This window comes from Setaria italica, chromosome IV (assembly GCF_000263155.2).
Source record: "Setaria italica strain Yugu1 chromosome IV, Setaria_italica_v2.0, whole genome shotgun sequence".
Taxonomy (NCBI): domain Eukaryota; kingdom Viridiplantae; phylum Streptophyta; class Magnoliopsida; order Poales; family Poaceae; genus Setaria; species Setaria italica.
The window spans coordinates 17,800,265-17,872,353 of record NC_028453.1 but is presented as its reverse complement, the minus strand read 5'-3'; the positions used below and the strand labels follow the sequence as shown (position 1 = coordinate 17,872,353).

The 72,089-nt window shown below is 43.6% G+C and overlaps 2 protein-coding genes and 2 long non-coding RNA genes across 4 annotated transcripts; 1 reads left to right on the top strand and 3 right to left on the bottom strand.

The window, feature by feature from the left end:
* The first annotated feature begins 38,462 nt into the window (after positions 1-38,462).
* On the top strand, positions 38,463-43,636 carry LOC101764327 (phosphate transporter PHO1-3). The gene is made up of 14 exons (XM_004965319.2): positions 38,463-39,030; positions 39,207-39,543; positions 40,089-40,500; positions 40,584-40,632; positions 40,729-40,800; positions 40,895-41,024; positions 41,103-41,223; positions 41,331-41,580; positions 41,679-41,783; positions 41,869-41,913; positions 42,043-42,195; positions 42,549-42,827; positions 42,914-43,050; positions 43,145-43,636. Exons 1-14 carry the CDS (start codon positions 38,632-38,634, stop codon positions 43,230-43,232), a joined length of 2,577 nt encoding a protein of 858 aa, XP_004965376.1. The 5' UTR covers positions 38,463-38,631; the 3' UTR covers positions 43,233-43,636.
* Positions 39,455-40,281, bottom strand: LOC111257044. The gene is made up of 3 exons (XR_002677470.1): positions 40,147-40,281; positions 39,676-39,706; positions 39,455-39,591 (listed from the first exon to the last, which is right to left on the bottom strand). It is a non-coding gene; the product is annotated as an uncharacterized LOC111257044 (long non-coding RNA).
* LOC111257043 lies at positions 40,505-43,028 on the bottom strand. Its single transcript, XR_002677469.1, has 4 exons — positions 42,893-43,028; positions 42,526-42,624; positions 40,759-40,805; positions 40,505-40,669 (listed from the first exon to the last, which is right to left on the bottom strand). It is a non-coding gene; the product is annotated as an uncharacterized LOC111257043 (long non-coding RNA).
* Positions 43,637-43,698: 62 nt separating the features above from the next.
* Positions 43,699-45,266, bottom strand: LOC111257042 (pentatricopeptide repeat-containing protein At3g62890-like). Its single transcript, XM_022826052.1, has 3 exons — positions 44,106-45,266; positions 43,913-44,012; positions 43,699-43,831 (listed from the first exon to the last, which is right to left on the bottom strand). The coding sequence occupies exon 1, from the start codon at positions 45,226-45,228 to the stop codon at positions 44,569-44,571; it is 660 nt and encodes a 219-aa protein (XP_022681787.1). The 5' UTR covers positions 45,229-45,266; the 3' UTR covers positions 43,699-43,831; positions 43,913-44,012; positions 44,106-44,568.
* Between the last annotated feature and the right edge of the window lie 26,823 nt (positions 45,267-72,089).

Sequence of the window (72,089 nt, the reverse complement as noted above, 5' to 3'; positions counted from 1 at the left end):
CTAGAAAATTTCTACTAATTCCTAACAGTTTTAAGAATTCCTACCAAAATTCTTCTAATTTCTAAATATTTCTACTAAATTTCTACAAATTAGTAGTAAATTTGTAAGAATTTCTACCAAAACTAATTTCTACAAATTTATTGGAATTTCTAGAAAATTTCTACTAATTCCTACTAATTTGTAAGAATTTCTACCAAATTTATCTACTCATTTTCTACAAACTTTCTAACTAATCTGCTAATATCTATTGATTTTCTAACTAATCTACTAATATCTATTCATTTTCTAACTAAAAAATAAAAAATGCGCTTGCTGACGCAAGTCGGTGGGCTTGCGTCAGCAAGGGCCGTTCGTTCCCGGCGCCATTGCCAGCGGACCTTGCGCGGTGCCAAGCTGGGTGACGAGGTCGTACGGCACCCAGGGCGGCGGGACGGCGGCGGCCACGGTGGCGGAGAAGCAATGCGCACGCCGGCGGAGGCGGGGACGGAGCGAGGTGGCCACAGCGACGAGGGGCGGAGGCGACCGGTGACGAGGGACGGAGGCGGCGCGACGGAGGCGGCGACGAGGCGCCATGATGGACGAGGGCGCGGCGGCGACGGAGAAGGTGGTGTTGAGGGAGGTGGCGCCTTGGACGAAGGCGGCGACGACCCGCGATGGAGGCGGCCGGCGGCAACGAGGTCGAGGGGGCGCGACGGAGGAGGATCAGAGGCGGGCCGAGGCGATGGAGGAGGAGGCGGTCCGGCCACGAGTGAGACGGCCGGGGCGGCGGGACGACGGTGGCCGGGGCGATGGGCGACGAGGATGACGGCGGCCGGCGAGGGAGGCAGATGGGTGGCGACGGAGTAGTCGGGAGGGCGCGGGATCTTGGCGGCGGTGAAAATTTGGCTAAGTGTAACTGGTGTGGGGGGGGGTAGAAGAGGCTACAGTGGCTTTTATCCCCCTCCCCTTTTATCCCAGTGCGTAATTGAACCCGTGACTAAAGGTCATTTTATCCCGGGTGCCAACACCAACTAGGATAAAAGGGCCCCGTTTTATCTTGGTTGCAAACTTTAACCGGGATAAAAGGGTACGTTCTCGATGGGAATCGAAAACTACCCTTTTATCCCGGTTACATTTGTAAACCGGGATAAAAGGTGTCCTTTTGTCCCGGTTGCTATTGGCACCCAGACAAAAGGGCCTTTTCCCACACTTTCATCTACCGCCTGTTTTTTGCAAATGAATTTTATTTATGTCTTCACTGCATTTCAGGATGCAAAAACAAAAAACTTTACATATTTTGAACATGCAAAAATATATTAAATTAGTGAGTATATTGACAATAAGTGTGAATTAGTCATTAATTCTATACCAGTTTGTTTAGCTTCTAAAATAATTATTTTACTGCATCGCTATGATCAAAAAATTATTCAATTAAATAATTTGAATGCGCGAAAAATTCCATTTATGTATGTGGTTAACATTGTTCATGTTTATCTAATAAATCTTCACCTCAACTAATTTAAGCACACATGAAATCATACATATGTTAAATTAAAAATTGTATCAAGTAGTATATAAAGGTCAAGTAAATTTGGCGCATTACAATATAACGTTATAAAATTTTTTCTTCACGAAAGTTCCTTGATCATGATCGCGGTGTAAGTACGGAGCCTCTTCTTTGGATAGCAGGATGTTTGGGTCAACTGTAATAGCAAATAGAGGCATGCCATCAAACTGATCATAATCATCTGATTGGTCTGTTTTATCCTCAACTCCCACGATTTTTCATTTACCTAGAAGAACTATGTGGCACTTTGACTCCCATGGCTCTTCTGGATTTCTCTTGGGTTTGCTAGGCATGTCCTTCACATAGAAAACCTGATGCACATCATTGGCAAGTACGAATGGTTCATCACTGTATCCAGTCTTGCTTAGATCCACTATTGTCATTCTGTACTGATCTTTTGTTACGGCAGTTAGCTTCACCCAATTGCAAAGAAATAGAGGGATGTAGAGCGGTCCGTATTCGAGTTCCCATATCTCCTGTATGAAACCATAATACGACTCCTTGCTATTATTTCTATTTATGACATCTATGCGGACACCACTATCCTAGTTCATGCTTTTCTAGTCCTGGGCTCTCGTGTAAAATGTGTAACCATTTATCTCATAGCCTTGGAATTTCACTATTGTGCTAGCAGGTCCCCTGGCTAACCAAGCAAGCTGTGGGTAATCTTAGAGTTACCCATAAGTTGTTGGCGCAACCAGGAGGGAAAAGTTTCCATGTGATGACGTGTAAGCCAAGCATCGGATTTTGTCGGGTTTTTGGAAACTACCATCTGTCGTGCTGCTCGATATACAGAGCCACAAAGGATGACTGTTGCAGAACAGTCTAGTGTGCTTTGTCGAACAAATCAGTATCATTGCTCAAACTTGATTTCCTTCCAAGGGTGCCCATTTCTCGTAGCCTCCCCTCGTGGCGTAAAGTTGGAACCCCAATCGAGTCAATTGAGTCAATAAAATCAACACAAAACTCGATCACCTCCTCTGCTCCATATCCCTTGGCAATGCTTCCTTCTGGACGGGCATGATTAAGAATATAGTTTTTTAGGACTGCCATGAACCTCTCGAAAGGCCACATATTGTGCAGGTATAGAAGTCCGAGAATACCAATCTCTTTTACTAGGTGAACCAGTAAGTGCGTCATAATATTGAATAAGGATGGTGGAAATACCAACTCAAAACTGACAAGACATTGTACCACATCGTTCTGTAGCTTTGATAGCTTGGATGGATCGATTGCCTTCTGCGAAACACATTGAGAAATGCGCATAGCTTTATGAGTGGGAACCGAACATTTTCTAGTAGAACACCCCTTAGTGCAATTGGAAGCAACTTGGTCATCAACATGTGGCAGTCATGAACCTTGAGATTTGTAAACTTCTTTTATTTCATATTTATTATTCCCTTTATATTCGAGGAGTACCCAAACAGGACCTTCATACTATTCAAGCATTCAAACATGCTATCCTTCTCTTCCTTGCTGAGAGTGTAACTGGCAGGACGTAAGTAGTGTTGTCCATTATCTCTCTTTTCCGGACGTAGGTCATCTCTCATTGCCCTATGGCTTTCAGGTCCTGTCGTGCTTCCAATGTATCTTTCGAGGTCCCATAAACACCCATGAAGCCTAGCACGTTCACGCAAAGATTCTTCGTCAGGTGCATCACGTCTATTGCATTGCGAACCTCTAGGATTTCCCAATAACGTAGCTCCCAAAATATTGACTTTTTCTTCCACATGGGTGCACGTCCGTTATCGTCATTCAGAACAGGTTGGCTACCATGACCCTTTCCAAAGACTACATTTACATCCTTTATCATCTCGAAGACACGCTTTCCATTACGGTGTGAAGGTTTTTTACGATGGTCTGGCGCCCCTTTGAAATGCATCCTGCTCTTTCTCAGCTGGTGGTGAGCAGGGAGAAATCAACGATGACCCATATAGATGACCTTCTTACAGTGCTTCAAATACATACTGTCTGTGTCATCTAAATAGTGGATGCAGGTCCGATATCCCTTGTTTGTCTATCCCAAAAGATTATTCAGTGCAGGCCAATCATTGATGTTTATGAACAACAATGCTCGTAGATTAAAGATCTCTTGTTTATCCTCATCCCACACACGTACTCCTTCTTCCTTCCAGAGCTGTAAAAGTTCATACCAACAGTCTTAGGTACACGTCAATGTCGTTGCCGGGATATTTTGGGCCTTGGATAAGCGCCGGCATCATAATGAACTTCCGCTTCATACACAATCAAGGAGGAAGGTTGAACATACATAAGGTCACAGGCCAAGTACTATGGCCACTACTCAACTCACCGAATGGATTGAATTCATTAGTACTTAAACTAAACCTTATGTTCCTTGCTTCACTTTCAAATTCCAGGAACGCTCTATCAATTGATCTCCATTGGGCCCCATCTGCGGGGTGTCTCATCATCTCATATTCCATACGTTCTTCTTTGTGCCATCGCATCAACTTAGCGATCGTCTTGTTTGTGAACAAGCGCTTCAAGCGTGGTATTATAAGGAAATACCACATCACCTTCGCGGGAACTCTCTTCTTGGGAGACTGCCCCTTGACCTCACCAGGATCATCTCGCCTGATCTTATACCGCAGCGCTTCGCAAATGGGACAAGCATCCATTTTCTCGTATTCATCACCACGATAGAGGATACAGTCATTAGGGCATGTGTGTATCTTCTGAACCTCCAATCCGAGAGGGCAAATAACTGTTTAGCTTTATACGTTGTGGACGGTAATTCATTATTCTCAGAAAGAATTTTCTTGACAATGTTCAACATCCCCTGAAATGCCTTATCGGACACACCATTTTTTGCCTTCCATTGCACAAATTCTAGTGTCGTACCTAGTTTTTTATGGCCCTGCTGACAATCTGGGTACAACAATTTTTGGTGATCATCTATCATGCGCTGCAACTTTGCTGCTTCCTTCTCAGTTTCGCAATCTCTGTGTGCATCTTGTAGCACCTGACCAAGGTCATCAGTAGGGCCATTTTCTGCAAACTCATTTTCATCAGCCTCGCCCATTGTAGTATATGCAAAAGTTTGGCCTGCAACCCAGTCCGGAATGTTGTCACCATCCTCCTCCTCTTCGCCGTCTTCCATTACAACCCCTCTTTCACCATGCTTGGTCCAAACCAAATAGTTAGGCATGAAACTGTATCTAAACAAGTGGCTGTGAATAGTCCCCTAGGAATCCTTTGAATAGATCCTTCTTGTTATTGCATTGGAATCATGGAAAACATACGAACCCATTCTCTGGCTTGTTCGCTTTGGCCACTTCGAGAAAATAATGCAAGCCATCAATAAACACCTTGCTCTGTCTGTCTGCATTATACATCCATTGTCGGTCCATCTGCATCGTATTATGCATGAAAATGGATTACACTTGAAAATCGATTACGCGTGAAAATGGATTACACTGAAAATTGATTACGCATGAAAATGGATTACACTTGAAAATGGATTATGCGTGAAAATGGATTACACTTGAAAATTGATTACGCATGAAAATGGATTCACGATTGAAAGTATGTCAAATGTTGTAGTGCAAATAATATTGAAAGTTTAGATATAGTTACAAATACACATATTTAAATTAAGGATCCAAACAATATGATACACTATGACAAGCCATCCACTGGTTATTATTTAGAGGACTTTAAGCATCCTTGGACGGTGAAGACGAAGGTTCCGCTGACCCAGCCTCATCCTGTGGTTTATTTGTGCCACCTGAAATGGTAGTACTAAGTGGACGTGAAACACCCAGGACTGATGGTGGAGCATAACGACCACCAAAAAGAGGTTCCTGACCCGCCGCAACAGCTTGTTCATGACATTTCTACAAATACCGAAGCATTGCTTTCTCCAACGTGCTCATTTTCTTCAGCTTATCCTGAGGGTCAACTATGATTTTCCCCTTGCTGGAAGAGGAACGACGATCACCCCCACCATCGCCACTTCCTCCTGTAGCAGAAGCCATCTATGTATAAAAATTCTTACCTTATCACTGCAGAACTTGTTGAACTTGAAGACCGTGATCATCTCGGTGAGCATGTTCTCAACTGAGCGGCACCGTATTTCGTCATGGAAGAGCTTCGATTTTACGAGAAAGGGGACACGGTCTTCCATGATGTGTGTTGCCGCTCTTTCTCGTAAAATCGGAGCTCCTCCTTGATGTCCGTTGCTGCTCCATGGAGAACATGCTTACCGAGATGAACACGGTATGCCTGCAGAACTTGTTGAACTTGAAGACCGTGATCATCTGGTAAGCATGTTCTCAACTGGGCGGCACCGCACTTCATCATGGAAAAGGTTCGATTCTACGAAAAAGGGGACACGGTCTTCGACGATGTTCGTATCCACTCTTTCGCGTAGAATCGGACCTCCTCCTTGACGTACATTGCTGCTCGACGGAGAACATTCTCGCCAAGATGAACACGGTATGCAAGTTCAACAAGTATGGATTTGAAAAACTATATTGAATTTGACAAGATAAACCGTCCAGACAAGGGTAGCATCATTCTTAAACCACTGCAAGGATACATACTATATATGACACATCAATCTCCCTCACATTCTAGCTCAAAATATCTCTCCATTTTCTACTTCACATTCTAGCAAATAAATTATCCATCTCCAAAGCATAAATCAAAGCGTAACATGAGGATGAAGTAGCAAACCTTCACAACACTTTGGATGAGTGAAATTCCCACAAAAATGAGGGAAAAAAATTCGGGCAGCACCTCCCTTGCTTCGGCACCACCGGAGAGTAGGTGAAGCTCAGCTCTCTGTCTTTGTCGTAGACTGGCTCGGGCTGGAGGAGGAAGAAAGGCCTCTGTCTTGGTATATAATGGGGTTGAGTTTTTATTGTGGCAGAACCGCCCAAATTAACTTAGCTAAAGCACAATTAAGTCGCCTAACATGCGATCATGTGCTTTAATCAAGTTAACTTGGCAGTCCGTCGGATTTCATCCGATAAACCACTCCACAGGTCCGAGAAAGCATAGCTCACACGAAGGTGAGTGGTTCCAGAAAATACAATAGATCATCCAAATTAAACCAGTGCATTAATTTATTACAACCTCAGGTTCGAAATTCAACCATAGTTTGCAGAGTTCTTAGGCAGCGGAAATAAACAAACGGAAGCTAGCGCTGATGCCGGATGTCACGACGAGGCCGATCATGACATCAATGGTCCCGGTCCTCGCCGTCCGAAGAGGGGTCCCACTCGATCGTCCACCTAGGAGGAAGCTGGGGAGGCCAAGTGCCACTAGCAGCAAACTTGGGGGCATCAACATCACCTGAAAAGATGTGCCACAACAAGGCTGAGCGACTACGCTCAACAAGACTTAACCGACTAGTGGTTCTAATCCACCAACACCTAGACATGCAAGCTCTTAGGCACCAGGGGAAAACTCAGTTTTCAGAGATAGTGGAACGAACCGCTCACGTCCTGGTTCAATCAGGTACTAGGCTTCCCTATCCCATACTAGGTATGAGATTAGTACTTTCAAACACTTGATCATGAACACTATCACATATCGACCTTAGTCCAATTTCAAGTAGACAGACGGGGCAAACCACCGAGTACCGAACATAAGCCCGGCCCCATCCATCTTCCTTATAGTTGCAACATTAGTAAAGCAATCAACTCCTATAACTCGCGAGTGATAGGCAATCACTCGACTTTTACCAAGTCCTATTAAGCATTGCAACTACTCGGCTTCAAATACTAGTGTTCACATCAAAAGGGTGCCTATCTCATGCATCTATGGTTTCAAACAATTCCTGCAACGTAAATGCACAAACAAGGCAAGCAATTGTATTGCAAGTAATTAAAACATAGGAATTTATGCTCCGAGGCTTGCCTTCAAGTGGGGCGGTAGCGAACTGGTCTTCGGTGTGCTCGGGCTCGGCTCCTGCTGGCGGCGGCTCAGCTACGACTCCATCTTCCGGCACCGGGTGAAGCTTGTAGGTTCCGTCTGTGAGGTTCAGCTCTACACGAAACGCAATGCATCAAGTTAAAATCTCCACTTTTCATAGATTGCAAACACAAATTAGTGCTGAAGAAGAAGAAGTTATATAGGCCACATTCACCTAGACAAGATTTTGAACTTTCTTTATTTACATGAAGAAGGTGGGGTGTGGTATAGGCCCGGGTTGGTTTGATGGAGATTCTGTACATATAGGTAACATCACTTTGTTAAGCTTTAGATCGGAAAGTTATCCTATTTCTGAATGTTCTTTTGTACCTCTTCCAATAGAGCCTTTATTACCTTAAGGTAGCTGGTATTTAACTATTTTTGCGAAAAGGTGACGTTTTCTATGCATTAACCCCATTTATTCTTCCCTAAACAGGAAAGTGGTTCACCTAGTTACTTCTGGTGGTTTCCATATTTTTCCCATAATTTGAGTTATACTACTGATTTGAGTCAGAATGTTTCATATTTTTCTCAGCTCCAGATTAATTGTTATGCAAAAAGGTGAAAACAACCTTTTAAACACTTGGTAAGACAAAAACAGGGAGTTGTACACCTAAGCCAGCTCCAAAACATTTTTCCTAGCTTCTACTGCTTGAAACAATCATATGGGAGTTGGTTTCGTCTTTTTATCATATTTCTATGATTTGTTATGATTTAAATGGCTTAAACAAGAATTAAAACATATCACATTAATTCCAACAGTGACATGTGCCAAAAGTATTTTTATTAAAAACAACTCTTTATTCTGAGCCTAGCAAAATTGGTTTGGTATTTTTCTGAATTTTCTATGAATTTTGGTGAATTTCCAAAATTAAACACAATTTCTGCCGATTAAAACATTTAAACCGAGGTAAACTTGCGGACTAGCCCCTAGGTCTTGGATTTAATCATGTAAAGGTCCTGGATTTTAACACTAAGGCCCCTGGCTCACGTTTCCCAAAAGCAATTGGGTCCCTGGCGGCGCACGGCGGCGCACGGGCAAAATCCCGGCGATGCGCCGGCAACCTTAGGACGGTGAGTGGCCGGGAGGGCTTACGGGCTCACCTTGGGCCGGTTTGAAGCGGTCGAGGAAGATGGGGAAGCTTGGCCAGGGCGGAACGGTGGAAGGCGGAAAGCTTCGGGTGGCGGCGGGGTCCGGCGGTGTTCCGGCGGCGGTGGTGCTTCTCGCGAGCAACAAGCAAGCTCTAGAGCTGCGCGAGAGGATGGCGAAGCGGCTGGTGGTGTCGGCAAGGTGCGGGGTTAGGCGGAAGGGGGAGCTCCACGGTGAGCTCAGGCGGCGGAGCGGGGAGTGGAAACAGGGGAGGCGCGGCGAGGTGCGGGCGAGCGGGGAAGGGGGCATCGGCGGCGCTGGGCTACCCTTTTATAGGGCCAGGGCGAAGCGGCTAACGCGGCGGGGTTGTGGCTCTAGCAGGCAGGACTGGAGGAAAACCGGGGCGTTGCTACGGCCATTAATGGTGGCGGCGCCATTGGTGGATAGAGGAGAGGGAAGGGGCGCGGCAGGCGAGGGCGCTGCAGGCGAGGTGGCAGGCGCGGGTGGAGCAGGCGTGTGCGGGAGTGACGGCTTTTTCGGGGTGGCGGGTTGGCGAGGCTAGGCCCGAAACGTCGCGGCTGGGGTGGTAGTTGGCGGAGGCGGCGGCGCACTGGCAGGTGGGCGCAGGGGCGCGCGCGAGGCGAGGCGGCACCGGCGCGGCAGTGGCCGGTCTTCAGTCGCGGAGTGGTCGGGGCGGCGGCGGAGCTGCGGGCAACGCGCTTGGCGCGGCCAGCGAGGCCTTGGGCGGGCGAGACGGGACGGAGCGAAGGGGCTGCAGGTTGTCGTCGCGCGCGACTGGGGAGCGGGACGCATCGACCCATCTTGTCGCGGTCGGCGACTGGGCGAGCCGGCGCTTGCTAGTGAGGCCGCGCCACGTGGCGGCAGCGCTTTGGAGTGCGACGCACGCACGCTCGGGCGCTCTGGCCGACGGATCCGCGGGATCTTTTGTCAGGCCTGACTTCAAGCGCTTTGATCTTCCGATTCTCAAACCGCATCACGTTGACTCCCTATACAAAAGTTGTAGTACACAGACCGAAGTCCAAATTTTGTAATTTGACCAAGTTCAAAATCATGCTAAATTTGGAGATTCGGAACTCCAAAGTTTGGAGAAATGCCGGTTTTCTGGACTTGGGTGAAAAACGGCGGCTTTGACTGGTTTTCAGGGTTCGGGGCTGAATTGAGCTGCAGTTTTGGGAAGTTTCGGAGGTGAATTGGACCAAGGTCCAATTAACAAAGTTGTTGTAGAAACTTAGTTCTCAAACTCTTATAAAGGGGTTTTCTTATATTTTGTTCAACTTTTAAGAGATAAACCCGCCCTAAAGCGCTAGGTCGGTCTGATTTCCAAACTTAGCCGTGATTGCTAAAAGAGGTTAGGTTGACCAAACTAACTAACTTTGATCTTGATTTCGAAGGCTATCGGGGTAGATTTCAAACTTGCTCCTTAAAGAGAAGTTGTTAAGGTTTTGAAGCTCTAAAACTTTGGTATAGGGCTCAGCCCAAGTTCATATTAGAAATTTCGAAATAGAGAGCCCCAAGATTGGGACTTTGCCTATTTTAAAACAAAACAACACAGGGTGATAATTCGGGTTTTTGGAGGGCTTCTGCTCAGATCCAAGCAAAACACCAAAAATGAAAGTTGTTACGAAGGTTCATTTATACAACTCTTAGTTGGACAAATTTTTATGTTCTTAAGCAAAAATTAGAGTTATGGTTTGGGCAGCTTTTTAACCTTGTGAGGAGCAAAAGGGTATTTTCACTTGCCTTCTTGTTGCCAAAGTTCTTCTTTAAGCACTAATGACTTGTTTTAAGATTAAAACACATCTTATTTACTCTAGGTTGTTACATTTATCCTAGTCAAAAACTCCAACCGAGACAAAAAGGAACACCTTTTGTCCCGGTTGAAAGTTTACTCCTGGTTGGAGGCTCCAATAGGGATAAAAGGAGGGCCTTTAGTCCCGGTTGCAAATACCAACTGGGAGTAAATCTCCCCTCCATTCTTTCCTACCGTGGCGCACCCCTTTTTCCCAGACCTACTTTAAACCGGGACAAAAGTGGGATCATCGAAAGTCTGTTCTCTACTAGTGATGGCTTGGGTGCTAAGTATATATATTTCACCTTCGGTCGCATATTCAAGACATCGATAGAGCTCTCAACTGCCTCTCAGCAACCAAAAAAGATCTCGGAGAAGATAGCACTCGGTTACAAAGAAATTCTATCAGCAACACTTCAAGGAAGGATGTTGCTCGGCTATGAAGTGCATTGGGGCTATCGTGAGGGATACCACCTCTGAGTACCACAAGATAGAATCCTACCATACTTCTGATAATAGCCCTAGGGCACTTTATCGCAGAGCAACATCCTTCCTTAAAGTCTATAGATATAATATTATACTCCTTTCATTCCAAATTGTAGGTCATTTTAGCTTTTCTAGGTGCATAGATATTATTATGCATCTAGATAGTGCATGTCTAGATGCATAATAATATCTACGAATTTAGAAAAACTAAAATAATACACAATTTGAAACGGAGGAAGTATCTTGGAAGTCCTATCGTCCGTTAGCGTCTTCCTCTGGACGTTAATGGAAGGCATTCTTTGGTCAATGGAAGACAGGATGCCTTCCGATCCATTAGCAGCTATAATTTATAACATTTTTCACGCAAAGCACATATGATAAATAAAGGAAAAGGCACCCACTTAATTTCTTCAACAAAAAAGAAGAAAAGGCACCCTAGCCTCGTCCGTGTGATGCCAACGATATCGCGCGGCCAGTCACGGCCCAGCAGGTGCACAATCGCTCAGTGCGTCCGTGGTCTGCGTACATGGCTACATACATGAACAACAACAGCAGTCAGCAGGCAGCAACCAACGTGCAGCCAGGTCCCAGGTGGCAGGTGCGCTTTCTTTTTTTTCTCTTTTTTCAAATCTGTATGTAAAATTTTATTTTTGCTACCGTTTCTGTGACATAATAATTCAAATATTAAATTAGTATAGTCAACACTCTAGATACTTATAACAAACATTTCAAATAAACTAGTTCAACATTGGATATGTTTGTGTTACATTAATTCTTAGGAACGCAGTGATTTAAACATATTCAAAAATGAGTTCATAAAAATTGTGCAAGGAGAAAAAAACTCCGGTCCCGCGTCGCCCATTAGGATGGCTCGTGTGGCACCTCGACCCTAGCCACCGACGCCCTCCCCTCTCACTCCATGTCCTCGCCGCCGCTGTAGCGAGCTGCAGGAAGCCAGCACAGCCACAAGGAAGGTGGCGGCGGGACGTTTCCCTTCCGAGCTTGTCCACGTGGATGCTCTTCCCGGTGGCAGGTGGCAGCCCCTTTCGGCGAGCTGTGCTCGGACAATTCAGCTCCACCATGGCCGGATCCGCGTGGCCCGTCGCCGGATCTGGAGTGTTGGAGGTGGAATCGACAGGGGTGGCTACGGTGAAGGTGCGGGCGTGGCACGTACTCCTCGGCGACGGGTGGACGCGTGAAGTAGGGTGGACAGCGTGGAGGCAGGAGCCGTGCGGGAAGAGGCACGGGCACGGTGGCTGCACACGTGGGGTTGTCTGCTGCGCAGTATGAGGTGGCGGCGGCTGGCCGCACACGGGACACAAGGCGCGGTGGCGTGGTGGCTGCACAAGCGGAGGTTTTAGCCATGAGGGGCATGGTGCAGCTGCACAGACACGGGATGAGGCGCGGAGGCGTGGTAGCCGCACGCGCGGAGGCATCGGCCGCTAGGGACGTGGTGCGGCAGCGCGGTGGTCACATGCGCGTGGCAGTGTAGACCACTTGGTGTTGCAGCTGTGGCGGAGCACAGGCAAGGAGGCGGTCGGAGGTGCGGAGGCCTGTGCGGACTGACAGCGGCGCCGTGGTGGTCTGGCTGGGGGTGGTCAGTACAGGGAGCACCAACGGCGCCATGGTAGCATAGCTTGAGGCGTCCCCTACAGGGCATGCTGGCAGCACCAAGGTGGTGCTGCTGGAGATCCCAGGCCACATTTCTAGCACAGGTGGATGCGGAGGTAGTGGCAAACAAGGAAAGCATACACAAGTGGTGGCTCATCGGCGATGGCTCGATATGGATACGGTGGATGTCGTGCATGTGGTCGGCGGTTGACAGTTTTTCCTTGGGGGCGTCGGAGTTGCGTGTTGACGCTCGTTATTTATACACTTACACTTTTAGTACTATTTAAGTTGTGGTTTCATAAATATTTTTATACTAACCCGCCACTTGGCACTTGAAATAATCCTATTATTGCATACGTGTTGTGTTTTGGAGGACATTCTATTTTCTTAGAAAATTGGACTAAATTAGAGCATAATTGGATGAGGCTTAGGACAAGCGACAACCCAGAGAAAGACGAAGGCTAGAATCCCCAAAAAGGGCCTAGGCCGATCAGCCTATGGGGCTAGGCTGATTGGCCTAGAGTCCAATGGAGCCCATTTATGCTCATCTTCGGCAAGGACTCCTCCAGGAATACTTAGGGGCTAAGCTTTACAAGATATGACAAGTTCACTTTAGGATCAAGGATGGAAGCAAGCAGGACTTTGGAAAGATATTAAGATCCATCCTTATCCCGAGGCTATCGACGTGCAAGTCCTGCATGCAAGTAAAAATAAGTTTCAAGAACATCAGAGAAGACTTGGCGACAAAGTTGGGCGCGAGACGACAAAAGGAAAGCCCAGGCGATTGGCTTGGGGTGTTTCCTCGCCGCCTCACCTTCTAATTTAAGCCACGGCACCTCTGGACTATAAATACCTTAAAAATTCACCGAGCCCCCAAATCAATCCACTAGAACTCGATGAAACCAAGGACATCCACCAGAGGGAGCTGAGAGCCGCTTCAAGTCTTCGAAGTTGTCTAGAAGATGGCTTAGACTGACCCTAGCTGCCATGGCCTCCCTGCACGATCGTACCATGGTGGAATTCATGAGCTAGTTGTGATCATCAATGGTATATACTCAGAGGTGATGATCTATATACATCTATTATATGAGCAAAGTTCTTCATGTCATCTGATCTATTAGTGACTCGTTGTCTCCTTGTATGCCTTCTACTTATCATGAATATGCTTGTTCCTCGGTCTAATTGGTGGTTAGACTACATAGCATGCTTTTATGTAATCATGGTGATTAGATCTAGTACGTTGTTCCTTCATGATAGCTAGACATGTTCACCTGTGTTCATGCCCTTAAACTGCCAGCGCTGATAGAGAGGATCATGACAGGGTTTGGCTTGTATAAGGTGGAGGGGTTTCGAGAGGTTGACCGGTGGTAGTAGTTTAAAGATTGCTTTGGATGATATGCATGTTGTGCTTGCTTATTAGTTAGAACTACAACTAGAAGATGATAGGTTGTTGGTGCCCCTGGTGGTGTTATCTTAAATCTGTGAATTTGATCAATGTATGTTCTCATGATTCATGTAACAGATTACCCTTCATATGCAATCTATGTTTCATGTTAGGATTAGATCTGTTGAGCTAGATGAAAAATCCTAGTTAGTTCGCTGCCGATCCACGTATTGATAAACCTTGGATGGAATACTCTAAGGGAAAAGCTACAATCATCGGTACGCTTGCGGTTCATAAATTAGTGCGCTAACTGCCGTCAACACTGCGGCGGCTGAGGGAGAAGGTGCTTTCCAGGAGAAAGTCTTGGTCAGCCTCGTGCCAGGCTGGCAATGATGACATTCTACGGACGCTGTGTTCTCCCTTTGGGGTGTTGTCGAGGTGCCCTTTTCTCCCTGATGGGATTCTCAAGGTGAAAACTATGCCTGAGTTCTCAGGCAGTGACGGTGGCGCCTTCAGCAACGTTTCATCCTTGGAAGCGTCATCTTTGGAGATCCTATTCCAGCCTTCTTCTCAGCAGCTCACCATCAGCTTTGTGGTGCTCTTGGCTGTCAAGATGGTGGGTTCTGCATGGGGATGAGTGGATCTCTCTTCTCTCTCACCCTCTCTCTCGCAACCTTTGCTTGTGTTGACGTCCAGGTGTTCGCACGGTTCAGTGGATTGCTGCCTGGTTAGAGTTCGGCAGTGCGTTTGCAGCTCCATGTTGGCCTAGAAGCGAATGGCTACGCACTGCGGCAGTCAGCTCGACGATAGGTTCTATGCACTGCGGCAGTCAGCTCGACGATAGGTTCTTTCTCTTGGCAGATCGTTTGTTGTCATCAGACGCATGGTGTTCCTATCCTTCCGGCTGAGTTCTTCATCCAATCGGGCCGCTGCAAGTTGAGTGGCACAATACTTTGTGTGGTACGTTGATGTCACAATCCAACCGGCTAGACTTGTTTCCTGAGTAAAGTGGAGTGATTGTACTGACGTCCCAATCTAACCGGTCGAGTTTAGTTGTTTTTCCTTAGCCTTTCTTTTATTTTCCTAACTGTGGTCTTCCAGATCTGTAGTCTTATATTTTTCTGCTATATCAATAGAAACTTGCACTATCGTTCTATGGTTAGATTAAAAAAAAGAGTTCAAGGTATTTTTTGACAAAACCAATATTTAAGTTTGAAATAAAAAAACCGCCCACACCTACTGACGCGTCACAGTGTCCATATCTCTGACTTCCCAACCCACGTGAACGCTCCAGCTGGCCAGGGCCAGCTGCGCTCTCTGTTGCCCGTGTGGAAGAAGCGCTCGGATGATGATAAACACTAGTACGAATTTTAAAGAGTAAATTGCACTCACCGTACAACAACTTGTCAGGTGGATGCAAATTGATCCAAAAACTTATAAATTGCTTAATTTAGTACAATAACTCAATAGGTGAGTGCATGGTGATCCAACAACTTATAAAATAATCAATTTAGTGCGATAACTTGGAAAATTAGTACACCTACAGTCCAAACGTTACAACGATAATGTATTAAATTGGATGTACATGTGAATTTTCTTTCAACCAAATAATTCTTAATTTTTTTCAATAAAAAATTGTTGATCTTGACCAAGCTATTGCTTCTCAACTGTGTCGACAACTTATTTTTTTCATTAGTACATAATAGAGACCTTGTGACTTTAGCTTTTTCCTGACTATGTACATTCATGTTTGTCTATGTTTTTTTTAGCTCATTTTCTTTTTCTAAACAAGTACTCGATGCTTTAAGAAATATTTATGCCAAACTCCTTATAAATATTGTTACTATGTATTAACATATAGTGAGGATGAACTTATTGATCATTGAATATAGAATTAAATATTCCTAAATTAAATCAATATAAAAAATAATTAATATGAAGATATAATATTAATTTCCTGTGACTGATGGTTCCAATCTTGGCCAAATACATTACCAATATCAAAAGTCAAACAATGTTGAATAATATGTTCCAACGTGAATATATATATATATATATATATATATATATATATATATATATATATATATTCTAATCTTGTTATAATATTTGAATTGCGGATGCACCAATTTATCAAGTTATTGCACTAAATTGTTGTTAGACCAATATGCACCCACCTTCCAGGTTATTGTAATGGATTGATCACTTTACAAGTTGTTGGACCAATCTACACCCACTTAACAAATTGTTTGTAGATAGATGGAATTTACTCAATTTCAAATATATGAAGACATGTAAGGAGAGATAGATAGGAGTCTTTTAAGGCTACTACTCCCTCCGTAAGTGTAATTTTAACGTTTGAAAAAAATTCATAAAAAATTGTAATCTAGGAATTAGATCTAACTACCTGTCTAATTAAGTGGTATTTGATTTGCATGTCAAAACTTACTGCATGTGGCTAACGATCGAGGGTATGGAAATATTTTCACACCACCATTTAATATGTTTGAAAAGAAATAGAATTGCAATTTTTTTATGAGACAAAGAGTAGTCCAACACTGATGAAACTTCCTGCCCAATCCATTAAAAGACATCCACGAGTCGGCTCGATGTGGCCCATGTATCAAGTGATTTCCGTTGAATGGTTTAAGGCCCAGGGAGTTATTAGAAAAACAGCCTGTTTTAAGTTTTAACTAATATTAAAAATGTCCAAAGTGTTCAAAGAAAAAACAAGGTCCGCAGACTTAGTTTGCATGGACGGATGGACCTAAATCTCTATCTCTCTATGGGGCTGTTTGGATATGAGGTGCTAAAATTTAACAGTGTCACATCGGATGTTCGAATGCTAATTAGGAGGAGTAAACATGAGCTAATTATAAAATTAATTGCAGAACCTTGTGCTAATTCGCGAGACGAATCTATTAAGCCTAATTAATCCATCATTAGCAAATGGTTACTGTAGCACCACATTATCAAATTATGGACTAATTAGGCTTAATAGATTCGTCTCGTGAATTATACTCCATATGTGCAATTAGTTTTGTAATTAGCTTATGTTTAGTACTCCTAATTAGCATCCAAACATCTGATGTGACAGGTGTTAAACTTTAATAGGGTGTTCCCAAACACCCCCTATATATACCTAATATTAAAGTGCGTATATACCTAATATTAAAGTACGGTTGTTTCTTCCAACCATCGTGATTATTTTGCAAAAAGATCCCTCAACTTTTTCGTAATCAACCTGCAGTCCTAGGAGTTAAACTGTCGTAGTTTGTTGATGATTCACAAAAAAGTTCCTCAACTTTTTTGTAATGGCCGCTGAGCGCGAAGGCGGGGACGGAGCAGCAGCCGAGCTCCTTGCGGAGCGGCACGGTCGGCGCGGGCATGGCCGGTGCCGTGGTCCTGGCGCAGCTACGCCAGCACACGTGGGGGATGGGGGTGCTGCGGCTTCTAACGATGGCGGACTGGCAGCTTTCCAACCGGTGGTGGTGGGACTCCCTGCAGTGGTGGCATGTTGCATCTTTGTCACCCTTTGCTGGAACCTGAAGCTAATCTCGGTGGGGGAGACGTCACAACCATAGCATAGTGGTGGAGGAGCTTTCCATGACATGCAGCAGATCTTGCATGGCCATAGTGATGTATACCACCACCCACTAGTGTATTCGCTCGCATGCCCAGCAATAGTTCTCAACCAGAGGCAGCGCTAACTGATATCGTCTTCGTCAACAACACTCACCGCCACTTGCCAGAAGGGAAGCAGGGTTGTTGCTTCAGCCTTAGCAAGAAGCTCCACTGCCTACTGCTGCATCACCAGGAGGGCAATCCACAACTAGGAACCATATGCGTAGGATGACGAGGAAAAATCCACTGGAGCACATCGCTGCTGATCTGCACGGATACTTTTTATGTCACAAGAATTAATGATAAGAGAGGCAAATTAATGATAAGAGGGATCTTCTTGCTCCACTTATTTTGTAATATGATTGAGGAGCTTATCGTGGGTCACTCGGATACTATGGTACTTCTTGAGGGCACACTTCATGGTCACTCTGGTGTAGTGCCTTCTCTTCTACGATTTGTGTTCGTCTTAGTACAACACCCTCTCTCATATGCCTAACAATAATCATGGTTTTTTGTTATGAAGGATTTAAGTCCAGCTGATGGATAATCAAATCTTAAATATGATTTGTCCTTATATTTTGAAATTTTGAGCAGCAAGATAGTAGACCAACTGCTATGCCTTTACTATCTGAACCTGAAAATTATTTTGTAGGTAGAACATTTGGTCATCATTGACTATATTATGAGGAGCAAATTGCAGAAGGATACTTGCATTGGTTGATTGCTCATATTTCTTAGAGCAACTAGGCCATGATGTCAGGGTGTCAGGGTGTATACACTCAGGCATGAATTGTTGAGTATATTATGATTATATTATAATTAAGGACTAAGCATTTATTTAGCTTTGTAGTTTTTATATAGGCTGAAAGTTTTGTGGACAATCTCTTATGTTCATAAGAACTTGCATATTCATAAAAGCTAAGTCAGAAGTTGCATTAGCACTGAATCTAACCAGAAGTTTTTAATACATGTTTGAACCAGATATAGGACACATTACATATGTATAAAAATTGAGATTCCACCATTCAAATAGGCCATTTAGAATTCAAAGGAGTTGTCCGGTTATTATTATCAGAGATGTATACAAATATTATGAAACATCCTAAACCAGATTAGGAAGTGAAGCAAGCGAACTGGGAGCTAGCGGATGACAACTTAGGAGCAGGTAAGAAACTATAGCAACACACGAGTATTTATACTAGTATAATATTAAAGGAAGGAAGGAATCTTTCGTTAGTTCTGCCTAATCAAGTTTTTGTTTCTTCCGACTGTCATATTTTACTCCCATAATACCCTCGCACACTCCTTGTCTCATTCTTAACCTGGACTCTACTCGTCCATGGATTCTTCGTATGCTGTTGACAAGTGGGCCCTCTACCTCGGAATATTTCACCCATCGCTTGAATAGCCGGTGCCTCGAGCGGATTGGTCCCCGGGTTTTCAACGTGATGAGACCGACATGGGGTCAATTTCACTGTCACAAGACTAGGCGTCCGAGATGCCAATTTTAGGTGAGGAGGGATGGGAAGCCTGAATTGCACACGCATGAGGTCACCCTTGAGAGCCGCGAGGCGCTCATCCTCCCTTTGTCACGCCATCTTCCACTACTGGAAAAATAAGTATTGGTCCTAGTCTTTAGCATCGGTTGGTTTTATCTAATGGATAGTTTCCCAGGAGCTCCCGTGACCCCCTTTAGTACTGGTTGGGAGGTCGTACCGGGTGAAGACTCCACCCGATATTAATGGGAGTCCTTTAGTACTGGTTGGAGCTACCAACTGGTACTGAAGGACCTCCCCGTCGCCCCATTATAATCCATCTCCCCCATACCCACTCCCGTCTCTCTCCGCCCCCTCCCCCTTCCTCTCTCTCTCTCTCTTTGGCCTCTCTCTCTCAAAACTGCCCCATCCGCTCCCCTTCCCCCTCCTCAGCTCGCCCCATCTGCCTCTCCTCCCCTCCCCCCTCCGCTCGCCCCTCACTGGCAGTGAGGAGCAGCGGCGGGGCGAGGTGAGGCGGCAGCGTGGATCTACGGTGGTGGGCTATGGGTGACGGCGGGCACAGGCTGTGGGCGACGGCGGGCCTAGATCCGCGATGGCAGGCCGCGGGTGATGGCGGGCGGCGGAGGGCTACGGGAGGGCGTGGCGGCAGGGCAGGAGGGCCGGGCCGAAGCGCGGGGGTGGTGGGAGTGGCAGCGGTGGCAGAAGAGAGGCAGGGGCTGGTGGCGGGAGGGTGGGAGAGCGGGGTTGGTGGGGGGCACCAAGAGGGCGGGGGCCTAGCGGTGGGATTCTTTTCTTTATTTTTTAATAGCCCTTTAGTACCGGTTATTTGACCTGGTACTAAAGGTCCCTCTTTAGTACCGAAGTAGCAATATTGGTTGCACAACCGATACTAAAGAGGGGTTAGGAACCGGTACTAAAGTGGCTTTCCCTAGTAGTGTTCCTTCTAGCATCGGCAGGTCCATAGCCTTCTACTGCCTCCATAGCTGCTCAGCTTGCCGGCTATATATCACAACCACAACATGGTCACGGGCTCGTGGCCACTCGGTTCACTTCATGCTCGGTGGCCGCGATGGTGGTGCAGAGGTTCTTGAGCGTGCACTGCTACGTGCAGCACAGGCCGATCCCAGCACGGCTGCACCGCCGCCGCCGCTCCCCACGAAGCAGGAAAATGAGCGAGCTCAGGAGCTCCGTCAGCTGCGAGAGCTTTCCTGCCCGTGAGGTCCACCATGAAACGAACGTAGACGCCACCTGACATTTTCGCTGACCAAACGCGAATGTTTGGATGTCATGCAATCTAGAGGCGGCAGCAGCAACGGTTGGACACCAAAATCAGACCAAGATCTTTCATAGAGTTGTACATTCAATGCAACTATATGGACGACGAAGAATTATTCTAATAACACTAGGCAATCTAATCCAAACTATAGATAGCTTAATCTCTTGTTCGTCCGATCTTAGTTATTCCAAACATGCACGAGCGAGCGATATCATCTAAAACTATTTAACTTTGATCATCAAAAGTGTGGTGAGGTTTGAGATACCGAGGAAAGCCATGATTAGGCCTTGGAGCAGCTGAATGACGATCAGCCCTCCAGCCGGCGTGCTGCACTAGTCCCAGTAGAAGCATTCCTTCGTGTGCTCGCACAGCTGGAAGTTGTTGTCCAACCGAGCCGGTGTGTTGTGCTTGTCTGAGCTGATTTGTCGTGGTCAAACTAACATTATTATACATGGTTGTTGTAATGTACGGTGCAATGCAATGTCTAAGTTAATACATGTCCAGTTTTAAAAATACTATAGCAGTATAAGAAGTTTGCAAACATATGAATTTTTTTCATTTGCTAGTATTCTAAATTTTTTGCGTTGATTTCAGCCAGATTTTCAACCAATAAGTTTGTCACAAATCAATGCCTCTCTTTGTGTAGAAATCAATAGGAGATAAAAAAACTGATTGAGAAAGCAACAAGAAATCAGTAAAAAAAAACAGAATACTCAGACTACTAAAAAACTGACTGAGAAAAGATACAACAAATTAAACAATATAAAATATTTAAAAACTGACTGAAAAAAATGAGGACAGAATCATATTGGCATCATTTGTAAGGTTAGTACCATTCTTCTAGGTTTCGATTCTTCCACTGTACGTCCTGCGCAACTTTGCTAGCTTGTTCCAAACAATGGCAGCCGCCAGGAGAGTAGAAGATCCTTGTGGCGAGGAAGGGCCGGCTGCAGCAGCACTACGACGGTGGTCGACGGCGAGAATAGAGAAGAAGAGGCAGGAGATGCGTTTTTGGTGGGATGTTGGCGGGCTCACACGTTGGTTGGGCTACTTTACTCGAGAACACCATCCTTCTCCATCTTTCTGCCGCAGTTAACTTTTAAATAAAACACGAATTATGAAAGGATCTGAGCCATCGAACTGGACAGCTATTATATAGAAATCCCGTATTCTAAAGTTCATCTCAGAAAAAAAATATATATTCTAAAGGTGGCGAAAGATTTAATATTGTAAATGGCCCATGGAGAGAAGGGATTATGAGCTCTCATCACTTGACAGACTGTTACGTCACAGTACAAACTGATATGCTTGAATGAAGTCTGAACTGCAATTTACAACGCGGATTTTGGGCCTCAATTTACAAATCACAGCTCGCCATAACTATAACTGTGGCCCAACATTCTACAAACCTAAACTTCAAAACGTGAGTAAAGGGGAGGAGGTGAGGAGCGAGGACGCACACGCACAGTGACGGCACCCTCTGTTTATAGTTTATACTAGGGATAAACAATGAACATGTTCTGAAATCCTTTATTTTTTGTTTTTTTTTAATTTTTGTCTAACCTACCATTTCGTATTAACGACTTGGCTGCCATGAAATCGACCGTACATGTCACCGTACCCCTGTTGCAGGCTCACAGCTTGGAGTCTTCATGGGCGGCGCATTGGGGCCGCTGCTGCTATTGCAGCTATGGACGACATCGCCCCAGGCCGAGGAACAGAGAGTAGCGGACGATATAGAAGATGAGGGGAAAGCTGACCTTGGCTCACTTGAACAGATCTGACCCCAATGACAAAAAGCCTCCAAAGTAGCATGGCTAGCTTTTTGCTTACCAAAGGAGGAAGGAGGCCTGGGAGTTCTTGACTTATCTGCCCACAATGATGCTTTGCTTATGAAAAACCTTCACAAGTTTTTCAACCATGCCAATCTGCCTTGGGTCAACCTTCTGTGGGATAATTACTATTTAAATGGAAAACTGCCTGGGATAGTTAAGAAGGGTCGTTCTTGAGGTATTCTAAAGTTGTTAAACCAATTCAAAGGTATTGCAACTGCACATCCAGGGAATGGCAAGACTATCTTGCTTTGGGAAGATGCCTAGGGAATTACAGTTCCTAAGCTCCAATTCCCTGAGCTATACTCTTATGCTAAGCACAAAAACATCACTCTCTTCAAGGCTGCTTCATCTAATCAACCACAGTCTCATTCACATACCTCTTTCAGTACAAGCTTTCCAGCAATATCAACTACTGATACAAAATCTGCACCAAATCAGTAAGAATCTTCTGCAGATTTGTGGACCTATGGCCCTGTTTGCATCCGCTTATAAGCGGCTTATGGGTGGAAATAAGCGAAAATCCTACCTAAATAGCTCGCTTATTTCCCGCTTGTGTGCTAAGCGGCTTAGCCCAAAATCCACAAAACAACGACAGGCTCGATTTTCTCGTAAGCGGTTTGGGAGCCGCTTATTGCTTAAGCCCTCTTTCCCCCGGTACACTTTCCACCTCCACCTCCTGGCCGACGGTGCCGCTGCCTCCCACGCCTCCCTCGACGCCTGCCACCTCCTGCCCTCCTCCGCGCGTCCCCTGTGGCCGCCTCCTCCCGCACGTCAGTCCGCCACCGCCAGCTCCGTGGTCGCGTCCACCACGAACATGAGCGTGGGCAGCCCCGGCCCTCTGCCTCGGTCGGGTCCAGCGGCAGCGCGTACTCGACGCTAGAGTGCGTGAGGAAGAGCTCGGCGGGGAGCGCGTCGAGCGCCAGGTGTCGCGGGAACAGGTTGGCGCCAGCGCCGCAGAAGGGGCAGGACAATCGCGCAGAGCAGTGGTGCACGCGTGAGAACGGGTTGAGCGCGGCGCGCACCCGAGGGTCGCGCAGCGGAATGGCGCGTAGGGGAGCAGCGGGAGGAGGTCGGGCGCCGTGGGGTGCTGCAGCGGCGAGCAGAGAACTTGAGAATGGAAAGATTGCAAAAAGTATCTGAGTAGGGAGAAGATGAGGAAGGTCTTGCTTGGGTTCAGGCGAGAAAGGAAAGCTTCATGGCCCTTGGACTTCCAGAATATCATATGATAGGCGATAGCTCTGCTCCTGCTCTTAGGCAATGCAAGAATAATTTCCGTCACTCATTAGAAACTGTCAGTAGGAAATTTGAAGAGGTTCTTGTTTCCATGCTAGACCGATCTATCATATGAATTTCATATTATTATAATGCAATTTCTATTTAACAAACTTCAAAAATATTAGAATTATTATCTTCTACTCGTATTCACAACAAAAATGAGCTATTATCAGCCTCAGGGGCATTCAGGTCAATTTACCAGCCAAGACAGACAATCGACACAAAATAATCAAGATTCCTAAACACCCTGCTTATTCAGACAGCAGATTCTCCAGATAGCAGGCTTATCAGATAAGACTGCTTGCTAGATAAGCGAGTTCCAGAAAAGCGTATACAGATAGGACCTATATCCGGGGAACACCTGACTATAGTGCACAGCAAGCTTATAGGGCAATTAAAGGCCACAGGGACATTCATCCATCACACAAATGGCTGTGGAAAAGCTCTTATCACATAAAACATAAAGTCTTTCAAGCTCCTGATCATGGATAGGCTTAATACAAGAGGTCTTCTAAGGAGGAAAACAACGCACCTGGATGACTACTCATGTGCCCTCTCCAACAGTATAAATGATGAATCTGTTGAGCACTTATTTCTCATATGCCCATTTGCCCAGGAGTGTTGGCACCTCATTCTACTTCACATCCCTCTAACCCTATGTCCTTTTGAAGCTCCGGATGATCTCAAGAATCAGATACAAAAACCTTTCTTCATGGAAATAATTATCTCATGGCATGGAATATTTGGCAAGCACGAGAAAAATAATCAGCTTCATCTTCAACAACCAGCAGCGGAACACAAATTCTGTGTTGCACTGTTTCAAACAAGATTTCGCAATGATTATCCATCGGGTGAAGAAGAAATATTTCCCCTCAATTGTAAATTTGCTAGATTCGCTACAATGCTTTTAAAGTACCAATGGTACTTGCAGGTACTTTCCTTTCTTATCCTTCTTACAAAAAGAATTAAATAGATTTACACATATTAAAAGGACATCATAGTTATTTCTCACTATTTTGGTATTTGGTCCCACCAAAATGCTGCTTCTCTTTAGGTGCTTCATTGTACTTCCTTTGTTTCCACCATTCAATTTCGCCAGATGGAGAGTTCTCATTTTTTTCCAGCACTGTAAAATTTCTCCTTTTATTAATATATAATCGGTAAGGGTGCAAACCCCTCCTGTTTCATAAAAAAAAAAGTGCAAACCCCTCCTGTTTCATAAAGAAAAAGTATGGACTTTTCGCTCTCTTTCCCTCCCATCCAAAGAAAAAATAAATATTTTATTCACTTCAGTATCCACCAACAAATAAGCACAGAGGAGAAGTGTCTACCAGCAAATCTGATGTTCAACAATATCCGCTAGAAAATATCATGTTTCTACTATTTCCGAGGGCAAATTTGCCCAATCACTAAACAGGATTTGCTGCTTCTGGACCTTTGTCTCGTGAACCATTAGATGATTCCAATGAATCTATGTTCAGGGCGGAATGCTTCGAAAACGACAAACAGATCAACATTGCATCGATTTCGTATGCATATATTTTGCAAATTCATTGAAGTCAACAAATTTTGGACCAGTGGTGAACTGGTGATGGATCAAAGTTTGTCCAAGGTTCGCTCTGAGATGGAAATGTGCAACAGCATATCTTAATGTCCGGAACTATATTTGTGAGATTCTCTCAAATACACGGGATTATGCACGTACTATGAAAAGTAGTAACTGGCACCAAAATTGTTGCCCATTATTGCAGAATAACTTATCACATCGACAATTCTGGAATCAGGAATTACTTGTTATGCTTTATTGCCTGCCATGTTTCCTTCCACTTTCGTGGCAAGCCCATAATTTCCCGTATGTTCTTCATCACTGCAAAATTGAATAGATATCAATGTTATCATTTATCAAGAATAGAATACATATAGTTTATTCTTCGGTATATTACCAAAGTATGCTGAATTTTCTGCTTTTCTGAAATGAAAGGAACACGAATATACGTATGTTAACATGATACATTATCATAAAAGTCACTGATAGAACGACCAAGCTGGAAGATGGTATAAGGTGTTGCGTTCATTGCATCACATGGAGCATAGACTCTGACGAGTGACGGCCGGAGGTATTGTCAGAATTTAGTTCACTTTGTTGGCTGGCGCGGCTTTGTGAAAGAATGCTTCAAATTTATCTAGACTAACTGTACGAGGGGGAAATACTAGTGAGGAATGTGAATTATGTAGAACGAAGTTACCAGACATGGCGTCTGGGTTTATTCTCGTTTTCTATCTGTTAGTTTGGTTGATCAGAACTACGATGTTATGATAATGTGGCAAACCAGAACTTGTGAACAGATTCTACAGCAGTGGATATCCAAATTCTAATCAACTCTACCAGGACTGTAATATTAAGCACATGTTCCTCGGCAGCGATGGAAATGATTAAGAGCATCTCCAACAGTTCTCCAATAAATATTTCCCAATAACTAGTTAATAGGGATATCCTAATATCGTTTTCACCGGTATTGAGAGAGTTGCTTTTATAGTCTCCCAATAATCTCATCTGAATCCAACTACCAATACCTATTGGGAGAGTCGCAACTTCTTTATTTAGGGAGAGTTAGGGTGAATTATTGGGTTCTCTAAAGGGAGGCTGCTGGAGCACTATTTTTTAGGAACACTCTCCAGCATCTCCCTTTCTCCAATCCAACTATTCTATTGGGAGTGTTCATAAAATAATAGTGCTCCTTTACTTTTTTATTTTTCCAATAATTATTTAGACAACCCAATAATTCACCATAACTCTCCCTAAATAAAGGAAGAGTTGTGACTCTCCCAATATGGTAGTTAGATTGGGATAAGATTATTGGGAGACTGCAAAAGCAACTCCCCCAATAACAATGAAAGAGATATTGGTATATTCCAATCAATTAGTTATTAGAAAATATTTATTGGGAAACTACTGGAGATGCTCTAAGAACTTATATACAGTATAAAACAAGAAATCCTCACAATTATCAATTTGATGTTCACTACAAATTTGGGATTATTCTCGGTATATTACCTCACTTAGAATGTTGTAGTCTGCAAGGGATTTGAAAAGCGAATCTCCTTTATGCCGAGCGGTTGGGCACAAATCATCTTATTCTTCGTATAGATTCATGTTCAGTATCTCTTCGCAGATATGTTTCCGCAAAAGAAAACCTATATAACTAGGAAAGGTAGGAATTTCTGGTTAGCATTCAGCAGTCAAAGAAATGCACAAAAGAAATATAGTTTATTCTTTCGCATATTGAGGCCATCACTGTACTGAAATTGTCATGTCAATAGAACAGAGAATTTGTCAGATGACCTGATCAGAGTTCAAATTGACTATGACATTGTTGACGTGAAAACATGTCGCACCAAATATTCGAGCTGCGCCCGCCCAGAGGAGTGCGCCAGACCGGTTCAGCAAGCTGGTTAGATCAGTCTGGTCGAGAGCGTGACGAAGGATCAATGAACGCCCATCCGGAAACGATCCTATCAGGGTAGGCACACATTGGTTTACCTTAGGTTTGGCAGGCCACAGAGGGAGGCTCCTCATGCCATGAAGACAAGAGAAGAACAGCATGTGAGGTAAAAAAATTAGGACAAATTAGAAAAGGTAAAAGGATAAAAATAGTTGATTGATATGTTTTGATCAATTGGATTCTCCTCCATCGGTCGTGGCCCTTTATATTTATAGGGAGGGGAGGTCTTGCCACGTTAGGAGTCAAAATCCTTAGAAATTTTATGTCAAAATACAACTCCTAACTTAGACACACACACCAAACCGGTATGACCGCCCTAGCAAACCAGTCTGACTGGTTTTCCTTGGTGCAGATCTTCCCAAGATCATAACTCTCTCATCTGAACTCCAAATTGGATGTTCTGCATATTCATTTTGATCGTCACAACGAGATCTACACAATGGTGTAGTTCAATTTATAATTTGAGAACTTTGATTAAACCGGTTTGACTGGTTTAGACATCAGTTCAACAAAATCTATCAATTTTGACCGTCAACACATGCCCTCTATTTTTTGGCAAAGCTTGCGTGCCAGAAAACATTTGCAATGATCAAAATGGTCTAAGGACAATGATGGACAATACATCACCCATATGATGGTTTCTAAACCCTTTATGGATCCTAGTATAGCCCAAATAATATCCTACCAAGTACAACATCATATGAATATGTATGAAATAGCTACTTTCGACTTTAAAACATCCAAGGATATATACTCAATAGCAAAAATTTTGATGCGAACATGCCTGATGATCATACAAGTTGTGGCTCCTTGGTAAAGCATAACATTGATAATCATAAGATGAGAACTATAGATTATAATTATTTATACCTGAATATGCACTCCATGACACATGCATCGACGGAATAAATGATGAAGACCAATAAGATGACCGTTGATGCTTCTTTGCTTTTGGTGATGAAGAACTTCTCCTTTGATTGTATTCTAATAGATTGTTTTGCTTTTGCTTGGCTATCTTCTGATATTTATGTAACAATTCAGCAAAGCTTAGCTTCTTCTTCATCACCTTGCTCCTTGATGTGACACTTTCAGTTCTACCGAAATTTCTAGCAAAACCAGTCAGACCAGTTTGGATACCGATTAGACCGGTTCCCTTAGAAACAGCCACTTCTTTATCATCTTGCCCCTAGCCGAACCTACTTGTTGTTCAACATCACGGATAATTTGATCAACAGATTAACCGATATTTCTTTAATGGTCTGTTTTTCTAGGTCTAGTGTCAAATCTGAATTTTGATTTAATCTATCATCCTTTTTTACATGGTAGATTTGCTTAATCACCTTATGCTTATTTTTCTAAATAGATCAATTTTCTTGATCCAAATGGTCATTGTATAGAGGTGATAGATCATTTATTGTTGGCTCCCAATAGATAATGTAATCTAGAAAGAAATAACTAGGAAGATATGGCATACATGAATTATATAAAGACTATGGTGAGCAAGGATAGGGCAAGAATTAAAATAAACTTCCCATGGCACATGTATAGTTGATCCCTATGATGAAAACGGTATTGATGTAGGAAAATTATTCTATTGCCGATTCTGATCATGGAACTTCTGTCCTGGAGAAGATTTTGAGTGCTTGGAAGTTTTAGACCAACTACATCATTGGCATCCTCTTATCTTTGGGACTTAGCCAGAAGCTTCGTATCAGGCTTCGGCTTTTCCTTTTGACGCTTGCTACGGTCTTTGGGTTCTATGACTTTCCAAACACCAATCCCGGGTTTTTTGGATTTAACCATCTTTAGTTTTGATTTATTTTGCAAAACCCTGGAAGAAGATGTTAGACCGGTTTCAGTACAACCAGCGCATTCACCTTTGTTTTGTTGCTCCCCCCTCCCCCCTCCCAACCCCCCAAGCATGGAAGTATTGCATACAGTTTCTATGCTCTTGCTAGGGGGTTTTGGGTCAACAAATTCGGCATGAGACGGCCGAACTATATCTTAACCAACAACATCACAATTTTTTGCAAGTATCATTAGCTGGCTTTTCATTAATAGCCAACTTTTGAGTAACATGAATCTGATCATCTGCACCTTCAGAATTATTGAGTATGCCATTGACAATGGCAGAATTAAAAGTAGATAAAGTAGTAGAAGATTGCATCTCTATGAGTACACCATGGTGTGTCAGCAATTCTTTAATTTGGACCATACCTTGATCTGTCTTCCGGTAGGATGAGCTACATTCTTTCAAATATCTCCACGAATTTCGGATCAAATTATCCACTTTGTTCTTGAGGTAATCCTTCAAGCAGTGCCATATTGCTAGGACTTGATTTCATCTACGAATCCGTAACACCTTCAATGTTGACGGGAAAACGTGTCGCGCGAAATACTCGAGCAGCACCCAAAGGAGCTCCTTGCAGTGCCTCTGCACCAAACCGGTCAAACCGGTTCAGCAAGCTGGTTAGACCGGTCTTGCCAAGGAGCCTAACAAATCACCAACGAATGCCCGCTTGAGAGGGATCCCGTCGGGGCAGGCGCACGTTTGGTTTGCCCTTGGCTCGGCAAGCCACCTAGGGCGCCTCATGACATAGAGACAAGAGAAAAACATCACATGGGGTAGGAAAAGTTAGGGCAAAGAGGAAAAGGTAAAATGATAAAAAAAATAGTAGATTGATATATTTTAATCGATTGGATTCTCCTCAATCGGACGTGGCTCTTTATATTTATAGGAAGGGGAGGTCTTTCCCCATTAGAAGTCAAAACCCTTACATGTCTCGTGTTAAAATACAACTTCTAACTTGAACTACTGTTGGCGCTCATTATTGCCATATTTTTAGTGCTATTTAAGTGGTGTTTTTTAATTAATTCTTATACTAACCCGCCACTTGGCACCTCAATTAACTCCATTATTGCATATGTGTTGTATTTTGGAGCATATTATGTTTTGACTGTAAATACGATATAATCAGAGGGTTTTCTTGCGGAGCTAAATGGATAATTGGGTGTGGGTCGTTAGAAAGGCCAACACGCAAAGAGGAGGATCAGATGGGCTAAAAAGGGCCTAGGCCGATCAGCCTACCTGTTCTAGGGCCCGGCCATGCTCCCATTTCTTCAACGTGAAGTCTACGAAGTCTCTTCAACGTGAAGTCTACAAAATCTCTAGGGTTTTTCCAGCGACCATTCGCCTAGAGCTGCCTCCCAACCAACTGAGAGGGGAGTATAAATACCCCTTGAAGGACCACAAGCAGGAGAGAGCCAGATGAGAGGAGAAATACCACGCATACACTATTTCACCACCGCCACAAGGTCAGGAATAGAGAAAAGCTTGGATCTACAGAAGGCCACCCAAGGTAGAGCCTGAGATGAGGAAGAAACACCCCAAGCCGATCCGCCTGGGCCTTCCTGCTCTCAATCATCACCCCCTTCGGTCTGGTTGATCTCTAGAGCTTTCTTTACCCCTTTGTGCGACAACATGTGTAAGATCATGGGTAAAGTCTCTGTTTATCCCTGGGATTGTACGGAGATCTTGATTTGTAATCGCGGAACCTCTTGTTGAAGATCTGTTTGTTATCATTTATACATCGATGACGCTATTACATGAAATGGCTAACCAACACTACTTTGGGTTGCTTACCTAGAACTATCATCATGATGTGTTCTTATTGTTCAATAGTCGATTATCCTGGTGTAGTGATAGTATGCGGGAGGGAAAGTGTTGAGCATGGTTCACAATCACTCAAGATAACACCTAGATTTGGTTCGTTCACTCTTGACGATTGCATCTACAAGTGATCCTAGATCCCTAAGACAAGCGTTCCATCTACCTTGTTCACACCCTGCATCTCCGTCTACTTCGATCTATACTACTTAGCTCTTTTGTTACAATAAGCATATTCAATACATAGAGCTTTCTGGTTACATCGATTAGTGCTTAGTTAAGCGTGCAAATCACTTGTTCCATGGATTGATAAACCTTGGGAAGTACTCTAAGGGAAAAGTTATAACTGATCCGTGTGCTTGCGGTACACACAATCTTGGCGCGCTAACAGTAGCCAACAACTACACAGATCCAACCGGTCTGACCGGCCTGGGAAATCGGTTTTCCTGGGTGCAGTGTCTCAACTAGATCTACACAATGGTGAAGTGCAATTTGTATTTTAAGCACTTTGATCAAACCTGTACGACTGGTTTAGAGACTGGTTTAGCCAGATCTGTCAATTTTGCACAAATCATCTTATTCTTCATAGATTCATGTTGAGTATCTCTTCGCAGATATATTTCGGCAAAAGAAAATCTATATAACTAGGAAAGGTAGGAATTTCTGGTTGGCATTCAGCCGTCAAAGAAATGCACAAAAGAAATACGGCTTATTCTTTGGCATATTAAGGTCATCACTGTACTGAAATTGTCATGTCAATTGAACAGAGAATTTGTCCGATGAGCTAATCAGAGTTTAAATTAACTATGACATTCTGATAAATGTGCTGCATATTTTGTCTTTGCACTTGAATTATTAGATCAGTACTTCCCATTCATTATTTCAAATAGTACTGAAAGATTCAGAGAACAATAGATCCGTTTATACTCAGTATATTACATCTGATCATGTAATCCCGTTGGCATCTTCAGCAGGGAACAAATGCAGCATGGAGAACTACCAGCAGCTCACGTGGAGCGCCGAATCACATACCAGTAGCTAATGGTGTTCATGCGAGGAAGCTGCCCATGGAGGTTCTGGAAGAATAGATGCAGTACATGATATCCACTGGCCGAAGGTTCTTAATATCATCTAATAGCATCTGATGAATTGCAATTGATGATGTGTATCCAACTATCAGCAAGAGTAAGGTATAATCTTCAAAAGGAACAGATTCTTGCATGTAGTGGTCCTCAAGAATTTGCTCTTCAGTATTATGTCTGTGCACTAGAGATTAGGCTGAGATAAAGAAATGAAAAAAATGATGTCACTTTCTTGGCTGGTTCAAGTAGTATTGTACATTCTGTCAGTACTAGACGTCAGAATCCGAAACAATTTTCCGAACATATACCACAACAACATGGACACGATGAATTCATACTGTCCATGTGTTTCTGTTGGCTGACAATTGGCAATATATTAAGCGGTGCCAATGGCCAAGGAAGCTGAGGAACATATTGCCGACCAAGTTTGATACCCATAAGCAGGCATATCGGTTTGCATCAGTTAAAGTGGCATTTTGGAAGAACAGATTCAGATATGCTGCCTATTAGGACAACACTAACGAAAGAAAGCTACTGATTTGCTTTCTACTTTCTTATCTGAAATTTTTGCTCGGATATCTTTGGATTTTCATACCATATAGTAGGCAGAGGTTGATCAACCTTAGTTATTAACTTATTATTCATCAATCAAAATACTTAATTTATACAAAAGTACTCCATTTTCTTGTTTTCGTATCAGATTCCATCTCGTCAGTCCACTAAAATTATCCATCGGAACTCTTGATTTTTGCAGAATGCTATTCAGTTAAAGTGTCACTCGTCTTCATGAACTAAGGTGACACGATAAAAGATATGAAATATCTGATACAAAGTGGACAAAGGAGACGATGCGCCGCGTCGTTCACCATCATTTGAGCTCAACTCTTGAAACCTAACACTTTGTGAAAAGGAAAAGTGGCTACACATCAACAGGTCAGTGATGTCATAGTTTGCCTCCAAAATGTCTGAAGAACATGGACTAGCTGGCTATCAGCTACTACTTGTCATGGGTGGGAAATGCAGCATAGCTGAAACATGTCAGTTCTGCTCGCTTGCAGCACCAACTGCAAGGATGTCAAAGGCTAATGTCAAGTATTTCACAGGCAAAAGATAGCATACAATGAAACTAGAGTTTTCCGTATCTAAAACCAATTAAACTAGACACGCATTTATAGGAGAGAACAAAACGTGAAAAACTATAAAATCATTTTATTTTAACAAAATATTGCACCACCACACTAAAGAAATAGTTAACATATTCGCTGGCCCTTTGATCTTGATCAGGGAAACAAGAATCTCTGGCACAAAAGTAGAGCTGCACATGGCCATAGACAAGGATATCTTGCAGGTGTATAAAGATGAGATAGCAACCAAATCCGTGATATGTTCTTTTGCAGGGTGTAGTGGGGAGAACAAAAGGTATGCCATAAGACTCGGCCGAGCAATAACAATTCAGGTACAGACTTGTATAGATAGCTCAAGGGAATGATTGGGTCATACCCCCCCCCCCCCCAATAACAAGAAGGTCAGTGATGTCCATGTGACTTTTACTATCACTTTACCAAGAAAATATGAGTACACGGAGATCACTATCAGTCGCACTATTCTTTTTTCTGCTAAAAGGATTTGCCAACAACTTTTGTTACATGATCGAATTTGTTTCATAACTCAATGTAGTACATTGGTGGAAATATATTGATCTTTTCAAGGACCCAACAGTTTAAGGAATCAATTTCATATGGTTTGACAACCACTTCTCAGTGGAAATCCAAAAATTCAGTCGTTTTAGAGATTGCAATTCAGACAATCATACATACATCTACACAATCAAGATGGCATTCCTAATGGTCGCCATGTTAACCATTAAGGTGCAGCCCTTTTGGCTGCGAGGGCACCTCTCCATGAAGCACCGGAATATCCCATCAAATATTCTCCAGAGAAATGTCACACTGATCTAAAGTTTAAAAGAGCTCTCTATGGTCTACGGGCTCAATGAATTAGATCCTAAGATTTGCACTGCTTTGCTTTCACTGTCACTAGTGCAGGATGTAGGAATGCATGTAGCTTAATGATACCTTGATGCTGACAGGTTTCATTAAGAGAGCACTTGATTGGTCTTTGTGGGTTAGCAGACCAAAAGCTTTTTCAAATATCCTTTATTAAGACCTTTGCAAAACGTCCTTTATTAAGACCTTTGCAAAACATCCTTTATGAAGTGATTTTCCTTATAAAAGAAAATTAGCCCACCGGTACAGCATTATTAGCGATGCAGTTTACAGTCGAGAGGTCTGAAATTTTAAAAGTTGGCCGGTAGAATGTGCAGTTTCACCTGCGCTTGAAAAAGGAGGACAATGGTTTTCACTGCTGGATCACAATCCAGCGAACATATTGGTTGTGCCAACTCCTCTTTCCATAACTGGCTTTTGCTTACTTGTTACTGGATTGCACTCTCGGCTGCTACTGCAAGTTCGCAACATCTGGACTTGGTGTGGTAAAAAAAAAAATTGATACATAGAATGTGTAGATTTTTGTTATCAGCAAGCTTGTATTATTCAAATTATGGTATAGTTGTATTTACAAAACATAAGACTAAATTGCCAACATAAACTAATCTAAATTTAGCACCTTGTCATTGAATTCGACATTGCTGGTTAAACTGTAGTTAGAATAGCGTTTAGGTTTTGTCAGCCAAAGTTAAGATTTTTGGACTAAACGATGTTTTTTTTTTAAAAATAATGATGGTGTATTGTAGGACCAAGAAAGGTGCTATGCGTGTGCGCTTATCCTGAGACTTTGGACTGGAGGGTTAGCAAAACTTTAGATTGCGATAATTGAAACTTTCACTAAGAAACGCACTGCATCATTGCTAAACAAGATCCGTAAACATCAGGAAGCAGTTTAAAGAATCAGTAGGGGCCAAGCAAGTGATTACTTAGGGACTTTTAGGCACTAAATTATTCATAAGTAGGTTTCTTATAGTGGAACTTGCCGTCCGGATTCACGATTGCACGTATTTTTAGCTACTTATTCATTCAATTCATTCAGTAACAAGTATGTCGACAATGAGGCACATATAGTGACTTCTCAATCCAAAGATTCCACTGGCTGAGACTTTCATAGAGCATAGAGGTAGGGTGTGCATGCTTATATTCGTAGTATATATCTGCACTGTGTTTGAAAGAAAAAAATAAGTTTTGACATGGTATGATCTATTAGGAAGCATGGGTATCGCATATATGAGGGATGCCTAAGACACCATAGGGTATGTTGACAATAAGCATAATCGATGCAAGCTAAGTCTTAATCGTTTTGGATCATTGGCTTGGGCGAAACACTTAATAAATGAACTAGAATGTCATTTCACATAATCATTTAGAGGAGAAATTATCTAGAATGGCATGCCGTTGTAATTAATGAGCTATCTCGGTAGACACCAGTTGAGTACCCACTCCCATACTTACTCTAACCTTTCTACACAATCTTTGAGATGGTACATGATATATACAATGGCGAGCAGGACATCTTCTCTCCGTCTAGCATACATGATATATGCATTCAAGGACGAGGAATTGGGTGCCTTCGGTGAAGCTACAGTGAAGCTGCAGTGCCAATGGTAGGATTATGCTGCCCCTTGTGTCAATAATCAAATGGCTTGGCGTTCAAGTGAAGAACACTTCCTTAATTAGAGTGCGTACAGATCTCCCACACCATTTGGTGGCTAGCTCAATGGTATAATAATATCTGTATTTTCAAAAAAAATGCGTAAGCCTCTATTTATTCTGAGTTACATTTTCCATGATATATTTAGAAGGGCTTCACATGACATGAGTTCCACGATTCATTAAAAAAACAATCAACTAGTAGAATTGTAATGATTGATGCCGTTTTGGATATTTTTCTAAATGGTTTGATGATAATCCCAGCTCACCTCAAGAGTTTTGAACTACTAGCTTGTCGATGGGATGGAGAAACGTGGTATAATATTTGTGAAAGATTTTGACAAGGCAGTGACGAGATTGCGACAAGGAACATGGCATGGTTCCACATTCCGAATGACTATGGATCAAACAAGCGTCAATGTTACATTGAAGCACGTGCAGTTGATGATCTGAATCATACTCTTAAGTCTTAATGACATGTTTACAACAGGTTATGCAAGTCTTTTTCCCCAAACATGTGAGAATAAGTTTGGCAACAACACATCACACGTTTCCTTCTATTGTGTACTTCTTTGACTGCGACTCTAAAAAAGGATATTGTGTCCGTGTTTTACCACTTTGTGAGCATACGGTTGTAGTTGCATGCTGGTGAAACCTAATCTATATACATTCATAGAAAATTTTGAATCAACTTTCCATAGTGGCCTAATTAGAGTTGCTAGAATTACAAATTTATGACTGCCTATATATTGTTGCTTAACCCCCCATGCTCCAGATTTAATCTAAAAAAAGAGAAATTGATCATCACCATGATAAAGACATCACAACAAGTCCAGTCACTGCAAACTGAGAGAGGAAAAGGGGCAACCTTTTGTTGGGGAGAAAATAGAATCCATCGTTGCTAAGCACAAAAGATTTACCATTTCTTTACTGCTTTCCGATGACCACTCTTTATAGACAACCTCCCCTATACTTTTGTGTAGTTTGCAGGATATCATTTTTTTAAGTAGCAAAGCAAAGTGATCACCTTTTAGCGCACTCTTTAAATGTTATTGCTATTATTTCCCTTCAAAGATTCTGCTGTTCACTAAATTTTCCTTTAAATCTTCCTGCATTTAGCTGCCTGTTAGGTGCGCCTTGGAGGCGCACTCTCTATAGTTGACACATCTAATCCATTAGATTATGATCCAATGGTTATCAGTTTATCACCTTATCAGGTCATCCCCTTCGTCTCGAACCTTCACCATCATGGCCCTAAGTCTCACCCCAACCGACCCACATGACAATGTCGATCTCCAGCACCGAGAGCGCCACTGGATCCGAAGCCACCTCCCATGCCGATCTAATGGACCGATTTTCTTGCCTTGCCCACCACGAACCATCCACTGGCAGTCCCTGCTGGTCACTTGCCACCCCAGCCGACCCTCAGCGCCTGGCATGCCATCCTACCTCCCACGACCTCCGTTTAAGGTTGCGAGCAGGGTTCCCTCACGGTACTTGTTCGCAATAAATCTCTCACCTGTATTTAGTCTTGGACGGAATTTAACGCCTGATTTGGGCTGCATTCCCAAACAACTCAACTCATTGACGACGTCTCGCGGTGACACAAGGTTCGGGCTGGACAGAGCTCTCACCCTCCTAGGTATCCCTTTCCTTGAGCCCGGTCTGTCTCTGAGGATGCCTCTTCACACTACAATTCGGGGAGTGAAGCCACCCATTCTCAAGCTGGACTGCTCCCAGTTCGCTCACCGCTACTAGAGGAATCCTTGTGCTTCCCCCAAATTGTCGAGAAAGTGAGCATAAGGGGCAAAAAGAGGTGTATTGTAACTTGTGTCAATATTCAAAACTTTCAACTAAAAATATAACTTGGGGGTATGTCCTTCAAAATTTGTATCATGCCGCTTTACCACGAAAAATATAAAACTAGATTACTCTATCAAAATATACAAAAACTAGTGGCAATTATTTCATACTAAAGGGAGAGCATGGCATTTGCATGACTCCAACATAGACAAGGTTTTAGCACAGTGATCCGTTAAATGTTGTACAGAACATATTTCCGCTATTCACAGAATGAAAGCATCCATTTAATCAGATATATTTTACTTTTTCTAGAAATATGGATGAATGGAAGTTTAACTCCTAAAGAAGCGCTATACGAAGCTTCTCGTAATTTGATTGATTTATTTTCTTCCTTTTCTACAAGCAGCAGCAGCAACAAAAGAAGAAGAAGTTTCGATGAAAATAAAAACATATTTACTCCACCCCTTTTAACCTTCAAAAAAGATTCACTAATCTAAAGAAAAACAAAAAAAGGAAATACATTGAATTGTATTTCTATTGATTAGAATTGCCTTCTAGAATGTATAATTATAATCAACGTCTGAAAAAAATAGTCTAAGTAGAGAAATGTAAATATATCCAGGTGAGAATGTGTTCAAAATGGAGAAGAAACTACAAATAATATAGCAGCTGATGCAGAATTTAGTTTTACAGCCCTGTCATAGTGTCATTTGATAGGAGCTAGTTGCAAAATCCAAAAGGAACTAGTCATTGTCAATCCATAAATGAGGTAATGCAAAAGAGATGGGTAAGGCTACACTAAAAAGGATGCTTGTATGTTTTCCTTTTTAAGATTCAGATACAAGTAGATACATTTGAGCGGCTCAAAAAGTATCCGGAGTGTATCTTTGAGAAAACTACCTTCAAGTAACAAGCAATTAAGCATCCATATTGCAAAATTTTTCTATATTTCAATTATCACACTAAGCTGTGGTACTGTATTAGTGAATCTTTTAAATTGGTGCTTCTGTATGTGATACCCACATATTTTCTTTTGTGGTACTGGAGCATTTAGTTCAAGCGCATCAGAGCATATACCTACGCAATGGTTCTGAAGCAGTAAAACGGACGGGCATGTCTGAGAAAGGGTCGTTTGAAGAATCACCACGTTTTACTCGTCGAAAACCACTGACGATCTAAAATGCAACCTTGTCGGCCATACAGCATGGACACCCATTTTTGCCATTTACCCCCATCTCTCTGCATTCAGTTACATGGCAGCCATCATCCACCATACTTTCCAGCAAGTTAGAAGTAGAGGCAGCTGATAGCATCAGGCAATTGCAGTACGCGTCAATCCATCCTATAAAAACACCTACTCCTCCCTCCCACTTCCCCTCTCCTCTGTCCACTAGAATCCAACACAGCAACTTACATGTCCTGATGCCCAACCAGTGATCACGATTCACAGCAGCTGTTCTCCATCTTGTTCACAGATACTTTGGAATGTGCTAGCCTCTAAACCTCTCACCTTATATTCCTATTCCAATTCTAAATTGCCTCCAATGAAGACCACAGAACACTCCCATGCACATATAAGTACACCCCAAACCATGGCCTCCCTTGGGACACCACCCACTCACCATTGCAGAGAGCTGCACTGCTACTCCCTCAGGTATCCAGCAGGGAAGCAGGGTGAGGAAGAAGCAGGGGCGCTAATGGTGAAGTTCTCCAAGCAGTTCGAGGCCCAGCTCGTGCCGGAATGGAAGGAGGCCTTTGTGGACTACTGGCAGCTCAAGAAGGACGTCAAGAAGCTGCAGGCCATGGCTGGGGATGATGTCGTGGTGCCAGCAGCAGTGGCATCACCATGGTTGCGCCAGACACCACCGACCACGGCTCACTGGGTGATGAGGTTGCCGTTCCTCCAACCCCATGGACACCACAGGGAGCCTGCCGCCATTCAGGCATGCACTAGCTTTATTTGTGTACCAACTTGGCTAATTTGCTATTGTTTTATACACTAGCTACTCGAGAGTATCTTTCCACAGAACCATGTCTGCAGAATCTCTACAGAGCATAGCACCACAAAAGCAAGTGTAAGGTAGCCTAAGGCAACTAACATGCTCCACGTGCAATGCAGGTGCACAGGAAGCTGGTGATTGATGGGAGCGTCGACGGTGCAATCGCCGGGGAGGTGTACGAGACAGGGGTTGCAGATGGCGCCGGTTTTGCGGATGCAGAGGCGGCCAAGGCCTTTTTCCACAGGCTGGACCAGCAGTTGAACAAGGTGAACAGGTTCTATGAGAGGAAGGAGGGGGAGTTCATGGAGCGCGGCGAGTCGCTCCGGCGGCAGCTGCAGATCCTCGTCGAGCTCAAGGCCGCCATCACCCAGCAGCAGCAGGCACGGCGGCATGGCGGGTCCTCGAAAGGGAGTGCCGACATGGATGATCTCTCCATTTCTTGCTCCATCCAGCTTGGTGAGAATAGTTGCATGTTGCTCAACCAATATATGCCCATTAAGCCAGCTGATGAAAGAATGTTACCTTTGGCTTCACTAAATAGGAAAGAATATTACAAATGACAATAAAATGGTGGGTATCTGGGCGTACATGGTCAGTCCTGCTGCTTTGCCTTGATGGACTGCACTACCAAAATGAGCTCTGCGTTAGTCTTTTTTGGTAATGCCACTGCAAATTGCCTTAATTCGAGATATGCCATCTGGAAGAAGGTCCTTCCAGCTGAACAAGGCATATTGCCTTAATCTGAGATATGCAAATTTACTAATGATGCACACTTTTGCAAACCTTTCCTTTTCAGGCCATCAGTAATGGCAAAAAGGTAAGGTTTTGTAGAGGCAATGGCATATCTCGGATTAGGCCTTTTGTGATGGGATATCTCATATTAAGGCAATTTGCAATGGGAAATAAATAATTATCGCAAAAGTGATGTAGATCAGGTTGGGCATCATTAGTAACATTCATGCAATACACTAATCCTGACATGGCATCTTAAAAAATTACAGGAGACCAATCTCCAAGGGTCATTGCAGAGCAAGAAGAAGATGACCAAGAAAAACTTACCAAAGATGTAACTGCTAAAAGCACAGATGAAGAACTTGGTGAATCAGGGAGACTTGGGAGGACAAACGAAGAAGCTGCCCGCAAGCTGAGGACACTCTCAGGGAGGGTGGTCACCTGCCAGGGCAGGAACGTGAGGATCAACATCCCAGTCACGACGCCATCAAGGACCGTCACTGCCATACGCGAACTGCTGTTTGAGGATATGCTCAGCCAATCAAAGAAGACTGGAACACATGGTAGTGATGCCAATGAGAAGTTGAGCATCAACAAGAGGAAGTTGCGCCAGGCAGAGAAGATGATCAGAGGTGCTCTGATTGAGCTATACAAGGGACTGGGATACCTTAGAACTTACCGGTACGCATAGCTGATTTTGCTATATGGCTTGTACTTCAAATTCTGTTATGTGGATACTGACAAGGATGGCGCACTTGTTGAAGGAGCTTGAACATGATGGCCTTTGTGAAGATCCTGAAGAAATTCGACAAGGTTTCAGTTCATATCTCTTGCTCACTGATGCCATATCCTGAAATTTATCACATATAAGCACTTCTGACAAAAGAAGGTATATTTTTCATGTTTCAGGTTACAGACAAGGAAGTGCGTCAGATTTACCTCAAAGTAGTGGAGAGCTCCTACTTCAATAGCTCTGACAAGGTATTCTGCAACGGCAAAGCAATTCTGAGAAGCTTTCAATAAACGCATTCTATCTAAGCTCCAAAGTTCCTGACTGAAATTTTTGTTTTAACAGGCGGTCAGGCTAATGGATGATGTCGAGGAGCTGTTTGTGAGACATTTCACTGAAGGTGACAAAAGGAAAGCAAAGATGTATCTGAAGCCAAATCAGAGGGAAGAATCACACTCTACCACGTTTTTCATTGGTAATACTGCGTAATAAGGTTACCATTCCTTAATCATCATCGATTTCCAAATTTTAAACAGACCTATCAAACTTCCAGGGTTATTCACTGGTGGCTTCTTAGCACTATTCATCGGTTACTGTATCATGGCACGTGTTACTGGAATGTACACTCAGCAGTCGAACAAGGTGTACATGTCAACATCTTATCCTGTCCTTAGGTGAGTACCAAAAATGCCATTTCAGTTGCTGCTATGCAGTTCTTAAAAAGAAAAACTGCTACAGTTTGGACATTCAATTGCTGACACCATGTTATCTCAAACTGCAGCATGTTCAGCCTCTTCTTTCTGCATCTCTTCCTCTATGGATGCAACATTTTCATGTGGAGAAAGACACGCATAAACTACACATTCATATTTGAATTCGCGCCTACTAAAGAGCTCAAATACCGCGACGTTTTCTTGATATGCACAAGCTCCATGACAATTGTTGTTGGTGTAATGTTTGCGCACCTGACAATCATTGTTAAAGGAAATTCATCAAGTGCAGTCCAAGCAATACCAGGGTCCCTACTTTTGGTATGCCATCATTGTTATTGAACTTAACAAATGTGTTTGTGTTTACATTCCAAAATTTTTATGCCATTACAAGGCTGATGCTATGCTTCTCTATTCAGGTGTTCTTGTCAATATTAGTCTGCCCTTTCAACATCATCTACCGATCAAGTCGTTATCAATTCCTTAGAGTTATTAGAAACATCATTCTGACCCCCTTTTACAAGGTAAGTTTCTTAAGGGCAACTATTTAAGATGTCATCCAATTAAATTTTATATCAGAACAAGCTTGTAAAAAAATAATATATGCAGGTTGTCATGGTTGATTTCTTCATGGCTGATCAGCTCTGCAGCCAGGTAACAAATTAACAAAATGCTAAAGATTTTTCAAGTTCACTTACGCATACTAAGATATATCTACTCAAGCACAAAGATTATATCAGTATCAAAATTACTAATAAGCATGCAATGACTGCTGACAAACAGGTACCAGTGCTCAGGACCCTGGAGTATTTGGCATGTTACTACATAACAGGCAGCTACATGACACAAGACTATGGATACTGCACAAGAGTTAAACATTTTAGAGACCTGGCTTATGCAGTATCCTTCCTGCCTTACTACTGGAGAGCCATGCAGGTATATACTCCCTTAAAAAATTGTCATATGGTGATTTGGACATCGACATGCTCTCCAAAATGTATATTTGGACATAGAATTTATTTGTAATGTAATTTATGAAACTCAATAAAATATAATATGATCAAAGTACTTTAGGGGACACATCTTCTATACATATGATTCTCATATTTACCAATCATAAAAATATAATCTTATGAAAGTACTTTTGGGGACAGATCTTCTATAAATATTTAGAAACATCAACAGTCAAAGTGTCAAACTATATTAATTTCCAAAAACAAGTTTCTTTGTGACCAGGATTGAACATGACTTAACATGCGATAGTACCCTTCTTTGCTGTTGTCCTACAGTGTGCAAGGAGATGGTTCGATGAAGGGGATATAAACCACATTGTCAACCTTGGGAAGTATGTGTCAGCAATGCTTGCTGCAGGAACAAAAGTGGCATATGAGAATAATAATGGTGCTGGATGGCTGTCACTTGTTATCATTGTATCAAGTATTGCAACTATCTACCAACTGTACTGGGACTTTGTCAAGGATTGGGGTCTTCTGCAGTTCAATTCCAAGAACACTTGGCTTCGTAATGATTTGATACTTAAACAAAAATACATTTATTTCTTATCCATGGTATGTTCTCAAATAATTAAGATTTGCATCAAGACTTTCAAAGTAAAGATAAACATTTCACTTACAGAGAATCAAATATTGTACAGGGTTTGAACCTTGTCTTGAGGCTTGCTTGGCTTCAGACTGTCATCCACCCTAACATTGGAAGCCTGGATTCTAGAGTAACCCTGTTCTTTTTAGCAGCACTTGAGGTGATTCGACGAGGTCACTGGAACTTCTACAGGTAAATTCTTTTAGCAAATCAACCTATACATGAGAACTTTTCAATATGATATATAAAAAATTCAAACTAAAAGAACTAAAAACTTTTATGTCAGGTTGGAGAATGAGCACCTAAACAATGCTGGGAAGTTCAGAGCTGTGAAGGTCGTTCCACTTCCTTTTCATGAGGTGGAAGACAACTAACAAAATAGGGCATCGTTGTAGGGGTTCAGAATACAAACAGTTCAGGTGTAACACCAACTAATGCTAGAAAGCGTGCACTATTACCATGATAAGATTTAACTTTGGTGTGAGGAATGAAGGGCTCCCACATGACCAGTATGGAGAAGTTGTATTCTACCAACAAATAGTTTACATAGAACGCAGGAGTTCCTAAAAGTTTCCAAGCAAGAATTGGTATTGATATCATATGAAATTGACAATTGTTAGTAAATCAGAACAATAGAAGCAGCAGCTCAGCTCTACAGTTGTATTTTAATTTTTTAGCATCTCAACCACTTTGTATTTCCCTTTGCTTCGGAAATGTAACAATATCCATTTAATGGAACTTCAATCATGAATAAATACCTGTAAAGAGGTTTCGAATCGTTTTCCAACTTGCAAAATGTGTAATTTCTTTATCAGCCACATACAGGTTAGAATAGAAGTAAATATGACTGAGCTATTGTGATCTCGATAATGAACTTACACAACTTGAAGTTGGGGATTGTAAGAGCCTTCAAAATCCTGGTAAATGAACTTCCATCATGACATTTGATAAGTACAAGAATATACACACATATCTGTTCCAAGAGCATAGATAATAATGATTAATTTAGAAACCAGAAATAAATCAAAAACAGGTGGACTGTGCTCATACTAACCTCCCATTGTAGATAAAAGAAGCCTTTGAAGCCTCAAAACAGCGTTCTTTGTTTTGTGTAAGAGTATGCATCTCTGTTTCAACGTCATCGAAAACTTCAGCTGACAAGAAAGAAGAAAGCATCACCATATTTTCCAAAATTGTAGCACCATGGATAAAGTTTACAGTATTGGCAGCATCATAGAATATCGCACCTTCAAACATACACTGAATATTTACAACCTGTCCTGTGCCATAGAAAGATTTGCACCAGGACCATATCAGGTCAGTTCTATAGGATGCAAGACATTGACAACATGCTTTACTTGTACTAATGGATATCTTTGTTCAGTTTGTTGATTTCTTGTGATCGAGTCCACTATGCTTCACTGCAACTATGGTGACTAAATTCCCTCTAGTAACCAACGGTCTCCATATCGTATCCAGACCGTGCATAAGCTCAAAGCAGGGATTTCTTCGAAAATGCATGCCTTATACGGCAAAGCCAACAACCCCAGCACATCTTCCATGCACTGTCATCAAGGCACTCCCAAAAGTAGTGTCTACCTCAGTCCCTATCTTCAGCAAGCAGCCATGAACTTGCATTCCAACAGGTAGCAACTTTGCCCATCAACACCTTCAGGATGCAAGAAAACATCGCATTGGTAGGCCAAACCTTCAATTCCAGCATTTTTTCTTGAACAGCGCAATTGCTGTGCCATGGTTCCCTGACGAGCCGTGGTTGACCAGGCAGGCAATCATGCTCGTCCACATCCAGCACACAACCGTATGCCGCAGTGCTAGTGTGAAAGCCCACCACAATGGGTCCACCCACCTGCACTTAGCATACATGTCCGCCTTCGCCGCCACCGCCGCGACGCTCTCATCCTCCTCGTCGACGCCAAACTTGGCAGCGCAAGCGTGCACCTGCGCGCCCGCCACATTGCCTCTGGCGCGGGCGCACCCAGTGGACAGAGCCCCCAGCGTGAACGAGTCCGGGTGATCCCAGCTTCCGCGCTCCGTGCTGCGAAGCATGCCGGCGAACAGCGCGAGGGCCTCCGCGAGGGCGCCGAGGCGAGCGGAGCCGGAGATGAGGGCGGACCAGGACACGGGGTTGCGGCGCAGCATTTCGTCGAACAGCGTGCGGGCGTCAGCGGGGAAGGGGTGTCGCAGGTAGCCGACGAGGAGACTGTTGCGGAGGAAGGTGAAGCCGTGAAGGCGATGCACCCGACCTTGATGGCCGCGCCGTGAACGGATTGTGGCCTTGTGGGTGGTGGCGGCCGCAGCCGCGGAGGAGGGCGGCGAGGTCGTAGTGCCTAAGTGCATTGGCGCCTTCATGGGCGGATCTGTCAGGCAAGTAGCAATGACCACCTTGAATTCTTCAGTTCGTCGGTACTGTACTCATCAGAAGCAGAGTCGTGAACTGAGGAAGTCGGCAGTCTTGGAGGCGGGTGCTCGACTTCATGTCAAGCCGTCCATCAAGCATCCGACGACCATGCGTTGCTTAGCGCTAAAACTCAGTTGCCAGACGTTAAACAGTGTTTAATTTACTGTTAATCTCTCGTTACTTTTCGGACCGAGCCATTTGCTATTTAGGCTTGGTCCAGCATTGTAAAGGGCTATTCCTAAAAATAGATTCACATCAAATCCGGATAGAACTATTTACCATATTTAATTCGAATTTGGATACGAATATGAATATTACTGATATGAGAATTTGGATTCGCAATCGGATACCTACTTTATTTTAATGAATCACGTACAGACACAGACCCTCACATATGTGCACGCACACTTGCTCCTACAAATACACGCACGCAACCCTACCCATATGAGCACCTCCGAGAAACTAAGCCGGCAAATACTCGAGATTGATGAAGTCACTACTCGAGCCTCGTTGTCGACGAGTATGTTGCCTACTACTAAAATAATAGAGCTTAACCAATCTGGAAAAAAATCCAGTAAAATGTGAGCACCCGTGCTGAGTCAAGGACTCAACCCAGGTGACATGTTCCACCACAAGAAACCTTACCATCTGAGCTACACTCAGTTCACACAATCGGCTACTAGTTGAGAACGTAGCATGATAGCAAGTATCAATTTAATTTATTCATAATCTTATAATATATCGAAATCATGATACCAGTAGGGGTAAATTATGAGAATAGTGCATAATATATAGCTTATCAAAATAACATATTTATTAATAAAACATTTCAATAATTACATAAAAAAATAAATATAAATAAATATTACCATAAATATATTAATATTTAATAAGAGAATAAATACATAAACAATATAAATATAATTTATTCATTAAACAAGTAAAATAATGTATTAAAAATTAATATGATTAGCCATATTAATTAAATTTTATCATTGTATATCACTAGTAATATTAGATTGACATAATTAGTTATTTGTCATTTAGATATTTTTAATAGTTTAAGTCATGTACATCATTACTTTATTAGTAATATTATAATTAACATCATTTATCATTAGTAAGTCATAGAAACAAGTTTTAGATGGTTTCATTAGGTAATTTATTCTTACAAATAATGCCGGATATTTCACATTTTTCTCTAATATGAATCTGGAACCGGATAGAGAAAAATAATGAAAATCAGATCCGGATATATTCATTTGACATCCATATTAAAGTTAAATATGAATACTCATTTGACATCCATATTAAAGTTAAATATGAATACGGATATCCAAGTTAGCGTTTTTTTATACGAATTCTGATAATTTAGATTTTCAGTATTCCAAAACGTGAACTCGTAGATCCTAACTAAGAATAGTCATAGCAATAGAATTTGTTGTCTCTTTGGCGGTGCTGAATTGAGGTGTACGATTGAAATTTCCCTTTTAATTTAGTCGTGTTCTTGAGTTGTGGTTCTATTTGTTCTTCCCTTGTTCAAGTACTCAAAGGACGGAGGTTGAAGACCAAACGCATAGCTTCATGCCACGTGCCAATATGGGTTGAAAAGGAGGGAAGCTGGAACGCGAGGAGAGAGAGAGACAGTAATATGAGGTGGTATTTAAGGCGCGTCTAGGTGTCGCCGAAGGCGACACTTCCGCCGCTGTCACCTTCTGTGTAGAACCCGCGTCCATCCAAACGCCGAAGCGGTGCACGGACGGGCTGACTACTATTGGTCGTAGCGCATGCATGCATGTCGGACTATTTTGCAATTCTTTATGAATATTGCTAGCTTTTACGTGGAAAAGTAAGGTAATCAGTGCATGTAGGCATGAAAACGATCAAAAATAAATTATAATGTAGAAAACGCGGGACGGTCAGGATTTTTCCACATTTATGAAAATAAACTACTACAAAAATGATGAAGAATGATATTAAAATTAGTTGAATCTGACAACTTTTATATTTTGCTAAAAATGGAACGGTCGAAAACGAAATCATAATGTAGAAAACGGAATCATAATGTATAACCACCCGATTGTTTTCATCCCTAAGTGCATGTATGCAATACAGGACGAAATTGATGATACCATCCACATGCAAAGAAATTTTGAAAAAAAATCTATAGATCTTAAATCATATATCCAAATTAAATTTTGATTACACCAATGGATTGCTTACAATAATACCTTCAAAATAAGACCCCACTTGATTATGTTTCGAAGAATATTTAATTTTTTTTAATATGAATAATTAATGTCGGCTCCTCGTGATTATTTTCTGCGAATAAATTTAAACATGATGAATAAAATAATAATACACTCAGAACATAAATAGTTGAAAGCACACATAATTTGTTGTACAGTACAAACAATAGCAACTCAATATCACGGACAAATAAATACATATTGCCAAACAAATTATATGAACCCATGGAACAAAATAACTATACACATTGAATAAATTATACAAACTCGTGGAACAAAATAGTATCGAATAAATTATCAAATTATATGAACTAATGGAACAAAAGATCAATATACCATGAACAAATTATTGGAACACACAGAACAAGTATTTATGCACATAGAACATTATGTAAACTCAACGAATAAAAAATTATACACTAGAAACAAATGCATTATGGACATATAACAATAACGAATCTACATGGTTGAACAATTCATATCAGATAGGCAAACACAAATATTTATAAATGGCCTACAAGTTATTATAGAAAGAATAAGAAATATATCTAAAGCACCTTGTAGGAACTCACAGGGTTAATTTGGATACAAAATAACCTACCTAAAAATAAGGAATAAAAACAAACCAAAAAGAAAAATATCGCATTGGCGTGAGAAGGGAAAAAGGAAGACAAAGAAGGAAATGAACAGAAGATAAAAAAGAAACAAAAACATGGAAGAAAAAAGAAACGGAAGACAAGAAGGAAAAGTATCAGAAAGAAAAAAAGGAATCGGATAAACACACGAAAGAAAGAAAAAAACAAAAGAAACAACGTGGGAAATAAAAACAAAAGAAACAGGAGAAGGAGAAAATAAAGAGAAGTGACGTGTTAGGCTTTGACATACGTGCATGCATAGCACGCAGCAAAATCATTAGCAACGCATGCATCAAAAGAAGAGAGAAGAGATAAAAAACCTTGTAATAGTTACTCTCACGTCAAGGTGTCAAATCTTAAATGACTCACTCCTCCCTAGATTCATGCATGCAGACATGGGCGCACGCTTCACGTGTATGGTCGTGGGCCGTTGTTGCACTGCACGGCTGAAAAGATTATTGGGCTAGTTTACTCCAGCAGCCCACGCGCATGCTCTTTGAGGCGATAGGTGCAGAATCATCACATGTGTGATGTATAGTTTTTACCCACCAAACCTTAAGTTGGGCCACGTGCTACCACGTTTGGTTTTGAAAAATAAGATGGTGATGATTCATCTCATTCGAGCGAGCTTTGAATCTTAATCCATATTCAACGGAACATTGACATCGCTTTCTCAACAGGTCGAGAGCTGGTCCAACCTCTAAGCAAACTAAATTAATAAGGACATATCCTAGTGGAATGAGTTGGTTAGCAGTTAGGAAATCATAAAATAATATAAAGAAGGTAAAATTTGAATGGATACGACATGATATGAATTGTAATTTGTCACGGTTATGATTAGAACACAGTAGAGTTACCCGATACCCTCCTGATTTACCGCTAATCACAACAGTAGGTCCATCAATAATTCATCTAAAGTGGATAATTTTATAATAACATTGAAGCAGCCCAAATGAGACTTGCTATGTCCACATAAATTTCTACAACCGCGCATTATATGTTCTGATCTCAGTCTTGTTTGGAAGCTACTTGCCACTTCATGTTGAAAAGAAACTATATACATAAATACATTTCAACTATGAAATGTCTTTTTTAGTTTGTTTCTTTTTTTACTAATTGGTGCCCGAAAGAGTGTCACAAACCCGTTACGATTCACTCATGAGAATACGAATTTCACAAGATTTACTTAGGCATAATCGAGCTGAAGCTCACCGTCGTTCTCCGAGCGCAGCCGGCCAGTTCTTTCTTCTACGACCAGACTTTCCCTTCTCTCCTCCTTCCCATATATTACTCCTCTCCAGCACCATCATCCAGCTGAGACACCTAGTTGGGGCCCAGATACTTCGAGTTGGGCCGGACCGTCCTCTTGGGCCGCACTGGTTCTTGGACCAGTTCGTCGCTCTTCTTATCATCAGTTGACATTGCCTCGTGCGCTAGCTTCCTCGTCACCAGCCTTGTGACATCCTCCCCTTCTTGAGAACTGGCTTGACCCAAGCCGGTGCAATAGGAAACAGCTTCTTGACTTCAGTTTCGTCCTCCCAGGTTGCCATAGAAAAACAGCCAAGATGACCATTGAATCAACAATTGAGATGTAAGTTTATCTCCAACATTCGACAATCGATGTTCTAGAATCTTGACAGGGACATGAAATTGATCTATAGAAAGATCAAGCAGATCAGTACTGACCTGCAAGTTAGGAGCCACCATCTTCTTGAGCTGTGATACATGGAATACAGGATGGATCGTAGCATTTTGGGGAAGATCCAGCTTACATGCAACTGTTCCAATCTTTTCCACCACAGAGAATGGACCAAAATAGCGAAAGGATAATTTATGGTTAGCTCTGGAAGCCACACTAGTTTGCACATTGTCATACCCGATTTTAAAACAAAACCAAGTTCTACATATATGTATGCTAAGATCAAGTTTCATACATATAGTGACATCATCAGTGAATAACAACAACAATATCACGTAAAGAAAAAGAGTTTATCAGAGATATACAGCTTAATCCTGTAAACGAAGGCTCCAAACTCGCAGGTAATCGACTAGGGGTCGTGTACGCCTAGAACTCAGCACCATTTTCACAACAACTTCATAACAACTTCTTCTTCTAAGCAACGTTGGTTATAGCAAGGGTAAGCACATGTCGTACTCAGCAAAGTATGGGGAAAATATGAATGCAAGGCTTAAACAAGGAAAGGTTGACTGATTGACTGCATTAAGCATTTTTAGTTGGTCAAATTTTTATTAGCACCTGATTACGAGCGCAAGAGTATGTTGAGGGAAGGTGGATCTAATCTACGAGGAATCTTCTAGCATCGGGGCACTCATTGAAAGCTTTCTACTATCAAACAACAACAACCTAAAGCAATCCATTGCTACACCGGAGAACCATGACCTTGGTCAAGCCCCTAGGGGCCTATTTATAGCCAAATGTCGCAACTACCAACTACTCAGAAGTTACTGCTCACTCGTGACGATCAGCCTGAAACGCTGACAAGGGTCAGCCAGGCACCTTTCTGACTCCACTCACGTGAAGGCAGTCAACCACAATAGACAAAAGTGAATAGTTCGCCCGTGCACTCCTCTCAAAGTACAAAGAAAGGTTAGAGTACCTTCAACAGTAACACCAATAATTGACAACTGCAACAGATACTACGACTACTCGATTACTTGGGCTTGTTCTTCCTGACTACAAAGATCAGCCAAGATAAGATATCGTCGATCACAATTCAGACTTCAAATAAAATTCATAGAGAAATTGTTTGAGTACTCCCACGAGTACCCGGCAGATTACAACTCAAAGTTCAACAAAACTAAGGCTCTTCTAAAGATACAAACTTGGACATCTTTGAAGCAATCGGCTCAGCCTCCTCAGATACTGCACATAGGCATCCTCTGTGCAGTTCTGGGCAACTCCATCACCAATCGCCGACAAATCTGCCCTCGGGTAATATGACTTGACCACCGCAAGGACTTGTTTGCAGATAGCCTTATAAAGCCCAGCAACTTTACCCGAGGCAGCTCATAGTCTCTTGACTAGTGAGTGAGGCCCAACGTCATCTTCAAGTGGAGCGATGGCATTGACTACGTACTGCGCAGCACTGGTCAACTCCTGGAGCTCACCTTGAAGTCTCTCTACGGTCCTACCATGGTCCCTACATGCCACCATTGCCATAGCGAGCATTACTCCATTCTGATTCTTCCTACTCCTCTCATGCTCATAAGCAGCCCGAGCCTCAGCTAGTGACGCCCTGAGATGGGCAGCCTCATCAGCTACCCGGTCATGAGCATTTCTCCAATCAAGAAGTTGGCTACTTACAGCAGCCTCTTTTCTCTTGAGGTCTGCGCCAAGCATCACAGATCACAACCTACCACTATAGTCAAACATACTCAACAAATCATGAGTACTCACCCAGATGTTTCTTGTTCAAAGATTTATAGCGATTCTCCAATTGCTCCTGGACGACTTCATGGTCATTCCGCTCTACTGCAAAAGAATTTTCAGCCTCCTCATGAACTCTCAAGGACTTTGTAAGTCGGGTAGATTCTTGCTCCAGTTGCGCCACCCGCTGCACGGTGTCATTGCGCTCCTGGAGGGCCCGGGTATTTCTTTAGGCTCTGTCATAGAGGTCCTGCAAGCAACTCAAAACAAGTCGTCAAGACTTGTCAAAACACAATTAGTCACAGAAAATAGTTCACACACACCTGAAAGCTCTGGATAGCTCTCCGAAACTCTGATTCCGACTGCAGCTCGAGTACCAGACCCTTGGTATTCTTAGCAATTTGAGGCTTCGGACTTTCACCCACAACAGCCCCTGACAACAAAAACTCATGGGTAATTAATGGATACAAAAGAAATCCCCTTCAAAAGTATTTATACTCCAGCAACATACCCGATGCGCTGACTTTAGTCACATCAACCAAAGCCAAGGTGCCACCTGCAGTTGTTGAAGACGGCATACCTCTAGAACTAGAAGGAACTGTTGGGCCCTCCACTGCAGATAACTTCTTGCAGCATGGATATAGTGGCACCAAGATGACTTGTGTCTTCAACTTCATGTGCATCATCCATTGACAAGTCGACTAAGAGACCAGAGAGCGTAGTCAGGAGACCAGCCTCCACCCCTGTCTCCACAGGAATAGTATCTTCAGCATCCCTAGATCAAAACACGAGATCATCATCTTTTTTTAGAGTCCAAAAACAATCAAAAGGAAAGATCAAGTAAAACTCACCGGGATGATTGAGGGGGCAATTGAACACGTCTCTTCTCAGCTACCGCCGGTTGGATACTCGGCACCACAAGGGCCGTAGGAGGAACAACGTCCACTCCTTCGCCGAGTCTTGAAAAAAAACCAAGATTGAGACTACGTACGCACGACTACCAGAATAAATCGAGTACTCACCATGATGTAGCACTGGCCCAATCTTCTAAAAGGTAGTGATAAATTCGATTGGTGGAGACTCGACATTGACGATCTGGGCTTCTAATCAGACATGATTCGAATCCCTGCAACCGCTACACTGCTGCTTTGTTGGTTATCCACCAAGCACAACTTGATTGACCTCGCCGAGAAGGCTTTCCCTGCATGCGAATCGAAGGACACAAGTAAGAAAGTATAAACATGCAATCTGATATTGCAAATATGAATGAAGTAAGAAGGGTTCAAGATCTCAATTTGAAAGGACTAATCGACACAATCGAGTAGAACAAGAACAGGAGCCCTGGATCACAGTAAAAGGACTTGTCACCATAGTTACAACGAATCAATCTCAGTTTCTCAAAGGAAAACTAGAACTAAACAAAACCCGAGTTTCTAAGGCAGCGGCTACTGAGTTTATATCAAAAGGGAAAACTAGGGTTGGGGGCGACTAGGAAGGGGGCGCCCACAACTTGGGCTTAAGGCCCTACACGATACAAGGCCAAGTTGGCCCAAAACTGGTGATGCAGCACATTATCGTGGTCACACAGAATGATCCACGAATCTTCTGGAGCTAGGACTAGAACCAAAAGAACGGCGTCGTCGTCCCCGTTCTAATACATCAAAGAACACCTCGTTTCAATGTCATATGAGGGAGATATGGGCGAAACCATGCAGGAGTGTCAGTTGAATCCGAAATGAACGCAACGACCGAGTTGGTGACGAATTGTAACTTGGGGAAGACCATGACTCATGCATGTCCAGCATGGCGATGTCCTCATCATCCTCTCCTTCTTGAATTGGAGTCGTCCTCAAATCCATCCCATCATCAATCTCCTGCAAAAGGTAAGGCACAGCAGGATGCAAACTACGAGACATAGGATTATCGGTAACACAAACATCTCGACAAAGTATAGTATAGCAAGGTGCATCATGATTATCACATAAGGCAGCAGTAGCAGCAGTGGTGGCAAGATGAACACCCTCTTTTAACTTAATCCCATTATGTGTAGCATGAGATGGAACTAATGCATGAGCATTCTTAACAATTTTGGCAAGCTCGTTATGATGTTTCCTAATATCCGCAGGAGATAAAGGAAGGAAAGTAATATTCCTATTTTGATGCATAAAAGTATATTTATTAGTTCTACCATGGTGTAAAGCATCAACATCAAATTCCCATGGACGACCTAACAAAAGAGAGCATGCTTGCATAGATACAACATCAAAATCAGCACAGTCATTATATGAGCCAATAGAAAAATGCACACGTGCTGATCTAGTTACGTTTGTCTTACCACTATTGTTGAACCATTGTAGGTGGTACAGATGCGGGTGCGCATGTGTGTTCAAACCAAGTTTCTCGACCAAATCTGAACTCACCAAGTTGTTGCAACTCCCACTATCAATAATGGTGAGAACACGACGATCCTTTACGATGAGAAACATGTGGAACAAATTACGGCGTTGGAGCTTCTCTTCCTCATGTCCCAGTTGGGAAGTCAACACCCACTGCACAAGAAGGCTCTCATAACTTGCCGAGGCAGCCAGAGAAACAATGTCAACCTCCTCCTTGTTATTCGCTTCATCTGCAATAATGTTAGTAGCAAGAACCAATTCATCTTCAACATCACTAGCACTTACATATCCTGTTCCATCAGTGGTGGCTATGTAAGCATGACGATTTGGGCAATCCTTCATGACATGTCCAATGCCCTTGCAGCGGTGGCACACAATTTTGTTGGAGTTGTTCGATGACGCACCAGGGGCTACAGCTTTCTTCTGCGGTTGGGACTGCACAAGAGATAAATTGCTTACCTCAGAAGCATGTGTAGTAGTAGACGGTGTTGCTGGCGGCTGGGCAACAGAAGCCTTGGACTTGTCGACGTCGGAACGCTGCTATGAAAAAGATCTCCCAGGGTTCAACCTGAAAGTGTATTGTTGACGACGTCCCTGTACTTCTCTTTCAGCTTTAAGAGCAAGATGATATAATTGGTTGAACCTGTTCCAATCTTTGTAATTAAGAATATCCTGTATATCACGATTCAAACCACCAAAGAATCTAGCACAAGTATCTTTATCATCCTCATGTATATCACAACGTGCTAGACCAATGAGCAATTCCTGATAATATTCTTCTACTCCTTTTTCACCTTGTTTTAAAGTTTGCAGTTTCATACGCAAATCACGTTGGTAATAAGGAGGAACAAAATGAGATTTCATACATTGTTTTAAAATATTCCAAGTCTGAGGTACAGCATTGGCATTATTATTATTGCAAAGATCATTCCACCAAAAGAGAGCAAAACCAGTAAACTCACTAGTAGCAAGCCTAACTCCATGCTCAGCAGGAACTAAATGAGAATTAAATTTTTGTTCAACAGCAAGTTCCCAATCTAAATAAGCCTCAGGATCAGCATTACTAGCAAAAGGAGTCATGGTAAATTTAGTTTTAGCAAAAGATTATTATTACCATGGTGATGATTATTACCTCCCATACCACGACGATTACGCCAAAGATGGTCCATGTCACGTCCATCGTTATGAAGATCAGTGTCATCATCCTCCTCCAGACCATCATCATGAGGGGTGGGTCGGCGTGGCGGCACTAGGGCAGGTCGTTGCTCAACATGTTCAATCCGGGTAACCAGAATGTTAATGTTGCGCATCAAGTCATCAAACTTCCCATCGATGTAGGTGCGCTGGTCAGCAAGAAGCTTTGTAAGCTCATCCTTGGACACACACTCATTGAAGTCCAAAGGGGACTCCACTCCTTTCCCTTTTCCTGACATGGTTAGAAGATAGCAAAAGATAACACAAAAGTATTATCCCTATCAACTAGCAACTAGCAACTAATGGGTGGTGGTAAAAGTGGAAAGCAATATCTCAAACGGCTTACTACCGTCTTGCAAGTGTTCTTACCAAAGCCAACGGGGTAGTACAATCTATTGTCAAGCTTGGGTGTAACAGTTGCAAGGTGAACCTATACTGACAGAAGTATATGTGGAGCTTTGGACAGGCACAATATGGTAGCAAGGAAAAACAATAGCCGAAGCAGATTAGCAAAGTTCAATAAGTATCCAAAGTACAAGTCACAGTTGCTGGCTAAGATATGTCCCTAGACGTAGCACAACAAGTTGGAAAGAGCAACGGAGGATAGAACTCAAAGAACAAGCAACCAACAATTCATGCAATTGTTTTAATTCTTTTCCCTAATTTTCCCTCCAGGACTAGTAGGAAGACACTTTTTTTTTTCTCAACTTATTTTTTTATATTTTTCTCTGAATAGGGATCACACAAGTTGGAACCACAAAAATTTGCACCTTAAACAGAGGTGTGAGGTGGTCTACAGAAAAACAGGCACGTTTGCTGAAAACCGTGCAACAACTTAGAGGCTTGAAAACTCCCACTTCCTGATTTTTTTTGGGAAAGACGAGAATCACAGAAACACCAAAGGGGTTGAATTGTATGTGTAACTTTTCGTTCTAAAAATTTGAAAAAAAAATCGCCTCAATCGGAGTTCCGAGCGAAAAGTTATGCTTGTTTTAGGGAAGGTCGCCCAAAAAAAAGTTTTTTGGAGAGGCACAACGCAGCTGGTAGGGTGGCGGCGGCTAGGGCAAAGTGTCCCTATCCATCCAACGCTAATCACGGCTGAGCAAAGCTTCTCAGCAAGCAATATAGGGGCACAAACGTCCCTGGTATGCAGCAATTAGGTATTCACCAGATGAAATCAAGAAGGGCTGTGATGCAAAGGCGACACAATACGGCTTGCAACCTATCTAGGGATTGTGCGGCGAGAGTTCACACAAGGTGGCTAGTGGGGCAAGTCAAGTAATGTGGGGTCTCGACTTGTGTTGATGCTAAAAATCGGCCGATAACTCTCGGCGTCGGACACACAACCCGGGAGAATCTGCTTAGCTCCTGTTCGGGTTATCGCCCTGATGAGGTTCGCGCGACGTGCCAGTCAATCTGACAAGGAAAGAAAAGTGTCAAATTCCAGGGTTTTGATCGGCTAAGGTTCCGATCTATTTTGAAGAATGTATCAGCGAATCAGCCGAATTACTATGGAGATGACCGGCTATAGAACAGCTGATGATCTAAGAGCAAATGCAAAGAAACTACTAGAGTAACCTAAACAATGCTACAAAAGCAACACTTGGAACAGATCTAATCGGCTACATGATAATAAACAAGGAATATCGATAAAAAGCCGACAGTTCGTGTCTCAAGCTGGATAACTGGTGATAAAACTAAAACAACAAGTAAAACCTATAATTCTAGATAATATCGATAACTGGTGAATAAATCTAACCGAAACAACAACGATGCGCCCAAAGTTAAAGTTTAGATATTACTCGATAAGCAGAACTTACAAATTGTTCGGAGGTCATGTTGATGCAGCCCTGCCAACTCATACGAACTCGTGAAAAGAAAAGGATTTGGCAAAGTCACCGACTTGAAAGTAAAGTGCGAGGAAAAAATAGATTTGTATTGTTGAATGATGTGTTGTTTTACAAGCCTGACGAGACACCTATTTATACCCTGTTACAACTGATTTCCTAACCGACTAAGATCTGTTTCTAATCTAAAGATAACAAATATTTACATCTGAACACAACCCGCATCGGAGTTGGTTATTATTTTCCCACGGGCCAATCTTCATCTTCAGCTAATCATCATCCTGGTCCACTTTAGGCCCACATCGGCCAAGCCGTTTTGGCCCCTAATCGGCCAGTCTTCATTGACTCCCTCAGCCAATCGGCTGAAACACTGTAGCTCTTATCGGCCGATTCCCAACTGTAGCTTCTTGCTTGCTGCATCGGCCGCCTTCCTCTCCTTTGACGCCAATCTTAACACGTGTCAAAATTTGATGTCAACACATGCCCCCCAGTTTCAGAGTAAAATATATCTTTTGCTCCGAAATTATCTCAATTCTGACTCTTCCCTCTAGAGAAAGTGTAACAGTAAATGCGACAAAACCTATTTCGTTCCGAAATCTTCTCCCTGATGATTGCATTTCCTCGAATAAAGCACCCGCGGGCAACCGCTCTCTTTGAAATTTGCGCGGACGGCGTGGTAAAAATCTTGCCTTTACCCTTCTCTCGAACCATCCTTTAAATACTCGCATCTTCCGCCGCTTCTTCTTCCATGAGCTCAAAAGCTTTCTTTCCCGACGAACTTTTTTTCGACGCACTCCGACACCCATTCTGCTTCCAGTTGCATTCCTCCAGTGACCTCTATTTCATCCTTTGATCAATCATGCTAGTCCTTCAAACTCCAATGGCAACTCCTTCAGCCACCATGGTTTTCATCCCAGAGGTAAATTCCCTGAAACTCTCCCCTTTTTACTTTTCATCTTTTCATGATTCTTAGATCTGTTCTTGGTTTTTCCTCATATCTTCTCCGGAGCTTAGGCAAAGAATCACCATCCCCATATCCGACGCACATGGCCTCATTGGACTTGGCCCCATGGGGAATCCAGATCCAGCCGAGTTGATTGATTTGGAAACTCACGGAATCCCCTTCAAGCAATCGACTATGGATCCGAACAGCTGGACAGGCACATTTAGGTCTTGACCGAATGAAACCCTAGGCTGTAGAGAATGGTTCTTGAGGGTGTCAAACTCCAAGAGAGTTTTTTGGGACGAAGGGAAAATCAACCACTGCATAAATTTGTCCCTATCTCAAATGGAGAGGAACGACTCCTTAGTCATCGTGGCGTCTTATTTCTGGTTTGACGCCCTCAATGCATTCCTTTTCAACCATGGACCCATGACTCCCACTCTGGCCGATATCCTGATGTTGACCGGTCTTGACGTCTCCTCCGCCGATACACCCTTTGACCTTCTAATCAAGCCCACTCACCATCTGGAAACAAAGGGCATTGGAGGATGGAAAGGTTTCATTGAAAAGAACATGAAGATCCGACCCATTACTGACAGAGAGTATACGACCTTCTTGATGATGTGGCTAGAAAAGCACTTATTCTGAGACAGATCAGTCAGCCCCTCCTCCAACACACAAGCCTTGGCCGAAGCGCTAGCAATAGGTGCCACTATCCCTTTGGGAAAACATTTGCTGGGATCGGCTTATTATACGATGCATCAGATCGCCGTGAAGCAATCATCTGGAGAGCCTATTGGAAACCCTGTGGTCCCTGGTAGTTTATCACCCTTTGGCTTAACTTATACATGAGGAAAATCTCCAGAGAATGGGTTGAAACCATTCCCCAATATTGAATCAGAGGATGACCCATCATCACGACACCGTTGCACCTCTTTTGGCAAAGCTATATCATCTTTCCCTGGAAGCAAGTTTACTCCCTCGGGAACAGCCGAATATTTCAGATGCTTTTATATCGGCTTTAGTGAAGAAACCACGAGCTGGTATCCGTACCAGAGAGAAGATCCTCCTTTTGAGAATCCTGATTGCTTTGACTCGGACACCAATTTTTTGAAGACAGGGTTATGGAGATTTTGATCAAGCCTAGGATTTTGCCAGCAAACTTCTTCTTCGGAAAGGATTCTTCGACGTATGAATTCTACAACCCGTCGTTGGCAGGCCAGCAATTTGGCCTGGGCAGATGCCTATTGGAATTTATTTCAGCAGCCAGGTGAAGTTCCGAGAGCTGCTTTCAAGAGGGTTTGAATATAACCGACTATGGAGCTTGATACTAGACTCCAACACCATTGACTTGAACAATTTGCTAGTAGCGCCCTTCTCCACTCAACAATTCAAATTGTGGTGGGCCAAGTGGAAGCAACATCTCTTTTGCGCATCCCCTGCAGTATATTGTAACCAGCTGGACCCTACTCATATCGACCCAAACGCAGAGGTAACAAAACCTTCTCGGCCGATTTCTCATTTTCATCTCTTTATGCCACAAGGTTCTCATTATTGACCCTCCCTCTTTGCGCAGTCCGACAGCCAGGCACCTCCAACACGCAGCCGAAGTGGTAGGCCGATAGAGAACCGTCATCCGTACATGCCATACCTACTCATCGGCTATCACGCCACATTGATGGAGGACATAGCTACTGGCCGATTGAAGCACAAGCTAAAAATGTCCTCTTCAAAGAAAACAAGCCGCCGAGTACAAGCACGTACTAAATCGGCTGATCAATTGGCGACGCTATCGGCCAAGCCCTCAGTCGTGCCAACCCCATCAGAAGTCCTACCGGCAATCCAAGAGGCTGACCCCCAAGCGATTTCAGAGGCTGGATCGGCGGCAGCATCTCTGCTGGTGGAAGCTGTACAGGTAATCTCACATGCTACAACTCTTCTAAGTATATTGTCAACATTAAATTCCACTTCTTATCAGGTTGCGCAAATTCTTCCGGAGCAAACTGTTCATCTGTCGGCCGATCCTCAAGCAGAGACTGCACCACCAGCAAGCCTCCCAATTAAGGTAAAGAATGTGCTTTTCACTTGATTTCCCCAATGTTTAACTAAAACTGACTAATCTTTTGGCACAGACCATCTCGGACACATTGATCGTACCCTTCAAACAACCATCAGCTGCGCGATATTTAGAAGTAAACTAGCTGAGACCCATACCCAGACCCAATATCTTTTCATACTCATAAAGACTTCTCCTTCCATTCTCTAGGAGGCTGGTCCAAGTACCGCACCAATCATTGTTGAATCCTCCTCCTCTAGTGAACTGCCAGCGCCGATTCCTGAAGAGGGAGCAGCAATCTTGCGGACCCAAGCAGAGGAAATCCATTTTAAAGAAGTAAGGACCCTCTGTCTCCACTAGCCGTTTTCCTACTCCTGTCGGCTAAAGCATTTTTTCCCTTTTATTTCTCACAGGAACAAGATACGCCCAACAATAGCCTTTTCTCCTTCGTGGTTGCAGTCTCTGATGATGAGGAAGTTGCCTCACACCAGATAGATTTAGGCTCAATACCAGACCAGGTCTGTGCTAAGCTCCAGAACATACAAGCCCTTCTCCAGGATGACATCGGCCGATTGGTGGAAAACGCTTCGCCGATTTGGTGAATATTCAATGAAATCAAAGGCCGAGTCCTAGAAGACGCAGAAGAAGCTCTTGCACCTGCAGCATACATTGAGTCGATGCAAATCCCGGTGTTTAGAGCTCTGCGACATATGGCCGATTGTGCCAAGCTGGAAAAGGTACGTGAAGAAGAGGAAACTTACAAGCGCTGAGCTCAAGAGGTACACCACCGAATTGGCACTCTCGAAAATTCTCATCCAAGCATTGTCGCGCCATAGATCGACTCAAACGGCGTAGAGTAGAACTCGCCAAAGAGATGGAGCAGGTTGTGCAGGCCATTGCTGCTGAGGAGAAGAAGCTCCAAGACCTCCCGGCCATCATCACCGATTTAAAACAGGAAAGGCAGACCCTTGCCCACAAGGCCATTCGACTTCACCGCAACATGCCAGAAGTTTCTGGATCGGCTGATGACGACCAACGGGTACTAGACTCAGCAGATCACATCCGCCTACGGGCGATCGAGGCCATAAATACCGTCCTTGGATAACTGTATTTGATCTTAAACACCCTTTGAATGTCTTGTAAAGCATTAACACTTTCAACGTTTCTGTGTGAATATGAATCGGAATCGACTTTCTCCGCAGCTTTTTAACCCAACGGTCGTTTGCTTTGAATGACTCCTTCTACTAACCGTTGCTTCTCGTCCTCCTATCCTATAAATATGAGATCCCCGCATCCTCTCCAGAGGCATTCGCACAACATCATACACTTGCCCTCTGCTAGATGCTTCCAGATCTCCAACCAGGAACCCGGATGGCCTCTTCTTCCTCCGTCAATCAGGTATGAAATCAACTTTTGCGCACCTCAACTGATTTTCACTGTCAATTGATTGTCTATTGTCCCTTCAGCCAAACCGGCTCAACCCCGGTCTTGAACGAGCTATTGAGATCATGCACTCCGACGAACCGCTGACACAGGCAGACTCAAGGACCACCTCCCTGCCCACATCAAGAAGATTTTGGATAACATTGAAGCCAACACCTCTGGGAAACCGACCCAGCCGCTGGTCGAAAGAAGCCACCAACTGCCCCGTCAAGTCACCCTCGAGGAAGACATGGTGGAACTGGAGGAGAAAAGCACCCGCCTTCTGAATGAACTGGGCCGGCTTCAGAGAGAGATCAACATGAGTAAAGCCCAACTAAAACGTCGTTAAAGTATTGTAACTCAATGTGTGCGTTGGTATTTTTATTCTAAGGGCGACTTGTACCATGTCGGCCATGTCACCAGTTAATGTTCTGAATAGTAATGGGCTTACTTATATAAACGATTTCTTGCCTTTTTATCCTCAAGGCGATGCCCTCCGCATCAGCTATATAGATGCGAGTCGATAGGTATTGGCCGTGAGAACTCGACACACCATATCATCGGCTAAGCGTCTACCCATATGTTGGGATAGTATCTTTTTAAATATCTTCCATTTAGAGCCCTTGTAAATTCTTCTCCCTCAATGGTCTCCAATATGTATATGCATTGCCTAGCGCACATCGACTAGTCCTGTATGGCCCTTTCCAAGTAGGTGACTATTTTCCATATTTGGGATCTTTCGATCCTATCGACAGGATCAACTTCCAAACTAAGTCCCCTTGGGAAAACTGCTTGACCTTGACCTTCTTGTCGTACCATCTGGTGACTCTTTTCTTATTTTCCTCAATACTGATCAAGGCCCTTGCTGACTCGCCTAATCCTCCAACTCCTCTTTCATGAGGATAGAATAGTCACAGCTATCAACTGATCCTGAAGTGACATGTGCCTAGACCCAGTTTTCAACTTCCATGTCAATACTGCTTCGTGCCCATATACTAACTAGTAAGGAGACACCTTGGTTGCGCCGTGGCAAGCCATCCTATAGGCCCACAAGGACTCATTCAGTGTCGTATGCCACCACCTTGGTTGTTCTTCTATCTTTCTTTTAATCAACTTGATGACCCCCTTGTTAGACGATTCAGCCTGACCATTGGCCTGAGTATAATATGGAGACAAAATCAACAACTTAATTCCCATGTCGGCAGTGAACTCCTCAAACTCTCCTAAAGTAAACATTGACCCCTGGTCAGTCGTAATAGTCTGAGGAATACCAAACCGATAGATAATGTGCTCCTTCACAAATTCAATCATGTTGGCCGACGTTACGATTTTTAGAGGAACTGCCTCCACCCACTTGGTGAAATAATCAGTAGACACCAATATGAACTTATGCCCTTTACTCGATGGAGGATAAATCTGTTTGATGAGGTTAATTCCCCAACCTCTAAATGGCCATGGCTTTATTATTGGGTTCATAGTCGAGGCTGGTGCTCGCTGCACGTTGCCAAATTTCTGACAGTCCTGACACCCCTTATAATATTTAAAACAATCCTCGAGTATCGTCGGCCAGTAATACCCAGTATTTCTAATCATCCACTTCATCTTGAAGGCCGATTGATGGGCCCCACATACACCCTCATGATTCTCTCCCATCAGAGGCTTCGCTTCCTCTACTCCAAGACATTTGAGTAACACCCAATCAATTGTTTGGAAAAACAAATCATCTTTAAGCAGTACATATTTTGTAGCCTGAAAGCGTATTCGCCGATCAACTTTCTTGATGGATCTTTCAAATAATTGGCAATCTCCTTTCTCTAGTTGTCTGCCGCAAGCTCCAGAGCCATGGCGCCTTGAATTGGCGGGTACCCGAAAGCATGCTGGGCAAGCCTATTAGCTTCCTGATTGTAATCTCTAGGAATATGCTCAATAAGTGCGGTCTTTAATTCCTTTAGTAACTGGAGGCACTCTTCATAATAAATTTTTAGAATATCATCCTTGCACTCAGATTTCCCAGTTAACTGGTCCACAATAAGCATGGAATCTCCAAATATTTCCACCGCGTCGGCTTTGACCTCCCTCAACAGTTGGATGCCTTTTAGGACAGCCCGGTATTCTGCTTGATTATTAGTGGCGGACACCTCAATCAGCAGAGAGAAATCATAACTTGCCCCTCGAGGTGATATGAGGATGATGCCGATTCCTGACCTAGCCCCAAATGAAGATCCATCGAAGTACAATGTCCATGGAGCTGGCTCGACGACAGTAATCTCTGGTCCACAGTGCTGGGCTATGAAGTCGACCATTACTTGACCTTTGACAGCCTTGGCTAATTCGTACCTCAAGTGGAATTCGGAGAGGGCCAGAATCCACTTCCCAATTCTCCCTTTCAAAATCGGCAAAGATAACATATACTTGCTGACATCATCCTTGCATACGACCACGCATTCTGCCGATAACAGGTAGTGCTTGAGCTTGGTACAAGATAAATATAGGCAAAGGCACAGCCGTTCCACCGGAGGGTATCCAGTTTCAGCATCCAAGAGTTTTCTGTTGACGTAATAAATTACCCTTTCTTTCCCCTCGAACTCCTGGACCAGCATCGAGCCCATAGCTCGCTCATCGGCCGATAGATACAGTCTAAAAGGCTTATCAGCCTGCGGAGGAACCAACACCGGAGGGGAGACCAGGTACTGTTTGATGTCATCTAATGCTTTTTGCTGTTCCTCACCCCAGACAAACTTTTGGTTGGGTTTTAATTTCAACAATGGGGTGAAAGCTTGAATGCGCCTAGACAAGTTTGATACGAATCTCCGAATGAAGTTGACCTTGCCGATTAAGGACTATAGCTCAATCTTGTCTTGTGGGGCTACAACCTTGTTGATGGTGGCTATAATCTTCTGGGTGATCTCGATGCCACGCTCGTGGACCATGAAGCCTAGAAATTGACCAGCCGAAATGTCGAAAGCGCACTTGTTTGGATTCATTTTCAACCCATGCCTCCTTGTGCACTCCAATACCTTGCGCAAATCGGCCAAATGCTGTTGATGCCCCTTTGACTTGACGATGACATCATCAATGTAAATCTCCACCAGGACACCAATAAGCTTATGGAATATATAATTCATGGCCCGTTAATATGTAGCTCCAACATTCTTCAAACCGAAAGTCATGACTACCCACTCGAACAAGTCGAGATGACCAGGGAATCTGAAGGCCGTTTTTGAGATATCTTCTTCGGCCATTAGTATTTGATTATACCCGACATTACTATCCATAAAGCTGATGACTTTGTGCCCCGTGGCAGCGTCTATCAAAACATCAGCCATCGGCATCAGGTATCCATCCATCGGTGTAGCTTGGTTAAGGTTTCTGAAATCAATGCACACACGTAGCTTTCCATTCTTCTTGTATACAGGAACAATATTAGAAATCCGCTCGGCATATCGACACTGCCGAATAAACCCTGCTTCAATCAATCTTGTGATTTCAGCCTTTATATCAGGCAGAATTTTAGGATTACAACATCGTGTAGGCTGCTGATACGGCCGTTTCCCTGGTTTTATAGGCAACCGGTGTTCAATAATGGATCAGTCTAAACCAGGCATTTCATGATACTCCCAAGTGAAGCAATCGTTAAATTCTCTTAACAAACTAGTTAACACACGCTTGTACTCGGGGTCTAACTTAGCACTGATATACGTCAGCCTTGGCTTGCTACCATCTTCAAGGTCCACCGTCTCTAATGAATCGGCCGACGTAAACCCGTGCCCAATCTTTCCGTCTTCTCGAACGAACTGATCCATTAATTTGATTCTTCTGAGCCGACTGCTTGGATCGGCTGTACACCGAAATCGGACACCTTCAAGAAATTAGTGTCCCAGTTCCTGCCAGATATGCATCTGACATGCTCGTAGCTCCATTGTTGCGCATCGGCTGCGGCAACACTGTAGGCGGAATCGGCGGTGACTACTTCAATGGTGTCGCTGATCCACTAGACGAGGCATTGGTGCATTGTAGATGGGATGCAACAGTTTGCAGGGATCCAATCTCACCCAAGCAACATATTATAGGACCCTTTACCATTAATAACAAAGAAAGTGGTGGGTAGGGTCTTACTGCCAATGGTGAGGTCAACGCAGAGTGCCCCCTGGGCCGGAGATATGTTGCCTTCAAAATCTTTGAGCATCATATCCTTCTTGATTAAGTCTTCTTCTCCTTTGCCTAGTTTGTGGAACATAGCGTACGGTATGATGTTCACAGCAGTGCCTCCGTCCGTCTACCAACAGCTTAGCGACCGGTCGTCCATTGACTTGCCCTTTGAGGAACAAAGCCTTGAGATGCTAGCATTTTTCATCCTTGGATTTTTCAAAAGTGGTGGTCATTGGCTCCAGAGCCAATTGAGCCATCTGCTCCTCTATTTCTGTCGTGTTGTCATGGTCGACGAGAGCCATGAACTCCATCGGCAAGATCAACACCATGTTGACGTCAGCAGCCGAATCTTGATTGCCGTTTTCTTCGTCGGCTTTTCTCCTGGGATGCCAAACTTGAGATTTGACTCCTCTCTTATCCACCGCTTGCCTTTGTTTCTCCTCTTGTTGTTCCCATTGGCGCAAACGTTGGACTCTCCTTTTTTGGGACTTAGTCAGACCGTCTAGGCACCATCTGGGGTTCACTGGTTTGCTCGGCGGCCTAGCGTGTTCCTAGTCCGGCTCACGCCCTAGACGGTCTTCGTCTGAGACTCTTGCGTCAGCCATCTCTCCCAGCCGATCATGTGTACTGGCTCTACCCCTCGTCCGATTACGCTGGTCTATTCTACCCCCCAGCCGATCAAGCACTGAAACGCGTCAATCTCCTTGCTCGAGCCTGTTTCTGCTGATCAGCTCTCGTCCTTGATCCCCGGAGCGTGATCTTTTGAATGGACGGCCACTGCGATACTGACCGTTGCACTCAGGGCAGTTATCGACCGACGGTAGTCTGAGGTTATTTTCCCAACAGTGGACGAAGAATGGACATATCCAGTAATCCTCGTGTCAGTGCATCATCTCCTCCCGGCGCCTCGTATCCTCCTATTGCCTTTGATACTTGTTGAGCAGATGCCGGGACATGACAGGCCGACGTGGCCTCTTCGAGCTCTCACCTTCAGTCTCCATCCGGCCTTTTCCTTTAACATCTTCGGCCGAGATTTGATTTCTGGGGTCCACCGCGCCGCTTTTTTTGGCCGATTCTGACGTCAGCACTTTGGTCTGGAGTGCGTTCCTTCCGGCGTCGACCATGTTAGCAGGGAAGGGGTGCTGGTCGATCTTCATCGGTTTTGCTGGTTTCATGGGGACCTTGAATTTAAGTCTTCCTTGCTCAATGGCCGACTGTATCTGCTGACGGAATACATTGCATTCATTGGTGTCGTGAGACATGGCATTCATCTTCTTGAGCTGCTCGGCCGACGAAATTGTGTGGTAGGGTGAGAGCTTGATTTGTCCCTCTTGTAGCAGCAAGTCAAAGATCTTATCGGCCTTAGATGTGTCAAAACCAAACATTTCCAGTTCCTTTTTACTGAACGGGCATGATATTGGCTTTTTCCCTTTTACCCATTCCGCCAAGTCGATTTCTGCTTCCTCTTCCGATTCGGACCCTTCCACGTATGCCACCTTTTTCTGAAAATTTCTTCATTGGTCAAAGGGGCACACTTCTTGGCTGGGTAGATGGTGAACAATTTGGCTCAAACTTTTGAACTCCTGGGAAGTTTATTTTTCTTTGATGTGCGGTAGGAGTCCCAGGAAAGCGATGTCGGCCAATTGGACATCAGTCAAAACCAGGCTGTAGCACTTGTTCCTGACTTCTCTGAACCTCTGTAAGTAGCTGATCACCGACTTGTCGCTGCTCTATTCGAGGCCAGTTAAATCTGAGAGTTTCATCTCGTGGACCCCCGCATAGAAGTATTTGTGGAATTGTTTTTCCAGATCGGCCCAAGTAACTATGGAGTTGGACGGCAGTGTCATGAACCATTGAAAGGCTGATCCGGACAGGGACAACGAGAACAGATGCACCCTCGGAGTGTCCTGTGCAGCAGCTTCTCGACATTGGATGATGAATCTGTTAACGTGCTCCACCGTGGACATATCATCTTGGCTCGAGAACTTGGTGAAGTCGGGTACTTTGTACCGATGAGGGAACGGCAACAGATCATAAGCAGGTGGGTACAACATTCAGTACATATAAGTTTGCACTCTTGGCTTTAATCCAAACTGATCCTATATTATATCAGTTATTCTTGTGGTCCAGTCCACTTGCTGCTGCTGCTGCTGCTGCTGATGTATGACTGGCTGAGGAATCGGGACGGGCTGTTGAACTTGCGGCACCGTGATTGGGTGATAGGCTGGCATGTGTTGCAGATCTTGCGGCTGGACTATCAGCTAAGGAGCCGACGACTGTTGTCACATTGGGTCAACTTGACGTACTGCTTCCACTGCCTCATCGTACAATATTATCGGCGCCGCAGTTCTAAAGGGATTTGGAGCGTTTGCCTCCCTGCTAATTTCCGGGGTAGTTTGTTGATATTGCGGGGCTGTTGGTCAAAAAGCCGATTGAAACGACACCTACACCGGAGACTTTCCGTAGCTAGTGGATGAATCCAGATCGGCAGGTATCCCCGCCTTTCCCCACGGTGCCGAGGTTGCAAACGGCGGTTGAGCGGGGGGAACCAGTGCAAGGTAAAACGACTCTTGTGATTGATAGTGCGTTGCACCGTTATATCCCAGGGGTATTGTAGTGTTGTATCCCCCACTCTACATCTGCATCGGCTGAGGAGCCAACTGAGACATATTTGGCACCGTTGAGAAGCCTTTGACCGGTGCGATGATGGGAGGCGCGTAAGCTGGTCCCTGATACCCCTGAGCCACACCATTGACCATGGAGTTGACGACGATGTTGTATACTGTGTTGGTCATCACCTTAGACTGATCGATCATAGCCTGATAAACAGACTGCAGGATCATCTCAGATATCTTTCCTGAGTCTTCAGCGACAGTGATATGGCGAGGAGTTGGAAGAGCAACCTTCCTGACGGTCTCCCCGATTCTGGTGCGACTATAGGATTGCAGGCATGCCTTCTTGTAGTCTTCTATAGCCTTTGCCACTTCATCCCTCTGGTCATCCTTGAGATCTGCTTCAGTGATTTCAATGACGTTATCCTCTGAGATCTCAGCAGCCTTCGATATGTTTGATCTTGCTTCTATCCCACTGGGCGTGCCAAAAGTGTGTTGACTCTAAAAATCAGCCGATAACTCTCGGCGTCGGACACACGACCCGGGAGAATCTGCTTAGCTCCTGTTTGGGTTATCGCCCTAATGCGGTTCACGTGGCGTGCCAGTCAATCTAACCTGCTGATTGACAAGGAAAGAAAAGCGTTAAATTCTCAGGTTTCGATTGGCAAAGGTTCCGATCTATTTTGAAGAATATATCAGCGAATCAGCCGAATTATAGTGGAGATGACCGGCCATAGAACAGCCGATGATCTTGTAGCAATTGCAAAAAAACTACTAGAGTAACCTAAACAATGCTACAAAAGAAACACTTGGAACAGATCTAATCGGCTATATGATAACAAACAAAGAATATCGATAAAAATTCGACAGTTCGTGTCTCAAGCTGGATAACTGGTGATAAAACTAAAACAACAGGTAAAACATATAATTCTAGTTAATATTGATAACTTGTGAATAAATCTAAACAAAACAACAGCGATGCGCCCGAAGTTAAAGCTTAGATATTACTCAATAAGCGGAACTTACAAATTGGTCCGAGATCGTGTTGATGCAGCCCAGCCAACTCGTACGAATTCGTGAAAAGAAAAGGATTTGGCAAAGTCGCCAACTTGAAAATAAAGTGCGAGGAAAAAATAGATTTGTGTTGTTGATTGATGTGTTGTTTTACAAGCCTTACGAGGCACCTATTTATACCCTGTTACAATTGATTTCCTAACCAACTAAGATCTATCTCTAATTTAAAGATAATAAATATTTACATCCGAACACAACCCGCATTGGAGTTGGTTATTATTTTCCCATGGGCCAATTTTCATCTTCGGCTAATCATCATCCTGGCCCACTTTAGCCCCACATCGGCCAAGCCATTCTGGCCCCTAATCGGCCAGTCTTCATTGACTCCCTCAGCCAGACTGAAACACTGTAGCTCTTATCGGCCGATTCCTAACTGTAGCTTCTTGCTTGCCGCAACGGCCGCCTTTCTCTCCTTTGATGCCGATCTTAACACGTGCCAAAATCTGGCGTCAACACCTTGTTGTTTGGGTAAAGGTGGATGGGATAGCGGCGGAAATAATCAAACAGCGACGAGCGGTTGAAACTACAACCACAAACACACTAAACCAGCAACAAGACTCGACTACAGACACAAACTCAACAAAGCGAATCTGAAATAGAAATTGCAAAGGCTAAAAAGGTGATAGGACAGCGGATAGTGTAAATATTTTTGGGCTTTTTGTGGACTATAGGTGTTGGACACGAACTGAATCTAAAGGGGAAAACACGATAGTATACCTCACAGGTAACCTGAAATCCTGATACCACTTGATGTAGCAATGGCCCGATCTTCCGAAAGGTAGTGATAAATTTGATTGGTGGAGACTTGACGTTGATGATCCGGGTTTCTAATCAGACACGATTCGAATCTCTGCAACTGCTACATCGCTGCTCCATTGGTTATCAACCAAGCACAACTTGATTGACCTCGCCGAGAAGGCTTTCCCTGCATGCGAATCAAAGGACACAAGCAAGAAAGTTTAAACACGCAAACTGATATTGCAAATATGAATGAAGTAAAAAAAAGGGTTCAAGCTCTCGATTCCAAAGGATTCATCAACACAGTCAAGGAGAACAAAGGGCCCCTGGATCACTGTAAAAGGACTTGTCGCCACAGTTACAACGAATCAATCTCAGTTTCTTGAAGGAAAACTAGAACTAAACAAAACTCGAGTTTCTAAGGTGGCAGCTACTGAGTTTATATCAAAAGGGGCAAACTAGGGTTGGGGGCGACTAGGAAGGGAGACGCCCACAACTTGGGCTTAAGGCCCGACACGATACAAGGCCAAGTTGGCCCAAAACTGGTAATGCAGCACCTTGTCGTGGTCACATAGAATGATCCTCAATCCTTCTAAAGCTAGGACCAGAACCAAAAGAACGGCGGCAACGGCCCCGTTCCAACGCATCAAAGAACGCCTTGTTTCGATGTCTATGAGGGAGATGGCTGAAATCATGCAGGGGTGTTGGCTGAATCCAAAACGAACGCGACGACCGAGTTGGTGACGAATTGTAACTTGGGGAAGACCATGACTCGTGCGTGTCCAGCATGGCGATGTCCTCATCACACCACTGGCGATAACATCAGACAACAAGGCACCAGCAGCCACCACTGGTGTCTTCACGACATTTGCCAGCTGAGAAGACATAACCTCGGTAACCTGCTTGGGGGCTACCAACTCGAGGGCTGCCAACGCCGACACTACCTGCTCGGAGGCTGCTGTTTCCGAGTTCAAAACCGGCACCCCCACAGGCAGCTCTTCAACAACTGCGACACTGACAACTGCATCTTTGGCAATCGCGACTACTTCACCAAAAGTAGCCTCATCACCGCCGATGGTCAAGTCGTCAGCCTTTCCAACTGACTAACATCATCAGCGTTCTACAAAGAAATAACTTTCCAAAAAAGTACTCGAATACACGACTACATACCTTGGCACTCTGTGAGCCCTCGAGGGTCAAACTTGATTAAGAAATAGGCTGAACAACAGCTTTCTTTTGAACTACTCGCTGTTTCTTGGCAGGAGGAGGAGAATCATTGTCACTATCAACCACAGCAATCTCCCTGCCCTCAGATGACGGCAAGAAGCCGAAAAGCACCCGGTACTTCAAGCAAACAATTGTTACTCGAAAAAGTGTTACCATACCTCAACTACACAAATTAAGCAAAGGAACATACCTCTGTTGGTCCATACCAACTATCAAACTGACGAAGAACTCCTGGAAGTACCGATACCCCTTGATAGTTCTCGATTAACTTCCCCAACAATGCCTCAACATCATCATCAGATATGTCATCAAGGGACATTCACGACGGGTCATCAAAACCCGAGTACTCTGAGCCTGAGCGAGCTCGTTGCTGCAAACCTAACGACCTCAACTCGGCAATTTGGGTCAGCAGGTTAGCAATTTCAAGGGTGTCCTCGGGCTCGCTCACCCAATTATCCGCATGCTTTGGAGCATGGCCGGTGACCACTGGCAAGATAGGATCATGATTTCCAACATAAAACCATCTTTTCTTCCAGTCACCATGAGAGTCATGAAGGACATACTCGAGATAAGCACTTGAGTTCCTCAACTGAAACCCAGCCCCTCCAAACACATCTGTCCTAGTCGCACTGGGCTGCGGCTTACAGCGAAACAACTTTCTAAAAAGATCAAGACTAGGAGGGACACCTAGGTTCACCTCAGACAAGTGTACAGAGATAGCCATATGGAGCACAGTCTCAAGTTCAAGCTTTGGTTGAAGAAACTTCACGTCGACCAAAGCCTGGACCGCTGGCTCCTTCACCACAGAGTGCTGCCAGGTGATCCCAGGGGATGGTGGCACAGTCTGGTTTGTTGGACCACACTTTGGCGCTGGCAGCGTGA

What these genes read in the sequence shown, in the direction of transcription:
- LOC111257042 (XM_022826052.1), bottom strand. Translation starts at nt 45,228, where the DNA reads ATGAAGGCGCCAATGCACTTAGGCACTACGACCTCGCCGCCCTCCTCC.
- LOC101764327 (XM_004965319.2), top strand. Translation starts at nt 38,632, where the DNA reads ATGAAGACCACAGAACACTCCCATGCACATATAAGTACACCCCAAACC. An exon ending in CTGATCAGCTCTGCAGCCAG is followed by an intron (nt 41,914 to 42,042) that starts GTAACAAATTAA and finishes GCTGACAAACAG; the next exon opens with GTACCAGTGCTCAGGACCCT. An exon ending in ACATTTATTTCTTATCCATG is followed by an intron (nt 42,828 to 42,913) that starts GTATGTTCTCAA and finishes AATATTGTACAG; the next exon opens with GGTTTGAACCTTGTCTTGAG.